This window comes from Panicum virgatum, chromosome 8K (assembly GCF_016808335.1).
Source record: "Panicum virgatum strain AP13 chromosome 8K, P.virgatum_v5, whole genome shotgun sequence".
Taxonomy (NCBI): domain Eukaryota; kingdom Viridiplantae; phylum Streptophyta; class Magnoliopsida; order Poales; family Poaceae; genus Panicum; species Panicum virgatum.
Window position 1 is genome coordinate 462,087 of NC_053143.1, and position 71,514 is coordinate 533,600.

General features: G+C 42.6%; 6 protein-coding genes and 1 long non-coding RNA gene across 7 annotated transcripts in view; 6 read left to right on the forward strand and 1 right to left on the reverse strand.

Annotated features, from left to right (window-relative positions):
- Positions 1-3,108: 3,108 nt before the first annotated feature.
- Positions 3,109-8,975, reverse strand: LOC120643367. Its single transcript, XR_005662991.1, has 5 exons — positions 8,678-8,975; positions 8,521-8,601; positions 4,746-4,829; positions 4,397-4,474; positions 3,109-3,528 (listed from the first exon to the last, which is right to left on the reverse strand). It is a non-coding gene; the product is annotated as an uncharacterized LOC120643367 (long non-coding RNA).
- LOC120643366 (zinc finger MYM-type protein 1-like) lies at positions 5,587-8,433 on the forward strand. The gene is made up of 2 exons (XM_039919719.1): positions 5,587-7,297; positions 7,381-8,433. Exons 1-2 carry the CDS (start codon positions 5,654-5,656, stop codon positions 8,308-8,310), a joined length of 2,574 nt encoding a protein of 857 aa, XP_039775653.1. The 5' UTR covers positions 5,587-5,653; the 3' UTR covers positions 8,311-8,433.
- A 2,892-nt stretch (positions 8,976-11,867) lies between the features above and the next one.
- LOC120646439 (transcription factor WRKY19-like) lies at positions 11,868-13,372 on the forward strand. The gene is made up of 3 exons (XM_039923005.1): positions 11,868-12,266; positions 12,712-12,824; positions 12,994-13,372. The coding sequence occupies exons 1-3, from the start codon at positions 11,868-11,870 to the stop codon at positions 13,370-13,372; spliced, it is 891 nt and encodes a 296-aa protein (XP_039778939.1).
- A 10,332-nt stretch (positions 13,373-23,704) lies between these two features.
- LOC120646440 lies at positions 23,705-25,086 on the forward strand. Its single transcript, XM_039923006.1, has 4 exons — positions 23,705-23,859; positions 23,972-24,162; positions 24,574-24,626; positions 24,734-25,086. Exons 1-4 carry the CDS (start codon positions 23,705-23,707, stop codon positions 24,800-24,802), a joined length of 468 nt encoding a protein of 155 aa, XP_039778940.1. The 3' UTR covers positions 24,803-25,086.
- Positions 25,087-35,551: 10,465 nt separating this feature from the next.
- On the forward strand, positions 35,552-38,219 carry LOC120643368. Its single transcript, XM_039919720.1, has 5 exons — positions 35,552-37,182; positions 37,258-37,440; positions 37,537-37,647; positions 37,731-37,911; positions 38,005-38,219. The coding sequence occupies exons 1-5, from the start codon at positions 36,665-36,667 to the stop codon at positions 38,026-38,028; spliced, it is 1,017 nt and encodes a 338-aa protein (XP_039775654.1). The 5' UTR covers positions 35,552-36,664; the 3' UTR covers positions 38,029-38,219.
- Positions 38,220-49,370: 11,151 nt separating this feature from the next.
- On the forward strand, positions 49,371-58,050 carry LOC120646441 (putative serine/threonine-protein kinase A). Its single transcript, XM_039923007.1, has 13 exons — positions 49,371-49,535; positions 49,622-49,889; positions 50,089-50,311; positions 50,428-50,588; positions 51,729-51,868; positions 55,506-55,804; positions 56,131-56,137; positions 56,192-56,256; positions 56,477-56,531; positions 57,070-57,106; positions 57,195-57,535; positions 57,638-57,772; positions 57,892-58,050. The coding sequence occupies exons 1-13, from the start codon at positions 49,371-49,373 to the stop codon at positions 58,048-58,050; spliced, it is 2,055 nt and encodes a 684-aa protein (XP_039778941.1).
- A 12,892-nt stretch (positions 58,051-70,942) lies between these two features.
- The window catches only part of LOC120646442, a 7,310-nt gene continuing 6,738 nt past the window's right edge, over positions 70,943-71,514 (forward strand). The window contains exon 1 of the mRNA XM_039923008.1: positions 70,943-71,146. Within this exon, the coding sequence (XP_039778942.1) occupies positions 70,943-71,146 (204 nt within the window). The remainder of the gene's footprint in view (positions 71,147-71,514) is intronic.

Consider the following 71,514-nt stretch of genomic DNA (forward strand, 5'->3'; position numbering starts at 1 on the left):
GTATTGCTACTCGGCCACCAAGTCTCTTCCGTGAACACAATCACGGTCACCTTGGCCCCGGGTTCCACTAAGGAGCTTCTCCACAAAGGATGGGGGTCTCCACGTCCCCCGCACAAAGATGTCATCGCCGCTCCACACCAAGTCGGAGGGTCGATGATGTTACCGGCGAGCTTCACGCTCCAAGGTGCCGGCGCACCAAGCTCTTGTTTTGGTTCACTAATGAACCACAGCACAAAGGCTCTAAGCCTTGCAATCTCACTCACTAAGAGCTAATCCTTTACACAACACTCTCAAAGTGTGCTAAGGGCTAAGGATATGATCTTGATGCTTTTGTATGGCTTGGAGATGTTCTTGGGTGTGTGGGATGTCCAGCAACTCTAGCAATCTTCAAATGGCCAGGGTGAGGCGTATATATAGGCCACCAAGTCTTATAGCCGTTGCTCCAACGGTCAGCTGAAAATCTGCGTACCACCGGAAGAACCGATGCCTTTTGGCGGGGTAGCGTCGGTTCATCCGGTCACTCATAACACGAAGTAGCCGTTGGACTCCTGATGGCTGACGCAGAGACCACCGGTTGAACCGATGCTTTGTTCCGATGCATCACCGGTTCTTCCGGTGCTTAAGAATCTTCTCCTGGTCGCTGACGTCATTGCACCGATGGTATGCACCGATGCACCGTCGGTTGAACCGGTGCTGAAGAAACTTCTTCTGGGCACTTGACATCGTCTCTGGTACAAAGAACGGCCAATGCACCGATGTCCTTTCTTGGACCGTCGGTTCAACCGGTGCCTATAAGCTGACTTGGCTTCGATTCCATCCTACACCAAACATCATGGCGTCGGTTCTTCCGACAAGCATCGGATGCACCGATGCCCCTGGCGTTGGTTCTTCCGGTGCTACTGAACCGAAGAGCTTTGGGCCTTGCTACGCCTATCTTCTCTTTCTCTTTGTCATCACTTGAACCTAAAAGCCTGAGAATGATCATCTTAATAATCATATTAGTCCAAGTGTTGTGTTGTCATTCGATCACCAAAATCACTCGAAATGGCATAAATGGTGCCATATTCATTACAGTGGCCACTACAACCACATTCGAAGGCTGTCCCTCCGCATCCTCTATATGGATATCCCCATATGTACTATGAAGGATATCTCCCATATGGATCTCCTCACATGTACTATCAGCAATATCCCCCAGGACAAGATCACATCGATGAGGAATGACTACTCATGTATGTGAAATAGAAATGTAAACCCTTAATAAGCCTTTTATTTTATCCAATGTTTATGCTAAAGGGTTCATGCTACTTAGATTTAATTAGTTGTGTTCATGTTGTGTTTATTTAGCAAAAGATGTCCTATATATGATCAGTTTGTGCATGCCAATATTGTTGCTATCAATATTTGAATATTAATTTTAGAGTATAGTTTGTGTTAACGATTTGAGACTTGTATTATTTACATTGAACCTATATTTTATTGCATTTGGATTGTGTTTTGTATTGACATACATATGTTTTATGTCAATTCTATTAATATTTGGTGTGTAAAATATTCATTATGCATTGTGAACTATTATATATAGAGAATTAGACAAAATGTTCTCAAAATATTCAACTATCCTTAACATAATTTGTATTTTCCAAACGTTATCATTATTTCCCGGTTGCTTTTCATCATTTTCCGGTCGGAAAGCACCGGTTTCCGGTCGGAAAACACCGAAATCCGGTAGGAAAACGTCGAAAAATCGAAATTTGAATTTGAAATCATTTTCCGGTCAGAAAATCCGGAAAAAACCGGAAAACCGGAAATTTTCCGTTTCCGGAAAGGTCCGGAAAACCAGTTTCCGTCGGAAATGTAAACCCTGGGTGGAGGTGCCGTCCGGCGGCTCCGAGCCGCCCGGTGGCGGGGCCTGCTGCGCCGTCTGCAAGGAGGACCTCACGGCGGCCGAAGCGCGGCGGCTCCCGTGCGCCCACCTCTACCACTCCCACTGCATCGTGCCGTGGCTCAAGGTGCACAACTCGTGCCCCGTCTGCCGCTTCCGCCTCCCGGCCATCGTCCCACCCGCTGCTGGCGCCTCCTCCAACCCCTGCGATCACCCACGCGCGGGGGAGGTGGTGGTGGTGCCGGCGCCGGCGTCGTCCGATCAGCTGCAGGATCCGCCGTCGTCCGCGGTTGGTGGCGCTGAGGATGGTGATCAGCGGCTCCCCGCCGTGCAGGCTGTTACTGGGGAAGGAGAAGAGACCGCGCCCGTCTGATCACTCTCATTAATTCTGCTGTTAGCTCTCAGCTCCAAATTATGAACTACTTTAATTTGGAGGCAGGCCTAGTAATAACTCGGATGCATTATGAACTACTTGCATGCATTTCGGAAATCCTTTTTTTTTCACTATACGGGTCTCCACCCGCAGAATTTTTGTTATGTCATTGGTCTAAAATGACTCCTATAATTACAACAAACAAAACGGAAATTACATAGGAGGAGACGACGACAACGTGACGCAAGGGGTAAAACATCTAATACTAATAGGGTAACAGCGGTCAATTGTCGACTAGCAATCTAGCACATACACAAGAGCATCATACTCGGCGGTACACCTAGGCCATTGCATCCCCAAACCTTCCCTCATGGCTACGCCACTCCATTGCTTTGTGGCCATCTGCCACGCAGACGTGAGTTGGAAATATGAAATGGAGTCTAAATTTTCTTCAGGCAAAAACCAAGATTACACTACAGGAAAAATGTATTTTTTTCGTGGGCCATAAACCCACGAAATTACCCAAAAACCCACGAAATTGAGTCGTTTTCGTCAGCCTGCCGACGAAATTTCTACCCGAAACAAAAACGGACGGGTCCCCACGAATTTACATTAAATTCGTGGGCTTGCCGACGAATTTAAATTGGCCGACGAAATTACAGCCACGGGGACAAGTAATTTCGTCGGCCACATGGGCCCACAAATTTACATTTCCACTATAATTTCGTCGGCCTTTTTGGCCCACGAAAATACAACAATTTTCGTTTAAAAAAATAAATAACATACATAGAAAATTTCAAAAAAAACACAGAAAAAATATACTGCATAGTCCATATACATATCCACCAAATTAAACAGAATTCATATCCATATACATATCCACATGCGTAAACCAAAGTCCTCATGATACAACATACAAGTCCATACATACACTGGTTAACTCAATTAATTTCTCATGCCAAATCCCCTACTATTTTGGCATACCACCATAACCATCCACTATTTTGTGTACATCTTATCTAGTTTGTGGAGATATCGATGATGGCTGTACAATTGGGGAATCAAGATAGCTGAAATACCGTAAAAAGAAGATTCAGGCCATATATAACAGTGTTGATGTTGAGAACAGGCTTCGAGTCTTCAAGCAGAATGTGGTCATACATTACCTTCCAAATCAATATTTGGATGGTACACCTGAAGGCATGTTACGGAATGCTACACCCATCTCACTCCAAGTAGAATAGGGTATATAAGCATGCAATAAACCTGCCTGCAAACCGTAAGTGATTTTAATAAGATTCAGTAATTATGCCACAATATATTCCAAATACAAAGAAAGAATTCATGCTTAATTAGTTAACCATTATTCTAAATTCAAAGAAGGCTTTGGCATAAGCAGCGTGGCCATATACATGTGGTAATTTAATGATCGCATACATAATGTAGTGTGATGCTATAAGTACTTCCATCATGGGAGTAGAAGCTGAAATGTAGAACCAGGAATTCTTAAACATATGTTGTTTTGTAATTATCCTTGTAATTATCCATAATATCTAAAGGGCAAACTACTAATATACCAAAAGAAAAAATGTCAATTTGGTTAATTTTATGTATAGCAGTTAGCAAAATATGAAAATATTGATAGTGGTTAGATGAGCAGCGAAATTATGGACTTCTGTACATAGAGAGTATTATTGGGATCAATCAATGACTCATTTGGTATATTTGTTCTCCAGCATACAGCAAGCAATCAGCATACAAAACTATCATCCATTAACCCATATTTTGCAACGTAACTGAAAAAGCATGGCTTCATTTACCCTAGCATAAAAGGCTTGGAATATGTTAACGCATCCAAAATTCAAGTAACAACAAAATTAGTATCCATCAAGACAAAACACTGTAGGAGAACATTACATTGAGTCACTTCGCAAAGACAACTGGATAAATTACCTCTCCATCTTAATTGAGTGTGTTTTAACTTATCAATATAGGAGGAATAAATATATTAACACACACATATATGTTGTAGTGGACCTGAAGGCATGTTATAACAACAAAGTGATTTAATCACTTGAAAGCAGAGTTCAGTGGATAAAGACAAAGGAATCATAAAAGTATAGGATACCGTCTAATACCTTGGTCTTGCATTTGACCTTCGGGGGATCATGAGGATAAGATGGAGACACTTGAAAGGTGAAAACAAAAGTGCCTCCCTAGAAAAGGCAGTGAAGATACAATTAAATTGGGAAAGGCTCAGAAAACTGACAAAGCTGGCAGCTAAGATACTACCTGATGAACATAATCATAAAATGAAACAAAAATGAGCTCATTAACTTAGGTTGAAGTCAGCACAGCTATTTTTGGGTATACTAAATTGATAATCTCTCCACTAGCAGGGCTATAACATAAATAATGTTACAATTCAAAAAGTGTACCTTAACTTGATTATGCAGCATATCAACTACCATGAAGAGTGGCACTTACATGTAATATCAAAATTTATCAGATCATCCTTGTCATTGGGAAAAGAAATCAATGTGGTCTTTGGTAGGTTGAGCTCACTAATATCTGCAAGGTTCAGAAAGAACAAATAACATAAATAATTCATCACTTAAATGATATACAAGTTCGTCCAAGGCCTAAACAAAGTACGAATCTAAGTAGAACCTAAAACCCAAGCATCCGGTCAATTTTACAAGCCCAGCAGAGTAGACGTGATGGGTCAACAATTATTTGGCACTGGTGGGTGGATAAGGTAAGCACCTCATGTGGGATCAATCAACCGATGCCATTCAGGAATGCGCAGTGCGCCATAGCAAGCACGTCTAGAATCTAATCTATCAATCACATTCATCGGAGGAAGCACCTCTGCAGCAGGCCCGTTTTTGGGCCCGTGCGGCCCGTGCGACCGCACAGGGCCCCCAAATTTCAGGGGCCCCTAAAATTTAATAAGTATACTAGGTATAGTTATATAACGGGATTTATTTTAGTTGTATTTTGGCCCACTACGAAGCAAACCGTGGCCCAAATACATCACAGAAGTTGAAATGTCATCCAATCCGCACGCCGCGTGGTCCTTTCCGCTTCCCCCGCTCGGCGATCGCGCAGGCCGTCACCACATCGAGCACGGAGCAGCGCCCTGCGGCTGCGCCCAGGCCGCTCGGCGATTGCGCAGGCTGTCACCACATCAAGCACGGAGTAGCGCCCTGCCGCCCTGCGCCCAGGCCGCTCGGGGATCGCGTGGCGGTGGCCACTGGCCTAGTGCCCTGCGCCCTTCCTCTTCCTAGCCCTGCGCCCAGACATCTCAGGTCTGCACCGCCACCAGGTAAGGTTTGGTTTCGCCCAGCATCTCTGACACAATGTTGTTTTTTTAATTACTAGTTCCAATCCAAATGCATCTATTAATTTTGTTGTTTCTATTGTTAGTCATGTCTTCTAGAAAATATGCATCTGGTTATCAAAAGCGTCAAAAGAAACAGAAGATAGATGAACTAATTCAATCTCAGAAAGGGGCAATGGAAAGATTTATTAGAAAGGAATCACAAGTTTCTCCTCTTAATCAGTCACTTGATCAGGGCATTGCACCAAATACTAGTGATGGCAATGAACCTAATAATAATGAGACAGACACAGATATGGAAACCATTGTTCCTAATGATGGCCTAGATACAGAAAACATTGAACAAGTTCCTAATAGTGATGATAACATGGATAGTTCTTCTCATGATGCAAATGTTGATACTTCCTTTCAGCCTGATATATTTGATCCAAGGTATTGGGATTCTCTTGATCGTAGGCAGATTGACATTTTAGCACGGAAGGGTCCTAAAAGAGACTTATCAATTCTGAAAGGTCCTAAGGATAGATATAATAGAAGGTTTTCTGCACTATCCTATACAAGATTTCTATCCAATGGTGAGGAGTACAATAGAGATTGGCTTGTGTATTCCAAAGATCAAGATAGAGTGTTTTGCTTTAGTTGTAAATTATTTACAAAAGGGCAGCGAAAAGGTCAGTTGGCAAATGATGGGTTTAATGATTGGACACATCTTGGTGAAAGACTTAGAGAGCATGAAACAAGTGTATATCATGTTTTGAATATGACTACTTGGTATGAATTGCGTAATAGATTGGAAAAAGATGAAACTATTGATAAAGCTGCTCAGCGACAACTTGAGAAAGAAAAGGAGCACTGGAGAAATGTTTTGTTCAGAATTGTGGCCATCATAAAATTTCTTGCCAGGCATAATCTTGCATTTCGTGGCACTAACAGCAAACTATATGAAGATAGCAATGGAAATTTTTTGGGTTTGGTAGAGATGTTGGCTCAATTTGACCCATTTATTGCAGAACATGTTCGGCGCATTACAAATGAAGAAACTCATGTTCATTATCTTGCACCTAGTATTCAGAATGAAATGATACACTTGCTTGCTTCTGCTATTAGGTCTGAAACTATTAAGAAAATAAAAAGTGCAAAGTATTTCTCTGTCATTCTTGATTGTACCCCCGATGCAAGCCACCAAGAACAAATGTCTTTGATTATAAGATATGTGGATTTATCTTCAGGTGATGTTAAAATTGAAGAATCATTTATGGGATTTTTAGAAGTAAATGATACAACTGGTCAAGGCCTTTTTGATGTCCTAGTAAGTGAATTAAAGAGTCTTGGTCTTGATATAGATGATGTGAGAGGACAAGGCTATGATAATGGGTCAAATATGAAAGGAAAAAATCAAGGAGTACAAAAGAAACTCCTCGATGTAAATCCTAGAGCCTTCTATATTGCTTGTGGTTGCCATAGCCTTAATTTAACACTTTGTGATATGGCCAAGGCTTGTGCTAAAGACTTCTTTGGAATAATCCAACGCATCTACACAACTTTTGCTAAGTCAACTAAGAAATGGCAGATTCTGAAAGATAACATATCAGGATTGACTCTCAAGTCAGTGTCAGCTACACGTTGGGAGAGTCGTATTGAAAGTGTTAAGGCTATTAGATTTCAGTGCGCAGACATTCGAGAGGCTCTACTTCAGGTAATTGATATTTTTTATATTGATAATGATGAATCTCTTTGGCTAACACATATTAATACATATTTCCTTTAATCAAATTTCAGGTATCCGATATTGATAATGATCCTGGATCGAGCAGTGAGGCTAAAGGTTTGGCAAACAATGAACTTGGAGAGTTTGAATTTATAGTGGCAATAGTCATTTGGTATGAAGTATTATATGCTGTTAATTTAGTGAGCAAACACTTGCAAGCAAAGGATATGCTTATTGATGATGCTATTGAGAAAGTACAAGGGTTGATTTCTTTCTTCAAAGGGTACAGGGAAACTGGTTTCCTAGATGCACTAGAGACAGCAAAAGGAATTGCACTTGGAATGGATATTGGTACATCGTTTCGTAAGAAACGAATAATTAAAAGAAAGAGGCAATTCGATGAGAACCCAGATGACACAACTATGGCCACACAGTCTGCGGAGGAATCATTTAGAATCAGCTATTTTATTCCTCTTGTTGATCAAGCTATTGCCTCGCTCACAAGGAGATTTGAACAATATCAAGATTATCAGAAAAATTTCGGTTTCTTATTTAATTCTAACATGTTGAAGTCGTTGGATACCGAGACCTTGAAATCTTCTTGTGATAATCTTGAGGACATCCTTAAAAGAGATGGAAAATCTGATATTGATGCTACTGAGCTGTATGGAGAGTTGAGGATTCTTCGAGATTTCTTTCCAAGAGAAGATATGGGTGCAATTGAAATTCTAAAGTTTTTGAAGCGGCATGATTGCTTTCCCAATGCAACAATTGCATATAGAGTTATGTTGACTATTCCAGTGACGGTTGCATCAGCAGAACGAAGCTTTTCTAAATTGAAGCTATTGAAATCCTACTTACGTTCTACAATGACACAAGAAAGACTTAATGATTTGGCCATGATAGCACTTGAGGGTGATCTGTTGGAGAAGATTGATTACGAGTGCATAATTGAAGAATTCATTTCAAAGAACACTCAAAGAATGACGTGCTTCAAGTGAAGATCATGCAAATTGCAAAGAAGAGTTGAATAATGAATAGGTATGATAATTCTTGAAAAATTTTGTTTACATGCACTATGTTATAACATATATGTCATTTTATAGTAGTTATTACTAGGCCACTAGGGCCCCAGTTCATAATTTCGCACAGGGCCTCCGGATTTGCCGGTACGGCCCTGCTCTGCAGCCAGAGGAGGGCAGAGCCTTTACCTCAGCGATTCGTGAGGGGAGCTCGGCGGAGAGGACGAAGGGCCGGAGGGTCCTCCTTGCCGGCACTAGCGCATCACAGACCTGCAGAGAGAGGAACCGAACGAGTGAGGACGAGGGGGAGGACACGTGCGGTGCGGCCAGCGGGGTGGGGGCTAACCCTAGCCTCCATGTGTAGAGAGAAAAGCCAGCAGAGGAGGAGGAGGAGGAGGTGCGCGCCGCCCAGAAGAAGAGAGGGGGAGGGGAGGCGCCGGTGCCGCGGAGCGCGCAGATCCGCCCGGGGAGGCGGTCGCGCCGCGTCGGGGCCGGGGAGGTGCCGCACCGAGTTGGTGCCGGGGAGGCACCGCCGCGCATCGGGGCCGGGGAGGGAGGCGCCGGGTAGGGTCAAGGCCCCGGAGGCGGCCGGCGGCGACGCGGACAGAGCTGGGGAAGGGCGAGGCGGCGGCAGGGTGCGCGAATGTGTGCGGAGCGTGTGTGTGTGTGGGCTGGAGAGGGAGAGGGGTCACGGGCCGTAGGGTTATGGGCCTTCTATTTTCGTCGGCCGATCATTGGACCGACGAAAATATCCTCTATCTTCGTGGGCCAAACAGAAAACCCACGAAATTACATTTATTTTCGTCGGTTTGCTCACCCTCGAATTTATTTCGACTTTTTCAAAATTCCACGCTCGCAGTTAATTTCGTCGGTTAACAGGTCGACCCACGAAGTTACATATATTTTCGTGGGTTTACATGTTTGGCCTACGAATTTACATGTATTTTCGTAGGTTTTAGGAGCCGACGAAATTAGGTCGTGTAATTTCGTGGGCCGGCCCACGAAATTAACTTGGCCCACGAAAAAATACATTTTTCCTGTAGTGTTAATAGTCATTTCCGTTAGCTTTCTGCTAATTTTGTTTTGTTCTCGTCCATCCGTCGGCTTGTTGCTATTTTTTATTGGTTCTCGTCCATCATCAATAAGGTGACGTACGGAAAATCTTTAATTTCCATCTGCCCGGCCTACCTTAATAGTTGAACTATACACAATTTTCATCATTTTTTCTGCTTATTTTCATTGCTTCTCGTCCATCATCAATAAGGTGATATACGGAAATCTTAGCTTCTTCCACGTTCTTTTCTCTCCATATATACCGTTCCTAATCCTAGGCCGGTTATAGTACGTAGATCTGTTATGACTACATGATCACGGTGATTGCATAAACGAGGCTTGTGCGTTGCTTAAGAATATAGACGATCGAGGTTTCTTTTTTGCTTAATTGACAAATAATTTTGTGACTCCTCTTCCTCAAGCCGACAGATTGCCGGTTAGTGATGAGAGAGAGAGAGAGAGAGAGAGAGAGAGAGAGAGAGAGAGAGAGAGAGAGATGAGGTCATGGCCCTGCACATATGCAGGCTGACAGGCTGTTACCAAGTTTCATTCAACTCGCTTGGCGAAAGAACAGTACTATGACATTAGCATCCAAATTAAGAGTACGCGCCATCGTCCCTTTTCTTCTTCTTAATTTCGTAGCAATTCCCAGTGGCGCAACTACATGAATCGCTCGCCACTGATGTTGGTATTTGATCTGCTCCGTGGAAAATCATGTCAAAAAGGCTAGCTAGCCTCTGATGCAGTCGGCACAAAGGAACAAATGTGCTAGCAGCACTACGACCCAGAAAACTATATCCAAGTTGCTAATAACCAGTAATTATTCTGAATCTCATTCTTCACTCCGGTTAAGAATCAAAATGCCAGGCGTGCAGGCCTTGGAAAAACAATGCAGTACACTGTGGTGTAGACAGTTATTGAATTGTTAAATTAATACGTGGCCAACAAAAGGTGTGGGCCACCGCGAGAAATTTTTCCACAAACAGCACCCGTGAAATTTTAATTGGACTTTTGAGCTCACACGAAATGCCTGCTATGCTTAGGAGAGGAGGGTGACGAATCTGTGCTGACATGAGCGAGGCTCTGTCAGCATGATGGAACATGAGTTTTCTGTCTCCAGGTAATTATTAAGCTAGCTTATTCCAGCCCTATAACATTACTCTCTTTGTCCCAAATTAAATTATAGTTTCTTTTAAGTTTCAAACATATTCGTTTATTTATTTTCCCATTATTATTGTGTTTTAATTTGTATGTATATGTCTACATCAACATCCATCCGAACATAATCGGATAGAAATGTATTTTGCTGTGTCCAGGTAATTAAGCTAGCTCATTCCACCTCCTATATACTCCCTTCAGTCATAAATATATACATACCATTTTATTCTATTTTTTTAAACTAACTACGTCATATGTTACATAGAGGAGGTAATATTATAATACGATTCTCTTCAAAAAAAAAAGTATTATAATACGAATATTAGTGTTTACGCAGATCAGAGAGTGCTGATTGGATGCGAGTATTGCGGGAAGAAGAAACAAGTCTTGTTTTGTGAGCACCTGAGGATCGGATCAGACCGAATCCATTCATGCCAGGACAAACTAATTCTGAATTTCCAATCACTGCCCTGATGCTTGTTCAGACAGCCTACTAGGAAGGGGAAACTGCTCAAATGGGCCAGACAGCTCTTCTTTTTAGATTGTTGGAAAGAACACGTGACAGTTAAGGCAGAAGAGCAATAGGTAAGGGTGTAAACGGTACGGATATTATCCATCCGTATTCGAGTCCGGATCCGTTTAGAAGGGTTGAGATCCGACCGTATCCGAGTCCGGACATTCAATATCCGATCTGTATTCGATTTATATCCGTATCCGAATAATGAAAGTTGGATATATATGATGTCGATGTCCATCTAAGTCTTATCCGACACCAACTCTTAATATCCGTATCCGATCCAAATTCGAAGGAAAAATATGAAAACAAATACGGTATTGGCAGTATCCGTCCGTATCCAATCCGATCACATCCCTAGCAATAGGTGAAAAAGGCCAGGTGAGAACTACTGCGACTGCTCAATTGACCAGATTTGTTTGTTTTGGGAGCAGGGAGTACCTGGTGAGCACTGAGCACTGAATGAGCACAACCCAACAACTGACTAACGAGGAAGTTAACCAATCCTAATGGCAGGTTAAATTTCATTGACAGCGACTGCAGGATCTAGCCATGATCTTCCAAATCACTACCTGCGTACGTACTCATCTCGTGCTAGCAGCAAGAGACGACCCAGATTAACCTATTATCGCGCGCGCGGTAGCTAGCAAGTCAGGGTCCTTCCTGTCTATTTCCATGTGCTCTGCTCACCTGAATATGTTACTGCCCAATTGGATCGTTGATTAGGTTATCGTGACATTGCCCTTCTCCATATATAAGTACAGCCGATTAGGAGCAGCCTTACTGCCATAGCCAGAAACAGGCAAAGACGATGAAGCACCATGGTAGCAGCATGGGTCTTCCTCAACCTTCAGTTTCTTCTGATCGCCCTTCGCTCGTCTGCGACCACCACCGGCCGGCGATGAAGGAGGTCGCGAGGGGCCAGTCTCTGGTGACACAGCTGCGAGCCATCGTCCTTCCGGCGCTCCAGGCGGATGAGCGCTCAGAGATTGTCGCCCAGATGTTCCAGAGCATACTGGACTGCTCCAGCAAGGCCATGGCCGAGCTGCAGCAGCTTCATCGGTCTCGGAATGCTCGACCTGATGATGACGATGTGCTGGTGGATGACAAGAAAAGAGTGAGGAGGATCTCCTCTGATTGCTGCAGCAAGGAGGAGGGTGTTAATACTGGCACTGCTAACCAATGTTTTAAAAAGCCGGCTAAGGCATTTAGCGATCTATGTCTAAAAATAGGCTATAGCCGGCTATAACGGGATTGCTGCAGCAAGGAGGAGGGTGTCAATACTGGCACTGCTAACCAATGTTTTAAAAAGCCGGCTAAGGCATTTAGCGATCTATGTCTAAAAATAGGCTATAGCCGGCTATAACGGGCTATAGCGGCAGCTAAGAGCTAAGTTGTACATGAAAAATCTTAGCTAAATCTCTCTCAAACAGCTATAGCGGGAGATAGCGGAAGCTATAGCCGGAGATTTAAAACCTTGCTGCTAACCCTCATCATCATCGCAAGAGAAGGTACAATATCATGGGGCCTGATTTCTTCATTTGAGAGCATAACTAAGCAGATTCCTTTTAATTTGGAGTAATTCTTGAGGTTCCATATATACATATAATTAAGCGTCATTAATTTTTTTTCTTCTCTCCATAAATGAAAATCTAAACAGGAGGTTATGTGATGATTCGGTGTCGCTTGAAACACCTGTTCCCCACTATGATGGACGCCAATGGAGAAAGTATGGGCAAAAGCACATCAACAATGCAAAACACCCAAGGTAAACTAAACTACCAAAAGTTAATGGGATGATAGAAAATTAAGGATACTGCGATTATTAGGGCTGTCCTTGGTTGATGTATTAGACTATTAGTATGTGCAACAAATTAGATAACGATACAATTTTGCAATAAACAGTAGTATCAATATTGATTTAGTTGTATATGCAGGAGCTACTACAGATGCACATACAGGCAGGAACAAGGCTGCAAAGCAACAAAGACGGTGCAGCAGCAAGATGACAGCAGCGGCGCTGATCATCCCTTGATGTACACGGTCGTCTACCATGGACAGCATACTTGCAAGGACAATGATGGTGTTAATTCAGGCGCTGATGAGTCTGAAATAAACGCCCGAAGCAGCAGCGACACCCAATCAAGCATTTCTAGCACCTGTACAGACACCTATGACCAGCAGACATCCCTCCATGACAATAAGCTGATCGACAAATCTGAAGACGTGTATGAGCCATTTGACATGGCTGCATTCGCACCCTTGGATTTGGACAGTTGGGAGTTGGATGCTCTCCTGAGATTTGGATCAGCCTGATAATTCAGACATTGATGAAAAGCTAGCGATCATCGATAATTTGGTATGATATATATGAGCAGAGACAATAAGATATATCTCATCAGAAGCTTGTACTTAGTTGTCTAGGGGTGAGAATATCACTAGGCAAATGTATAATATATATATGTCGATTTTGTGTCCTTCTGTATCAAGAAAAGTGAGCAAAAGAGAGAAAATTACACTTAATTTTACAACCTTCAAGGCTTCAACAATAGTATATGGGTGGTGCACCTATCGATTTGCAGTATCATTGATCGATCCATTCCGCCATGACGATTTTGGCATCATGACATTGTCACTCATCCTGTGGATCATACTTTAATCTGCATCAGAAAAACTAAAATGGCCTTTTTTTTTGTTATCACCCCACTAGCTAGGACCAGATTTACAACTCTTCATCCACAATGTTCCCTAATACCCATCAGCAGGAAGACAATTCCGTTGATTTGTGCACTCCTCTATTTTCATTATTACATTTTTCATGTTTCTAATTTGCCGACTTCGTTAATTACAGCAACATGCCTTTCTCAACCTTAAATGTAAACTGAAGAATTGATAATAGGCGGCCTTGACATGTCTCACTCTGCTAGGGATCAGCTGGCAACCGGAGTGCGCGTGGGATCCTTGCCGTCATATTCATTGATAATTGTGTTCAGGATTTCATATATACAAGTGCTATCTTATTCTGAGAAATTAAAAATGCCATGCATATGCAACAGCTAGTTGGCAAGAAAATATAGTTAGATGAATAAAAAAGAGTAGTAGCTAGGGGGTCTGACCCGCAGCCGCCACAAGATTGTCGTATGTGCCGCTCTTTAAATTTTCCATTGCCACTAGCCACTATGTGTAATATTAGTTTAGTGAGAAAGTTGAAGGATTGATGTTGAGACCAAACATTAGCAGCATACCCGTACAGTGTAGTTTATCAGACCAGTTGGTCTATGCCAAATATGTATCTAGGGGAGCAAATATCTATTTGTTGAACGTCATCTGTAAATATAATGAAGGATCTGATCTAATGCAGCGCATGGTTACCACTGGACAATGTATAAGTTTATTTTACATACTTCCAGTTCATCAGCTAATACCTGACTGGATCCAAGCAAGACGATGCATGCATGCCTGTTGCGCTGCTTATGGCAACTTTTTTTTTATGGCACTAATTACATCAGTTCTTAGTCCTTTCATTTACAAGGACCTGTAGCTTGCAGTAGGGTACTTTGGATTCCTGAATTTCGGGTTATGTTATAGATAGATTGATGAGCTGGAAGTAACCTGATGTATGTATCACGGGGCAGTAAAACGCTAAACCTCTTATATTCTGAATTCCATATAGAATGCATCATAGAGGGGACCACATCCCTGTAACTCATATTATGATTTGGAGCATCTGGTGATTCATATGTCAATGGATGTAGTCATGAGATATTGATCAATCTGCATGATATATGAAATAAACATTAGAAACACGGTACCAGTGTAGGATAGCACAGACATATATATGATGAGATGAATGAATTAGGAAATGATAAATCATGCCGCCGAGAAAAGTCAGAGTGATAAATATACCAGTGGGCCTGTAGCGCGACAAGTATTTGTGAACAAAGGGAGCAGCACAGATCGAAACAGCTGGAGTTTGGCGCGTCTGTCGGAATCTAATACCACTTTGAAGGCACTGGATTCTCGTAATGCAATATCCTATGATTGCTACAGTACGCGTTCTAAATTTGGAATCGGTAGTACAACCTTAATATGCAAATCATATGTTCAGAGTCGTGCTGCAATAGCAAGCAACTACACATAATTAATCATGATGTCATGATAATTAGCTGCTGAGCGATCATTAGGTATTAATTAAAAACAGTGTCAATACTGTGATAATTGGCTCCCACTTCGGCAACATGCATCGTCCTTGCTCTTAGGGTATGAACAATCGAGTGATAGTGAAGAATAGCAACATTTAGTAGTGGGCCCCAAATTTCTATATGAATTTTTAATGTTTATGCCCGTAAACAATACTAGCTCATGCTTCAGCACGGGTAGATGCACTAGTATTTCACTAGTCTATCAACCCATGCTTTCGCACATGTTGAGTCTTAAATGTATTATGTGTTATAGTACAACATATATAGATATATGTTTATACTTAGTTTCTTATAATAGCATATCTTGCTAATGTACATGTATGCTTAATTGATTTAGATAATCTTTGATACGATTGCAAAAGTAGGTAATTTTAATATAAATTTGAGGAGTTACTTTCATTATACTATCAGTCATAATAACAAAGGTAAACAATTTAGATATAAATTAGAGGGGCTATTTGGTATTATCCATCATAATAGCAAATGTGAGTAATTATGTATAAATTTAGGGTGTTATTTCATATTTTCTTTCATAATGGTAGAGTGGGAAATTAATATGTAATTTTAGGGGTTATTTAATATTGTTTTGATAATGGAAAATGTGGGTGATTACTTAGAAAACAGATTTATATTAAGATTCCAACCTATCAATTGCTGATCAGATGTTTCTGATTATTGTGAGAATTTCTATGATTTTATTTTTTTCTAGTGCATCTTATGAGAATTGATGTGGAAACTTCAAAAGAAGTCTATAATCAGTAATAGTAAGATTAGGCACAAGATGTCTGTTTCATGGAAAGGTTTCTAGCATCTTTAATGAGAAAAACAGACAAAAACTGAAGGCAAATTTGAAAATGGGAAAAATCTGCAAAAAAAAAAGATATTTGTTTTCATTGAGAGTTGAACCCATGACCTTTCATAATGGTAGAGGTGGATAATTACTTAGAAAACAGGTCTAATGACTATCAATATTCCAATCAACCAATTGATGGTCGGATGTTTCTGATTATTGTGAGAATTTCTTAGATTTATCTTTTTTTCTAGCGCGCTTTGAAAGTAGTGTTTCTTTTAGAACCTTCAATTAGTAATAGTAAGACAAGATACTCCCTCGGTTTAAAAATGTATGACGCGGTTGATTTTTTTTCTAAAACTTTGATTGTTCTTCTTATTCAAACAATTTATTCAAATATGTAAAAATGTAACTCATACTCAAACTATGTTTAGTAATAAAAAAATCATAACAAAATAAATGATAAATTGTGATTTTTTTTAATAAGACGAGTGATCGAAGTTTTGAAAAAAAAGTCAACTGCATCAAACATTTTGTGAACAGAGGGAGTGATTGCTAAACCATAGAGCTATATACTTATCATTTAGTTGACAACATTAATCTAGATTCATCATACATCTGCCTAACTGAGCTATATTACCTTTTTTTTTCAACTTACTGTATGTAAAAGTATTCTCCATTTGACACAGACAAGTTTCTACCTGGATGGTGTAAAATCGTAGCCCAAGCTTATTCCATGGCCAGCATACTATCGGTCGTTCCCCCCACGTACAAAAAAAACCCAGCATACCTTTTCCTTTTTGGTTTATTTAGTATTTTTCTGAAAACTTTCAAACAGTTGTTTCATGGCCGGAATTCCATTCTCGAATCTATTTTAATGAAAAAAAGCAGGTATTCAAAGTAATGGCTAAAGGGAAGAAAGCTTTCTTTCGAAAGTTGGATCTATATCACAGGATGAGGGAAGTTGTTCCTTGTAGCAAACAAAAAGGAATTATATATACGCATCGAATATAAAAGGAATAGCCTTTGTGTAATTAAGAAGGCCAGCAGGTTACATAGGAAATTAGCTTAGCATATAACATGCATGATGAACTAGTATGCGATGACCTTCGTACACAAAAATACAAGCTAGCAGCGTATATATGGAGTCAGTGATATAATGCTATAGTTGTTGGTCTAGATCATGCATCAGCATACACGCTGTATCTATCTGCAGTAGTAGACGGCGGCAAGCCTGCAGCAAGAGGTAGCCACATGTCGATCAGCCCCTAGAGCAGAGAGGGCAGGTGTTGTTGCCAGCCTGGAACCATCCGGCGATGCATCCCTTGTGGAACTGGTGGCGGCACTCCGGCATGACGCTGCACAGCTCGCCGTCTTTAAAGGGGCCCAGGCAGATGGTGGTCAAACATGATTGGCCTAGTCCACACAGCAACATCAAATAAGCGAACTCAAGCTGTCATATACACGATTTGGACACATATTTCATTAAGAGGAGAAAGCGACGACAAAGTGGGCTTGAATCCCAAGTCTCAAGAGCGGGTATTACATTACAACAATGTCACAACTAACTACCGGCAACACAATTCTTAAACTACTGAAGAAAACTAATAGGTGACTTTGGTACTTGTGGAAAGAACAATGACAATGAGTCTTTGACATCAAGGCCCAAACACAAGTGAAAATTGCTAATACAATTCAACAAGGAAGCTTCCTATATGAATGGGAGCATCACCAACTTGCCATGAACCGCTAGTGTCTGTTCGGGATGGCTAGCGGTTGTCATGTTCAATCTCTGCCGGTTGCTTTACACACACTCTTTTATTTTACAGTTTCTATAAATATAATAGTGTAATGTTGTAGCCTCCTCTTACTATAATGCAATGGCAGTGCACCTGCCCTTTCACACTCCAAAAAAAAGTAGAAGAGATGTGGGCATAATAATCTCCCCCAGATTGCAAAGTACATGTTCCACTTGGTGTTGATGAAACAAGAGAAATCGCCACCCTTCCTCATACTTACTGAATCAGTAGTTCATGACTCGTGGCATGACTATCTAGCAGTCCCCAAAATGCAGATTTTTATCTTATTGTGCTCAGCCATAGAGTTGCATTCTCTTTGCATTATTGTGCCATGATTTTAGGTATCTGAAATGTTTATGTAACAGAACTGATTAGAGAGTCATTCGAACATCATCAGAAGATCTCACTTAAGCATCTCGCCTTAACCCAGCATGATCCGTATTTAATGTGTTTGCGAAAAACTGATTGATTCCACTGTCAGCAAAACAAGTTGGCGCTTGAAGAATCTTGCCAAGTTTGTGAGAACCAACATCAAATTCTTTGCGTATCCGGTAAAAGTTTTCTGCACATGGAGCAGTACAATTAATTGAGAATTCCTTTTTAAGAAGAAAACAATTCTGAATGAAGCAACTGATTAAGGACAAAATAAGCAATAATTCATAAAATTAATTCACAACACAGTTGTATACCAGAAGAAAGTTATTTCATACAAATCAAATGAAAATCATAAATACTCTCAAACTGAAGACATAATGATATATGTGCCCACATGTTCTGACCAGAAAAGTGGCAGCAGCACGTGACATTATTAATGTAGTACATAATGGAGAGAAACGTGCCGCAGATTTGTGATTAGACACAGTGCAATATGATGGGGACGGGGTGACAAGATCTTCTATTAGGTGGGGATTGTTGAGTTGGCCTTGGTCATATGCTTATTGTACATGTTCACATCACAATGGATGGTAGGCCAGTGAGCCTAGACATGCTACTCCTTCAAATGTTGTTGGTTCCTTTTACGCAGAATTGAAATCAAAACTCTTCAGTGTGCATCAACAATGTAGCAGCTAGGTAGCCCATATAACATTAGTTAGCGAAAATGGTAGATTTGGACAAGGTAGATATAGAGGCTGCATATTTGAATAACCCCTTGTCAAACAATACAATACTTGATGAGGGCAGCCCAGTTCAATCACACATCAGGTTCAATGAGACATATCATAAACATAAATCATCAAATGAAGGGCTTGTTTAGTAACATTTCTTCTCAATGTCGTAGTTTTGAAATACCATACTTTTGCAATTGTCACCTTTCACCGGATTCTCCGGGCCTACGGTGCGTCGGTGCCTACCTCGCTTCTTCCCTCCACCGCGTGGACCGCCGGCCGGTTCCCAGTCTCCCTCCGCATCAGCCTCTGCCATTATCTTACTCAAATCAGCGGGGCCATACCAACCACCGCGTTAATCACCCTAAATCATCTGATTAATCTCCAACTGGACTAGGGATTACGAAGTTGCTGCGTGCTGAAAGAGAACCCAGAAGCCGCATCTGCCGGTGATGCCATACTAGATATTGATAGACGAGCGAGGAAAACCACAACTCCCTGGGTTTTATGGTTCACTCAAGCAGAAGTAGCCCTTACAGTCTGATACACGTGTTTGACGTTTCTGCAGGAATTCAGGGATAATCTCAGATGAGCACCGGTGAATTATGCATAGCCCACCCCCACACACACAAGTACACAACTCAAATATCGGATAGCATATACACACCTTAATTATAAAAACCAACCATACACTACCGGAAACCCGATGTTTGCCGAGTGCCGAAGGCTTTGCCGAGTGCAAGATATCGAACACTCGGCAAAGTTACAATTTGCCGAGTGCTTACCAAAAACCACTCGGCAAAAATTAAACACTCGGCAAAGATTGGCTTTGCCGAGTGCCTGATTACAGACACTCAGCAAACCCATCTTTGCCGAGTGCCACGCGGGCAGCACTGGGCACACAGCCTCACGTGTGCGCCGCAAACTCCCGCCGCGCCCGTTACCCGTCACGGCCGTTATTGTTTGCCGAGTGCCCGCAAGGGGACACTCGGCAAACACCTCTTTGCCGAGTGCCGCAACCTCTTGGCCCCCACATTGCGCACCTCTCACTTACATGTGACCATATCAGGTGTCGTCTTCAACACTCTCGCTCCATTCTCTACGCTGCAACCTCTGCAGCTGCCTCTACTTTACTGTCGCCACTGCTGCTATGGATGTACGTTGATGTGTGCTTAGCCCTCGCCCCTTCTCTACTTCATCCCTTCCCTCTCACTCGCATCGATTTCTCCCATGCCGAATCATTGCTGCACTCCCCCCAGAGCCTTGACTAGGAGCATCTGCTGCAGTTCTCCCATGCCGAGACAGCCATATTTCTCGGCATCCACGTCGCCCTCGACCACTCCTTCCTCACCACCAAGTGGCATAAGGCGCTCTGGGATGACATCGTTGTGTGCCTCCAGGAGCGACGAAGGCTAGGGGTTTTGGCAGTGTGAGGCAGAACATGAGGTGGAGCTATGCCATTGCTAGGTCATGGTGATTCTACGCTAGGTCAAGAGATGAAGGACAACGAGCATGAGAGACCAAGAGTTGTGCATGAGAACAAGCAACGCAGCACCATGGTTGTGTTGGGGCCTTGGGGGGGGAGGGGCGAGATCTTGGCGCAATAGTACTCATCATGGTTCCTCTGCCATCCATGGTCATGCGCCTCAAGATTTTTTGATAAAGACCCCCAGAAGTCCTATAACTTTATTGTATGATTTTTTGTGTGTCTTGACCATGTCTCGAATACTCCCTCGAAACAATTAAAATCTTTTAATTTAGTCCAAACCTCGCTAATATGTGGAGCCTATTGCCACGTCACCAAAACCACTTACAAAACCATTTTGAACCAGCCAAGGGGTTAATACGTCTTGTTTTTAGAATTTAAAGTTAAGGTGTCTATTTTGTACTACATTTGAGTTTGAGAAGGGGGTGTTCCAAACTCTAGACAAGTTCAGGGCGTAAAATGGACTTCATTCAATGTGTAAGATAGAAATATACTATAAGGGCCTAATTAGAAACATGGCATGGATTTTTCAAGCCCAAACAATTTTGTTTATCAAATTACCACCAACATTGGTTTATAGTTTCCACCATGTAGCGAAAATGGGCTTTTATGCTATATTTTGTATATTTTAGTGACTGGATGATGAAAACATGCTACTTGGACTAATGATCTTATCTACAAGTATATCCTCATATTTTTTAGGTCCAAGGGATGAAGGTCCGAAGGGCTGCTCTGACATCAAGGAAAACCAAGTGTTGATGTGTATTTGGAATTCCCCAACAAGAATCAAAGAAGATTACATAAGTCGGTAGTTAAACCAAGGTTGGAACATATATGTTGTTGGTGCGTTGAGTTGGACTGAACAGAAACCAAAGAAATGAAGGCATTAGTTAAACCGATGATGAGAAGAAGTGAATGTCGGTAAATTTGTCTAGAAAGGTGGTAGTTCAAGAGTTTAGGGCAAAATTCACTCAAAAGTTAAACTGACGAGGACATTTGTGTATATTTTGGTATATTAAAATAGATATTGGAGTATAACATCTAATTGGGTAATTGTGTCTTATCAGTTAAATGATGATGGTAGTCTCATAGGCATAGGGTTTAACCGATGTTGACAGCGATTTTGCAACAGCTTTTCCTATGGATCTTTTGGGGTGTAAGGGTTATTTATACCCTCCAAGGGCCTTGGTTGAGAGTGTTGAAGACGACAAAGAGTGTCGAGGTGATATCCAAGTGTTTGATCTACTCCAACCATCATATGCGATGTTAGTGCATCATCAAACTTGCTAGAGCTTTGTAAGCAAGTGTGAGAAGCTTATGATAGGGTTAGTTGTTGAGAGATCAATGCAATTTCAAGATAAGTCTTGCTACAACAAGCAATTGTACTAATTGTCGATCCTCCAACTTGGTGTGGAGAATTGGCGACACTTTTTGCACGGATGAGGAGCAACCCCTACTCGGTGTTAAACTCCATAGTGAAAAAGGTGCCATAAATACCAAGAGAGATGGCAGTGGCCTTGTCTTAGGTACGGTGGCAAGTTGGCCTAACCAAAACATGGGATAAAGATGTCTTCTCAAGTGTTTGCTTCCTCTTTCCTTGATCCTTACCACATTTATGTTTCTATATTTACATCTTGAGTGTCTTTACCTAGTCAATTGATTATGTTTGGCTATAGGCTACAAGTATTTTCAGTAGATTAAATGATGTGATAGATAAACCTTAGTGATGAAAGTATCAAGATGTCCAAGAGGGGTGTGAATTGGACTCAAATTTCAAGAACTCAAAATTAAAACCTATTGCAATAGTCCCAGTTCACCACAGGTGCCTAATGTGTGACTAAGTTCTCTACACGATAAGAAGATAGAACCTAGGTCCAAATTAAAGCATTCAACTTTAGGAATTTAAATGCGTAATGTAAAATGCATGGAAGTAAAGAGGCAGGGGGAAAGAGGATTTGTTTCCTGAGGTATCAAAGAGTTGTGAATCCCTTAGTCCTCGTTGGAGCACCCTCGCAAGTGTCTTGGTCCTCCTTGATCCATGCTATGAACATATCGCCAAGGACAAACTTCATATTGGTATAGAAAAATGATGGTCATTGGGCTAGCTTGATGTCAAACGATCAAGCCCTTACCTGACACGCCAATTGTCGATCTTTAGTACTGGAAATCCACCACCAGGTGTACTATGAGATGGATTACACGCGTCATGATCGTGATGTAATGCAATGGTGCACACGAGAATATACAAGTTACAAGGAATAACACGATGTAGATATGTTTGGGCCGTCGAAAAGAGTAATACCCTATGTCCTGTATGCATGGTTATTATTTTTTATAAGTATATGGGTTTCAAATCGTTTGTAGGGGTCCCTGCCTCCCTTTATATACTATAGGGGACATTATTACATATTCAGTTATGATCTCTTGCTAAGTCGAGTAGAAAATCTAGAGTTTGACTCAGTTACAAAATAAACACTACCTTCGTATCCTAAGCGACTCTGACGCCTTCCTTGGCCTCTACATCAACATGCATTCTGGTCAAAGAACTACTCATATGTCACACCTGCCAGCTATACATCATGCCCTATTTATGAGGTATCCCGAGGTAGTTCAAGTCGCAAGTCACATGTCACGTGATTTTCATGTTTTTAAGGATTAGAACCCTAGACCTCCAGCCTTGCACTTTCCCTCGTCACCACTGAACTATATAGTCACATCAAACTATATCACTGTGCCAAAAATTGTAATAGGAGACACTAACATTACAGACGCGGATTTGAGCAGCGTCTGTGACAACAATTCACAGACGCGCGAACGACCCCCGCAGCTCCCATCTAGGAAAAGAGAAAACCCGTTTGTGATGTGAATAAATCATAGACGCGGTTTAAAAAATCCGCGTCTGTGATGACCACACATGTATGAGACGTGTTTGAACAACACGTGTACGTGATACGAAAGGCCACGGACCTGAAAAAACCATTCGATTTGGTTAATTCCAAGAATCCACCCGGCCTTCGCGTCCACCCCTGACCTTCGCATCCATCCAGCCTGAGTCTCCTCCTCGTCTTCATCCTCCTCAGCAGGCCGCCTCCTCGCCCGCCCATCGCCGCCACTCCACCCCCGCCAACGTCGGATCCGGCTGCCGCCTCTTCATCCCCCGCCTCGTCGACGTCGGATCCGGCCACCGCCTCCTCCGTGATGCACCTCACGCTGAGCGACGGCACCAGCGAGGAGGAGGCTGCTGCCATCCAGATCCAGCGAGGAGATGGCTGCTGCTGGCCAGATCTGGCGAGGGAGATCGTTGCCAGCAAGATCCGGGGAGGTGAAGGGCGGTGGTGCCGCGGCCATGCTGACCCTGCGTGTCCTGAAGCTCTCACTGCTCCGCCGCCTGCACACGGCCGCCGAGCTTTCTCCGTTGTGGTGACCCTGGTACGCATCTTCTCTTCTCTCTTGGTTCTCGTGCGTTGCGCGCGTGGTGGTGTGCTTGTGCAATTGTGCCTATGCACGCCAGGTGTTTGTGCTAACGCCACAGCATGGTCCACTCCAGCTGCAGCATCGTCCTGCCCACCGGGAGCTACCTCGCCTCCTTCAATGACCGCCTCACAGGGCACCTCGACGACCGCCGCATCTCCGGCCTCAGCGGCATCAGTGTGAGGGCCTTCTTCCGTTGGTGGTCCATCACGCGGATCAGCCAAGGCCGCTTCCTAAGTCAAAGTAAACAAGGTACTCCACTATTGGTGCTACATACTCTTACTAGCACCGTCTGCTTGCGTTGGCACCGTTCATGGAACCTGAGAACACAGCTTCTATGATGTTGCTTTTCTATATCTGTAGATTATCAAAGCATCGATGTGTGTTTGCGTGCGGTATTGTTGTTTGCTTAGTTTACTAGGTTCTAATTATAGCGGTGCACAGCATGGGTTGTGCCTTGTGATGTTATCTGTATATTCTAGGATTCTATCTGAGTTTTTTGAGCTTCTGTCTTGTTACGTTGCTATTTGGAGCATTGGATATGCATGTACCTAGGTGGCGATGTCCCTATGAGATAAGATTGTACTCTATTCCCTTTTATTGCTGTTGATTTGTTGTTTCTCTTCATCAACTGAATGATCCTAGATGATTGTGAGATTGCAGATTTTAATATTCAGTTTGCAATACATTGGATGGGAGCACTACCACACAGTAGGGTGAGTCTGACTCCTAGTTCAATTTATCTCCTTGTTTCTTGCTTTTTCTGCAGATTTTTAATTGTCAGAAAGCTATCACAGTCATCTTACACTACTTTAATTGTCAGAGAGCCGTCGACCATCGCCGCTTGTGTCACCGTGGAGGAGGGACGCAAGCTCGACCTTGGCTGTTGTAGCACTCCGCCAGACCGCTGACACAACACCGCAGCACCGGCACGGCGTCACCAGCCCTGCCTCCAGCACCTTGGCTCCTCCCACTCATCATATATCCTCTATAAAGGTTTCCTCCTTCAGTCCTTCCCCACTTTTCTGTACTGCAGGAACTGAAATCCTCAACTCCAATACCTGAGAAGGAACCAGATTGCATGATGGCAGCATGCTGCCACCTTCTCTAGTGTTCAATTTCTTATTTCTATGTATGCAAGGTCCATGAACTATTATGCCTAGCCTATTGCCTTTTGTAAACCGCGACTTATGGGTTGTTTTATTCGTGAACCACTAAGACAAGACATGTAATGTATTGTGCCTTGTGTTGTTACGTTCTATCTGTAATTTGTGAGTTTTTTTGGCATGTGTTGTTGATGTGTTTTTACTTTTATATCAGGTTATTAATTCTTATATGTTTCATTGTTACTTTGCTAGCTATTGTAAAGGCAAAAACCAAGGAGGCAAGAACAGGAAGCCAAGAACAAGTATGCAATAGGTATGAACCACATTCATATTACTTTGCTCATTCTTAACAGTTGAAACTGCTTTTCTTTTCTTGTTAGGCTCTATTTATGCCATGTTAGCCATATTACTTGATTTCAGTAACAACAGCTAGGTATGAATTGTTTTTTTTCTCCTTTGGTGAAGGTAATGCAATCGTTATTTCCCTTTGCGTATTCAACCTGTTGTCTCCCCTTTAGTTTTGTAAGACTAAAGACGTCTCTGTAATTGATTATCATAAGAAGCAAGTAACTCATTTGTAGCATTACATTTGTCTCTGACTGCACTAGTGGTTGATCTGTTCTCATGCTGTCTGATGTAGCTGCACATTTCCATATTTTAACCTATGGTCTGCTCAGTCAATGAGATGCTATTTCTGTAACTCATGCCTAAATTAACTGATCATATCTTTCTTTTCCTTGTTTTAGATGTAATAACGAATTTGTGTACTGTAGAAGACTAATCTTTGCTGTACACTTATGATGTATATATGAGGTTGATCTTTTTGGTTATCATGTGGTTTGATACGTAAATAGGAGAGGTATTTTCACTACTACAGAACAGCCAATCTGTCCCCTGGATCCATCCCGGCGCCAATTGGAACCGGGACTGATATAAGAATCGGTCCCGGTTCCAAAGCCCAGGACCCTTGGGGGCGCTATGCGGGGCGCCCGGAGACGCATTAGTCCCGGTTGGGAATGCCAGGGGCCCTCGGGGGAGGTTCAATACCGGTTGGTGTCACCAACCGGGACTAAATATCTTTTTAGAATAAACAATGGCGGGGAGGAATTTAGTACCGGTGGATGCCACCAACCAGGACTAATAGCATCCCTTCCCGCCATCTATAACTCCCGCCGGCCCGTTGCCGCCATCTCCTCTCCTTTTCATCTTCCTCCTTTCCTCTCCTCTTCCGCCGTCGCCTCAATGGAAGCAACACCAGTGGAAGTTGCCCTAGTTGCGCGCCTCAACGCGGGACCCTAGAAGAGCGTCTCGCAGTGGCTAAGCGCATGGATCGCGGCCACCTCAGGCACTGGCGCCGGTGGAGGCTCTGTCGCGCCGGCGTACATTGGGCGTTCTCTTGCGCCTGCAAGCTTCTCTCGAACCGTCGTTGCTGCGTCGCCGCTGCCGGCCCATCTACTTGCCATGAGGTGGGCTCCTTGTCCTCGACCACACGTGACATCATCTCAGCGCCCGTCACCGCCGAGGCCGCCATTTTGGAGTACATCGCCGGCCATGTGGTGTGGGCGCCGGCGCCACAAGTCATCACCACTGTCAACGATGAAGATGATGAGATTGATTGGGCGGCACTAATAGCCGAGGATGAGTAGAAATGTAGAAATTATTATTAGTTATATGTAAGAACTTAGTATGGAATTATATATATGTGTTCTAATCTTTGTGTTCAATTCTGTGAATCTATGGTTCAAATGTGATTGTAACACCATCTTGAGAACCCTATCATCGGTCCACTGCCGGAGGCTAAAGCTAAATCGCTGAAGATATCCCATTCAAGGAATTGATGAGTATGTGTTTGGGTCATTGGTTGGTGCTACGGAAATATGGGTCTTTCCCTCCATCCGACCTCGTGATCCATAACCCATAACGTAAAATGGCCAACAGCCTTCATTATTCCTTATCATTGTTAGAGATACCCTACATCAGAGACGCATTTTGACAAAACCGTGTCTGTGATGACTGCACATTACAGACGTAAATTCTCGGACGCGGTTTTTTCGTGTCTGTGATAACTGTTTCTGGCATAGTGTATAAAGGATACTATTATTCTTTTATATATTTTTTTGAATAATTAGATGTTTAAGCATTTCGATGACCTTAGATTAAAAAAATATAGTCAACTACAAAATTTTAGATCTTGTTTAGACTACATTTGTCTTCGTCTAAGGTTGTTCAAACATTTAAATTTTAAATTTTAAACAAGACTAAATAGTTGAGAATATAAACAAACTCAATTGAAAAGTTATCAACTATGAAGTTATATAGATCTCGTTCTAGCACTAAATTTTTTATATAAAGTTTACCTTTATCCAAGTTCATATGAAAACCTATAAATCTATTTGCACGACAACTATTTTTCATATAGACATCGATACATCACTTTCGGTTCAAACCACGAACCGATGGTGATATGCCTCCACATCACTGATAGTTTATAACACAAGCTAGTAGTGATATGTCTATATATGCCGGTTCATGCTACAAACCGACAGTGATGTGGAGTATCACATTCGGTTTTTGCCGAATCTATGACCGACAGTTTTCGTATAACCAGGCAACGACAGTATGCCAAGGAAGACGAAATCCGTAGTAAGGCTGGGCTCACCAGGGCGTTCATCCAACCCTGTCCATCCACTATTCCAACGACCTTCTTCTCTGTCTACAGTGCCGCACAGTGTATGGGCGCCCTCTTTTGGACCCTCTGGTGAGCCCAGCCTAATGGCTAGACGCTCAGAACATGTGATCAGTCGACATCACTTTAGGATGGAGAGCATTTCAAAGTTTTTAAAAAAACTTCAAATTTTCATGTGTGCAAAGTTATCTCCTTATCCCTTTTTTTATAAATGGGAAAGAAAACTATCATCGGTTACTGATTTTGATTTAAAAAAAGGTTGAATACTCTCTACGAAACAACCACTTCCTCATGAACAACCTATCGTGCCAGCTCGCTAGGGTCAGGGGGACAACGCGTGCGCGTCCTAGCTGGCGCTTGCCGCTGCACGAGCGAATTTTTTACGGTTCCCATTTCTCTAATCACAACATGTATTGCGACTTGAGACCGCGCCTAGCTAATAAGCATGCATGCATGCATATCTGCAGCTTTCCATGATTGTAAGCGGAGGAGAAAACTAAAATCTAGATGCGGCTTTGCTTTGGATATGGATGGTGCTTTCACCTGAGGAATGAGAGTACTCTATCCTGCCTGTGATGAGTGAATTGTCAACCGTGCGGTGTGATCGTGCGCTTGGTCTTTGGATTGCAGGTACACGGGCGTCGAGTGTCGACGGAGAGCTGTCGTGGAGGAGCTCAGGCCGGGCGGCAGCTGTGGCGTCCACTCCTGGATCGAGGGTGCAAGCGGCGACAGAAGGCAAGTTTCTTGGTTTGCGCCACAAAAGTAAGGAGGCGGACGGCGGTTGAAGACGCCAAGTCGTGGAGGCATGCGTGTCGGTCTCGGGACTGACGGAGGCGTCGGGCGTCGGGCGGCGTCTAGGGCCGTCAGAAGGCCGAGGCGAGAACGGCATCTAGGGCCACGGCGTTGGAGGCGGGAATCTTCCCGCGCGTGGAGTTTTGGCGGTTTTCTCAAAACCGGGCGCCTACCCGGGTTGCGCGGACCCCCCAAAACCGCGAACCGGATCTTCATCCACACGGCGGCATCGCGGAGAAGACTTCGACTCGAAGAAAGAACCTCGACCGTCGGATGAGTCTTTGTATCTTTTTCCGGTTTTGCCCCTACGGGCTTTCTAGTGTCTAATAGAGTGTAGGGTTAGTTTAGTCTTTTGGGTTGAGAGTTGTGGGGTATTAAAAACCCCTCACCCCCTCTCCCTCTCTCTCTCCTTTTGGCTGGATAGAGCACGTCGCCAGGGTCAGGGGGACAACACGTGCGCGTCCTAGCTGGCGCTTGCCGCTTGGCGCTGCACGAGCGAATTTTTTACGGTTCCCATTTCTCTAATCACAACATGTATTGCGACTTGAGACCGCGCCTAGCTAATAAGCATGCATGCATGCATATCTGCAGCTTTCCATTATTGTAAGCGGAGGAGAAAACTAAAATCTAGATGCGGCTTTGCTTTGGATACGGATGGTGCTTTCACCGAGGCGACCCGCGTGTTAATTTCTTGCAAAACGAGCCTGCACTGCACAGCCGTACGTGCATGAAACCAGTTGCTGTGCCGTGCCCGTGATGATACATACCATGGGCGTGAAACCAGCTATGGTTCTTGTTCTTGGAGCAGACTACTGTAATAATGGCGTACTACCCGTAAGAGCAAGGTCAATAAGAAAACCAATTGCGAGCTGTCACACCATTGTCAGGTTATTAATCTACTAATAACGTACTATCTCTAAATTAAATGTTGTTGTACGTAAGCTTTGAGTAAAATTTCTAAACTTTTAATTATAAATAACTTTTAAAGCATCTAGTTTAGATACTTAACTATCAGATATAGATTTATCTTAGAAAATAGTTTCACAAAAATATAAATTATTTATAATGTTTATTTATATTCTAATAGAAAATTTGAGTCAGTACTATGTTATCATAATCTTGATGTTAAGTTGGGATTGTGGTTGTGGAACTTGATGGGATTGGGATAAGGATAGGTGTGAGTGTTTTTAAAACAAAATGGGGAAGAACCCCAGCAAACGACCCACGGGTCTGGATCAGCCACCTAAGGGCAGGGTATGAATGGGTAACTTGCAGATCGCGGTTACCCCAGGTCCCGGTCTTCGTGGAGAAGGCCGGGTAGGTGGATGCTCGCGGTGTCGAGCAGTGGAAAGTGGGAAAGGTTCTACCTGCGCTCTGTAAGGACCGCGTTGATTTTCGTCTCGCCTAACTCTTTAGTACAACCACTCGCTCTGTATGAGGCACTGGCCAGGCCCGAGCCGGAATGGATAATCTAGTGGCAGCTGTGTTGGCGCACAAGGGGCTAAGGAAGGGGTTGAGTGTCATGGTAGTACCGCGGGGTACTGGAGTGACTCGGTTGCCCGAACCTCTAAAGCACTGCTAGACCATGAAGTGATGGCGAAAGGCTTAGTTTGGAATTCGGACGCTTATTTAGCGGTAAGTGTCGCTGAGTCCAACTTGTGGGAATTAGTACAACCTCTGATCAGAGTAAAAACCTATTCGAATAGTCCGTGTCCACTGGTATGGATGGGTTACAGCTTGGTTCTTCAACTAGATTTCATAAACTAAAATGAATGGTTTGATTTTGGGTGAGAACTGGTTTTTGGGTGGATGCAGTGTGATGGCTGGAAAGTCATTATTGGCCATGTGGACCGGCAAGTCCAATGGCACCCTTTTGAGAAAAACCCTATTTTCTGAATGATTAAAACTTGACAACTATCTCGAACCCTGCATACAAATGTTTTTATGCAAAAACCTCCCTGAGCTCCAGATATACCTTGCATGTAGCTATAGCTATACCCCTACTCCTTATGGAGGAAGGTGGGCTGCTGAGTACGTAAGTACTCACCCTTACTTTGTTGATGTTTTCCCAGTGGAGACGATGAAGTCACCATATATGATAGCGATTGAGTGCTACGACCTACTTCCCAACCGTACGTGGGGAAGCTTTGGGCCTACGTTTTATATTTCGCTGCTTAGTTTTTCAGGGCTGCGCCCCTATAATGTCCGACCCCGTAGGGCGGATCTATATCACTCTGATGTAAGAATGTGATTACCAAACCCTGGGATGGTAATAAAGCACATTTTAGTCCCATTATGGAAACTGGGGCGCTTCAGGTGCCCACAGTGCGAAGCTCCACGGTACAAGCATGTCCAAAATGGTAGTAGGACCAAAGGCGGCCCGGTAAAAGTCGCATAGTATTTTCCAATATTGCCTCGCTTGGAGAGGTTGTTCGCAAACGCAGAGGTAGCCATGCTACTGTGCTGGCATGAAGAAGGGCATAAGAAAGATAAAATGCTCAGGCATCCTGCTGATGGTTCTGATTGGAGGACCACCAATTCTATATTCAAGAAGAATTTTGGCTATGATCCAAGAAATATTAGGTTCGGGTTGAGTACAGATGGGATGAATCCTTTTGACATGGTTAGAAGTAATCATAGCACCTAGCCCGTGACGCTTTGCATATACAACCTGCCACCTTGGCTGTGTATGAAGCGGGCGTACCTCCAACTGGCAGTTTTGATCCAAGGGCGAAAACAACCTGGAAATGACATTGATGTGTATTTGGAACCATTGATCAACGATCTACAGAAATTGTGGAATGATGGCCTGATGGTGTGGGATGAGTACAAGAAAGAACACTGCTTGGTGAAGGAAATGCTACTCACTACAATCACTAACCTGCTAGGGCGTGGTTGCTTATCTGGTGAAGCCACAAAAGGATATCATGGATGTGTAGAGTGCTTGGACGAGACCGACGCCAAATGGCTACCGAACAGCTCCAAGATGGTTTATATGGGTAACCGTAGAGGCCTACCCAGGTATCACCCTTACCGCAGAAATAAGAAATCATTTGACGGCACTACAGACCATCGTAAACTTCCACAGTATCGAGATGGGAAGCAGATATTTAAAGAGGTTAGCAAACTCAAAGTCGTCCTTGGGAAGGGAAAATGACAAGTATCTGCACCTGACGGATCTTTGTGGAAAATGTCAATCTTCTGGAAACTTCCTTATTGGAGACACTTGAGTGTACGTCACTCAGTTGACCCCATGCACCTAACTAAAAACGTGTGCGCTAGCATACTTGGGACCTTGTTGGCCACGAAGGGAGAATCGAAGGATTCACTAAAAGCATGCATGGACCTAGCAGAAATGGGTGTTAGGGCTGAGCTACATCCCATAATTCTCGAGGATGGATCTAAGAAGCTTCCGGTTGCATCATGGATCTTGAGTAAGAGGGAAAAGGAGAAGTTTCTATCTTTCTTCAATGAACTCAAAGTACCTACTGGGTACTGTGCAAACCTAAAGAGGCTAGTGAACATGAAAGAGCTCAAACTCAACATCAGCAGTATGAAGGCCCATGACTGCCATGTCATGATGACTCAGTTGCTTCCGGTTGCCCTTAGGGGGATTCTTCCAAACAAAGTGCGTGACCCAATTATAAAGCTGTGCTCGTTCTTCAATGCAATCTCACAAAAGGTCATTGATGTGAACACGTTAGACAAGATGCAGGCAAACATAGTCCATACTCTATGCAGGCTTGAGATGCATTTCCCACCTACATTCTTCGATATGTCAGTCCATCTGCTTGTTCACCTTGTAGACCAGATTAAAGCCCTTGGCCCTATGTTCTTGCATCAGATGTGGCCATTTGAGAGGTTAATGAGCGTTTTTAGGAAGTATGTTAGGAACAGATTCAGGCCAAAAGGGTGCATGGTCCAGGGATGGCTAACAGAGGAGGCCATTGAGTTTTGCACACACTATCTAGATATCTCGCGGGTTGGTGTTCCTGTATCTCGTCATGAGGGAAGGCTATAAGGCAGAGGAAAGATTGGTGAGAAATCTGTACTCGTCGACGACCTTGTTGCTTTCAAGCAAGCACACTTCACTGTTCTCCAACAAGCAACCGTAGTGTCACCACACTTTGACGAGCATAGGCGGGAATTACAAATACAGAATCCAGGAAGAACAGAGGCTTGGCTCGCGAAACAACATAGAGATCAGTTTGGTGAGTGGCTACGACAACGTATGATGGGAAAAGTGTCGGGTTCTCCTCAGTTGGATGTCTTAATTAGCCATGGGACCATCCACAACATTGCTGAATTACAAAGGATATGACATAAATGGATTTACATTTTACACAAGACAGCAAGATCAGAGAAGCAGCAACCAAAATAGTGGTGTTTGTTTTGATGCGTACGACGACAATGGTGAGATCCAAGTGACATACTATGGTGTCATAGACGAGATCTGGGAGCTAGACTACGGTGCATTGAAGGTGGCTCTTTTACGTTGCCAGTGGGTTCGACTCCCTAGGGGAGTCTTCACTGACAAAAAGGATGGTATGACTATCGTGGATCTGAACAACATTGCTTACAAAGACGATCCATTTGTTCTTGCAAAAGATGTACTGCAAGTCTTCTATGCAAAGGACAACTCTAATAAGGGCAAACATGTGGTGCTTCAAGGGAAAAGGCATATCGTGGGTGTTGAAGGTGTGACAGACGACGAAGCCTACAAGGGCTACGAGGAAATGCCTCCTTTCGGAGTGGACGTCGACCTAACTATCTTTGAGGAAAGCAAGGAAGCTGCATACGTGCGACTTGACCACGATGAGGCCCCGGAGTTCGAATAAAGCAATTGTAATTGTGCACACATTATTATGGAATGAAATATTTCAACAATTGTAATTGTGCTCATTATGTAATATAATACTTTATGTTTTGATCTAGTTAAAATCAATTCATATGTTTCTAAATAATTTAGGTTTTGATCCAGTTAAAATCAATCCTTATGTTTCTAAACAATTTATGTTTTGTTCCAGTTAAATCACTGCCGGGTCTGGTGCTAACCGGCAGTGATGACTCATATCACTGCCGGTTGGTGTTTAGACCTGGCAGTGATAACTCGTATCACTACCGGTTGGTGTTTAGAACCGGCAGTGATGGTTCCATTATCACTGCCGATTAAATCAGAACCGGCAGTGATAATGTAGCATCACTGCCGGTTGGCCCCCAGACCCGGCAGTGATGAGGACTATCACTGCCGGTTTGTTTGTAGACCCGGCAGTGATACGCCTTCTATATATATCCGCGCCTTCATCCATTTCATTTCCATCGCGCCAACCCCAAATATTTTCCGTTCCCGCCGCCACCGGAGCTCGCCGCCGTCACCGGAGCGCGTCGCCGCCACCGGATCTCGCCCCCGCCCCGCGCCTCTGCGGAATGCCACCACCGCCACCGGAGCTCGCCCCCGGCCCGCGCCTCCGCGGAACGTCGCCGCCGCCACCGGATCTAGCCCCCGGCCCGCGCCTCCGCGGAACGTCGCCGCCGCCACCAGAGCTCGCTGCCATCCACCGCGTGCGCCGCCTCGCATCATCTCCAGAGGTGAGGAACCCATGTTCTCCCTCACCCTCATCCTCCGCCGCTTATCCTCGTCGAGGATTTGGGGCTGGCCCGAGCTCAATCGAGCTCGGCGCCCAATCCATGGTGCCAGCGCCGCCTCAGTCCCACGGGAACGAGCCCTCCCAGGCTCCCTGTCACACGCACAAGGCGCGGGATGGCCGTGCGCACCTCGAATGGCCATCCTCGCGCACTGCCTCGGCCTAGCCTCGCCCCCATGCCCGCTCGCTGCTGTGCGCGGCACTGTGCGCCGGTGCACGACACGTGCACCACAGAGAAAGAGGAAAGAAAGGGAGGAGAGGGAGAGAAGGGGAGCACACGAGCAATCACCATCGAAGAAAGATGCAGAGGGTGAGGGCTTGAGGTTTAGAGCTTTTGGGTCCTCGTCGCCCCCGTCCCACGCCTCCGCAGAACGTCGCCGCCGCCACCGGAGCTCGCCGCCGTCATCGGAGCTCGCCCCCACGCAGCTCCCCCGCTCGGGCCGAAAACGCGTTTGATTTTTCTACCATTATATTTAAAAGAGAAAGTATTAGCAACATCATTGTGGCAAACATTATTGTCAGATATCCATGGTTTTTTCTGGCAACAAAGAACATGTTTCCATAGGCACCACATCAAAATATGCGCTATCATGGTATGTGCCAATGCGAAATTGTATCTTGACAATATTATTTACCTTAAACTTGTATGGTTTATGTTATGAAGATAGCCATGGTTCACAATTCCACCCTCCGCTCGCCGTCGAACCAAGCTGCACCGGACCAAGAGTTGCAGGATGAACAAAGCCCTAGCTCTTATCTGAACCTTGACCACCTAGATGAGCATGAAGTGGAGGCACCAGAGCCGGAGGTTAGTTGCTCGGGTAGCAAAGTTTCCAAGAAACGAGGCCGAAGCAAGCTTCTGGCAGGCCGATATGTGATCGTCGAGGTCGATCCATCCGGCGAGCCCACAAGGCCTACCACTGTATTGGGCCCGTACAAGACGGTGCTTGGTGTCCTCATAAGGGACTTCATCCCAATAAAGTATAGAAGTTGGACCAAGACGACCCAAAATGACAATGAAGATTGGGTGGTCCCGAACGCGCTCAAGGACCAGCTATGGCAGAAGGTTGAAGAAAAGTTCACATTTCCGCAAGGATGTGGCCTAGAAGCCGTCAAAAAGCATGCACTGCAGACAAGCAATGGCCACTTCATTTAAGAATTTCAAAGTTGATCTCAATAAGCATGTGAAGAATGGGAACGAGCCAGATTGGACGGAGTACCCGAGCCAGCAACCTCATTGGGATGAATTCAGAGAGGACAAGCTCTCAGAGGCGGCACAGAAAATCAGCCGAGTAAATACATCGAACTCTAAGAAGAACATTCATCCTCATAAGCTTGGCTCCCGTGGTTACAAGAAAAAAATTGATGTATGGGACAGGCAACAGGCGGAGCTACTCAACTGCAGCGTCACGCCTCAGACTGTCGATTGTGAGCCGAGATCCATACGGTTCCTATTAGCTAGGTGGGCATCGTACAACCCCGACGGCTCCCTAAGTATCGGCAGTAACACAAGCTTGGAGAATCTCACCAAGAAGGTTGCCGAGGCGCATGTGGAGGCTTTCCAAGGGACTCTACAATGCAGCAGGGAGATGGACGTGCTCGCCCATGCACTCGGCACCAAGGAACATCCCGGTCGCACAAGAGGGACTGGCGTTGTTCCTTGGAAGCTTGCTTTCGAGGATGACGAAGCTAGTCGCCAGGCGCGTAAAGCAGCCGAGGAAGAGCTAAAGCTCAAAGAGATCGAGGAGCGTGTGGAGCAAAGAGTCACAGCGCAATTTCAATCGCATATCGATCAGTTGATTGCGGCTGCAAGTGCCGCCCGCACCTCCACAGAGACAGCTCCCATAGGCATGAGCCCCGTGTTCAAGGGCAGTAGCTGTGGGTCCACCCCGATGGATGAAAGCGAAGCAAATGCAACGCATCCGGTGGACAGCATCACAGCGCCCACTTCCTGCACATTGTACGTGCATCAACAGTGGTTTCCTCTCAAAGTGGCGCTCGGCCTGGTGTGGCCTGTCGAAGAAGGTACGTGTAGCGCATCGAGGAATTCTTTTGTTGTACCTTTACCATCTCTTGATGTACACATGAACTAATTGCTATTTGCACACAGGTATGCAAGTGCACGGTCGCCAACTACCAGCAGGCTATGCCAAGGTCACCATTGATAGGATTTTAAAGAAAAAATACAACAAGATAATGCTTGACTACCCCCCGAGGAAGATTCTCCAACTCTTCAGGAGAACAGGGGTGGATTTGTGCCGTGGCGCAAATGCTACATTAAGTTGAGCACTGAGGGGTCTTCTTCGGATGACGACGAAGACGAAGGAAAGAACAGAACAGATCCTCATCCCCTTCCTTCGCCACCGAGGAGAGAGGCTCCTCCTCCTCCTCCCCTCCTTCCTTCGCCGCCGAGGAGAGAGACTCCTCCTCCTCCTGCCCCCCTTCCTTCACCGCCGAGGAGAGTCTCCTCCTGCCCCCCTCCTAGGACAAAAAGAAAGAAAGTCAGCGGCAGTGTCACAAGCTTAATGAAAGACCCAGCTGGTTACCAGGACAAAATCAGCGATGAATCAAAGCGCGCCATACTCAAAAATTTGAAACAGTCGAGGTATATCCCGACCGTCTCGGACTACGAACGGCAGATCTCTAAACCAGAAAATAAAAAGAAAAGCTGTGAAACGATAAAGAAACAAAAGGCGGCAAGGCAACAACAAGCCGAAGACATGGGATTAACAGAGGAGCAGCTCACAGCCTTCGAGCAAGGCACCTTGGAATTAGAGAGCGCTCCCATCGCATACAAGTATGCCCATGGCAAAGATCTACTGGAGGACACGAAAGAGCTCCAAAAGTTGCCGACAAGGATGCGTGAGCTGCACAATTGGTACAAAGAACAGACCAAGAATGGATCCATAACATTCGGGGTTAGGGTCCCAACAAAAATCTACCATCAAAGGAATGAACACACAATGTGGATTGAATTCGAAAGCCTGTTCTACCTATTCCAGAAGCGCGACCTAGACATTCAACTACTAAGCCTATGGACTATGTAAGTACCCTACTCACCTGATATGTCTTCTATCAATGGATAAATTTAACATTTGATCTATTCTTGCTTATGCAGTATGGAGGCACAACAATGCATAGTGAGGAACATTAATCATGTTGCCTTCTTGGACCTTGAGCGACTAAATAATCATACATGCAATGGTCGTGGGGCTGAACTATGGGATCTAGCGAATGATTTGGCAAGGATATTCTTAGAATTCCAACGTAAAGAAAGCATACTCTTAGCCTACGAGTGCGAGTACGTGTTCCTCTAACTTGGTGCTTCATTTTGCCTTGGCCAATATGTTATTAAATGATCATGATTTAATTAGTTTTTGACGTTTCATCATTGTAGCTACCATTATGTCCTCATAGAAATCATGCTAGAACAGAGCGTGGTCAATGTCTACGACTCGAAGAGGAGGCCACTAAGTCACATCATAGCACTCGAACATATACTAAACATGTAAGTGGATTGAGTAACTTTTGTATTTTCATGATGCAACAAATCTGTATTTATATACAACATTCACACTTTATGACACACAGGGCCTTTGAGCAATATCGTAAGAAAAGTAAAAGACATAGACCATTTTGGAAAGATTTCACTGTAAAGAGAATGGATATGTTCACACTCACTCAACCATTGGGCAACAACCAGTGTGGCTTCTATGTCATGTGGGCAATGCACCAGTTCACCGGCGATGGTACATCAGCTGGGCAATTACTTGTGCGTATACTTTTCATTTATGTACACTAATTAATTCAACCTTCAATCACTAATATTTTTAGACAATCACTAATGTTTTTACTTTAATGACAGGGTAACGAACTTAACACCCGTTAGCTGCTAGAGAGTGAGATCATAGGAATACAGGAGCAGCTAGCGGGTTTCATCATGGACGAAGTGGTGAAAGAAGATGGAAAGTTCAACATTTTGTATACTTAAGATTAATGGACATTTAAGTGATTTGTAATATGTGAACATCGAATGTCTATGTCTATGTAATTGTACAATTTTGATATTACAGTATAATATAAGCGCTAGTTAGATATATGTGTCGTATTGAACTCTAAACCCTAATCTTCATAAGAAGAACAACTACCCAAAACACTGCAGATTAGCACAAAACCGTAATCCTCATATCACTGCCGGATAGGGAAAAAGAACCGGCAGTGATACGAAGATTATCACTGCCGGTTGTAACGTAAAACCGGTAGTGATGTCAGAATTATCACTTCCTCTTCCTCGTGAACAACCTATCGTGCCAGCTGGCCAGGGTCAGGGGGACAACGCGTGCGCGTCCTAGCTGGCGCTTGCCGCTTGGCGCTGCACGAGCGAATTTTTTACGGTTGCCATTTCTCTAATCACAGCATGTGTTGCGACTTGAGACCGCGCCTAGCTAATAAGCATGCATGCATGCATATCTGCAGCTTTCCATTATTGTAAGCGGAGGAGAAAACTAAAATCTAGATGTGGCTTTGCTTTGGATACGGATGGTGCTTTCACCGAGGCGACCCGCGTGTTAATTTCTTGCAAAACGAGCCTGCACTGCACAGTCGTACGTGCATGAAACCAGATGCTGTGCCGTGCCCGTGATGATACATACCATGGGCGTGAAACCAGCTATGGTTCTTGTTCTTGGAGCAGACTACTGTAATAATGGCGTACTACCCGTAAGAGCAAGGTCAATAAGAAAACCAATTGCGAGCTGTCACACCATTGTCAGGTTATTAATCTACTAATAACGTACTATCTCTGGATTAAATGTTGTTGTACGTAAGCTTTGAGTAAAATTTCTAAACTTTTAATTATAAATAACTTTTAAAGCATCTAGTTTAGATACTTAACGCTCAGATATAGATTTATCTTAGAAAATAGTTTCACAAAAATATAAATTATTTATAATGTTTATTTATATTCTAATAGAAAATTTTCATGTGCGCAAAGTTATCTCCTTATCCCTTTTTTATAAATGGAAAAGAAAACTTACTTATTTTGATTTAAAAAAAGGTTGAATATTCTCTACGAAACAACCTCTTCCTCGTGAACAACCTATCGTGCCAGCTCGCTAGGGTCAGGGGGACAACGCGTGCGCGTCCTAGCTGGCGCTTGCCGCTTGGCGCTGCACGAGCGAATTTTTTACGGTTCCCATTTCTCTAATCACAACATGTATTGCGACTTGAGACCGCGCCTAGCTAATAAGCATGCATGCGCATGCATATCTGCAGCTTTCCATTATTGTAAGCGGAGGAGAAAACTAAAATCTAGATGCGGCTTTGCTTTGGATTCGGATGGTGCTTTCACCTGAGGAACGAGAGTACTCTATCCTGCCTGTGATGAGTGAATTGTCAACCGTGCGGTGTGATCGTGCGCTTGGTCTTTGGATTGCAGGTACACGGGCGTCGAGTGTCGACGGAGAGTTGCCGTGCAGGAGCTCAGGCCGGGCGGCAGCTGTGGCGTCCACTCCTGGATCGAGGGCGCAAACGGCGACAGAAGGCAGGTTTCTTGGTTTGCGCCACAAAAGTAAGGAGGCGTACGGCGGTTGAAGACGCCAAGTCGTGGAGGCACGGGCGTCGGTCTCGGGACTGACGGAGGTGACAGGCGTCGGGCGGCGTCTAGGGCCGTCAGAAGGCCGATGCGAGAACGGCGTCTAGGGCCACGGCGTTGGAGGCGGGAATCTTCCCGCGCGTGGAGTTTTGGCGATTTTCTCAAAACCGGGCGCCTACCCGGGTTGCGCGGACCCCCCAAACCTCGAACCGGATCTTCATCCACACGGCGGCATCGCGGAGAAGACTTCGACTCGAAGAAAGAACCTCGACCGTCGGATGAATCTTTGTATCTTTTTCCAGTTTTGCCCCTACGGGCTTTCTAGTGTCTAATAGAGTGTAGGATTAGTTTAGTCTTTTGGGTTGAGAGTTGTTGGGTATTAAAAACCCCCCTCACCCCTCTCCCTCTCTCTCTCCTTTTGGCTGGATAGAGCACGTCGCCTCCCCGTTTTTCCTTTCCCTTAGCCTCATTTTTAGAATTCCAGAAAATACTCTTGTGAGAGACACAAAAATTCGGGAAGTGCACCCCCGATCGGTGCTGTGCCCTCTGGGCGTTTTGATTCACTTGTGTTCGTGATGATCTTGCTTGTGCTGTGATTTGTGTTCTTCGCGTTCTTCTCCTACCCCCAACTCTAGAGTCCGCGATTTCTTCGTTTGTGAATCGTTTGATCTCGTTTTTCTTGCCTTGATTTGTTCTATGACGTGAGTTGAGCATTTCCACCGAAGGAAATCACTTGAATCCTCACGAGAACGTAGATCGGGCGAGTTTTGTGTTCGAGATCGGTTTTTGGCTCGTGTCCGCGTGATCCGAAATTTCTCTCAATCCACTCGGTTAATCTTGAAATTTCTTTGGGAAAATGGTCACCTACATGCCTAGATCATCTGGCTTTAATTTTGTGACCTGAGATCGAGTTTGGATCGAGTTGTGGTTGGATTTTTGGAAGAGACGATTTCGGTTTGGTGATTTTCGTCTCTGTCCAGCGTGCCGCGGACTGTCCGGGTCACAAACTCCGGACTGTCCGGTGCTCAGGATTCGAGGCCAAGGCAGCCAGCAGCAGCAGCTGCTGCTTCCAGCAGTGTCTACGGCAGAAAGATTTGGGAGGCAGATACACCCTAGGCCACCATCAAGAGACAAGCACCACATACAAGGCCGACAGCAGCGCGTGCGTGCGTGGAGTATCAGCATACCTGAAGGGAGCAGGCAAAGGTGAGCACGGCAGCAGGTTTGTTTAGTCACTTGCAAACATCGTTTTCATGCTACAGTCACTAATCATTGCCTAATCATTGCTATTGCCTATCTGGATCTTTGTGACGGTGGTAATTCAAATAATTTATTTGCTGCCTGCTTAGCTTGAGTTAATTAGTTTTTGATCTTGCTAATTGGTTCTAGATCTTTACATGCCTTTTTTTAGAAAGCCTTTTTAGCGCTTTGATATTCGGTGCTTCCCCTTTCTCTTGCACCTAGCTCGAGTAAATAGGTTTTCGCGTGCTTCCGCTTTGCGTCGAGGTTTTCCTAACCGTTCCTATGGTAAACTCGTCACGAGTTGGCTTATGTCACTTTGACGGTTAGAAGAGAGGTGCGTCGGGTTGAATTCGGGACATAGGCCTTGTTCTCTTTGAAAATTTTTTAAAGGCTCACATTCATCCCCTCTAGTCGCCTATCCGGTCCTTCATCACCGAGGCGACCCGCGTGTTAATTTCTTGCAAAACGAGCCTGCACTGCACAGCCGTACATCTGCATGAAACCAGATGCTGTGCGCCCGTGATGATACATACCATGGGCGTGAAACCAGCTATGGTTCTTGTTCTTGGAGCAGACTACTGTAATAATGGCGTACTACCCGTAAGAGCAAGGTCAATAAGAAAACCAATTGCGAGCTGTCACACCATTGTCAGGTTATTAATCTACTAATAACGTACTATCTCTGAATTAAATGTTGTTGTACGTAAGCTTTGAGTAAAATTTCTAAACTTTTAATTATAAATAACTTTTAAAGCATCTAGTTTAGATACTTAACGCTCAGATATAGATTTATCTTAGAAAATAGTTTCACAAAAATATAAATTATTTATAATGTTTATTTATATTCTAATAGAAAATTTGAGTCAGTACTATGTTTTGCTTTAGCCAACATAAATGCTTATTTATATTCTAGTAATGGTCTCACCCTTTGGTGGTATTTGAATAAGACACAGGGATAGGAAATAATTGGGGTGAACAAATGATTAGGGTTTAGGGTAGAGATACGGAGCATTATTTTCATACTCATTTCCCAATTCCACTCCATCTAAACAAGGGGAAAGGTTTATTACCCCCAAACTCTTATCCTTGTCCCTATCCCACACTTGTAGCTTTATTTCTGTTCCAATCCAAATGGTAACCTTTGTGCATGTATAGAGATGACCCGCCCTCCGAGGCTGCTCCTGTGAAATCGCTAACCGCGCGGACCTGGAGACGGCGCCTTAAAAACTCGATTCCTCACACTGCCGCCTGATTGGTTGAAAATAAGCTCCATTGTCATCCAGACAAGCAACCTGGCTCCCTGGTTGCTCCACTCTATCCAACACCCAACCAAGATGGGGGCCTCTTGGGAGTGCCACCAACTACAGTAGCAAGGATTCATCATCGAACACCATCTTGAGAACCCTATCATCGGTCCACTGCTGGAGGCTAAAGCTAAATCGCTGAAGATATCCCATTCAAGGAATTGATGAGTATGTGTTTGGGTCATTGGTTGGTGCTACGGAAATATGGGTCTGTCCCTCCATCCGACCTCGTGATCCATAACGTACATACCTTCATTATTCCTTATCATTGTTGGAGATAGCCTTTCCGATGAGTGTCTGTGGATATCTGCAACCCTATACCTAGCTAGCATTCTACATAATTAGTTTGGTTTATTGATTACTCCCTCCAGTTTAAGAAAAGTGGACATTTTGGACATCGGCACGGTCACCAAGATATCACTTTGACCATAAATTAATAGTAGTACACATATTCAAAAGTACTAAGTTCATAATGTTTTGAATCTACTTTTGAAGACGAATCTAGTTATACCGTCTTCAAAGTATGAATCAAATATTTAAAGAGATATTGATAGTCAAAAGGGTAATGTGTTGACTGCACGCAAATCAAAATGTTTAGTTTTCTGATATTGGAGGGAGTATTATTTTAAGTTGACTTCATTGTTCTTTTTTCCTTCTTTTGGATTAGTTTGTCACTTTGATGCGATTGCTTCGGTTTCCAGCAACCCAAGATTCCTACCACACTCAGCTCTTGGGGTTTCACTCAAAGTTTACCCTTTATCCATAATCCTAGAAATGATAGGTGCAATCATGTCAAATATTTTCAAGAGTTGGATTTTGTGTTAATAGGTAGATTAAGCTATGCCTTAGAGCATAGTAGGTCTTATTGTTATTTCTTATTTTATTTTCTATTAGGCTGAACTAGCCCATCAACCTGCGCGTTGCATGGTTTTATAGGATATACATATTTACACAACAATGTGAAATAATGTAATATAAATACTATAATATAGAGCTTGTTTATAGTTTGTACCACCGTCAATTTTATATGAATTCAGAGATGTGCACATATGTAAAACTGGTAGTGGCGAGCTTGCCATTGATCATATTGACCATGACTATTCTTTAAATATTACTATTTTTAAATATTACTACCTCTATTTTGATAATTTATTGCCGGTTAGTTTATTTTTAAAATAAAAAAACGTCAAATAAAAAGAACGGAGGGAGTAGATAGAACAAACAGTTGATTTCTATCTTTTCATTATTCCAGTTTGCATCCTGGTCTGAGAGATGTCTTATGGTATGGGTATGTGGACGTATTCTTTGTTATTTGTTGGATTTAAAATGTGTAGTTAACAACAATAACATCGACAATTTTTAGTTCACCTACAAGTTATTTTTATAACATGAATGGATATTGGATATTAGGGTGAGCACCAGCAACTGCTTTTCTGGAGAGTTAATTCCACTTCTTTGTGAATTGGCTCAACTTAATTCTGGAGCTTCATACCAACGATATAAGGTGTGTCTCTGATTTAGGTCAGTCGGTTTATTTAATGGGTTTACATGTATGGGACATGAGCACATCTGGTCTTTTTATACATTTACATGTGTGGTCATAACCTTTTTGATAGTTCCTTGATTTGTTTATATTGTGCCTTCCAAATAAAAGTAGTAACTTTTTATCTGTCTAGCCTGTCCAACTTTTCTGCCGATCATGTCATGGTTATAACTCAGTGCATGTTTTCTTCTTGTATTTGATGCAACTTTGCCTATAATTATCAATTTATTTGTCAATTATATTACAAATAAATCATCATTGCTGTCATAATAGACTCACTTGTAGCGCTAATAATTTAGCTCATTGCAAACATGAATTGTGTGCCACCACATAAACTAAATATGAATATATGCATTTCTAAGTAATTTCCACATGCGTGCTTAAAAGAGATCTGACACCAATAACCTACGGTTGAATGTGCATTAGATCTATTGGAGAAGCATGTAGATATCCTAAAGTTTGGACATTAATTACATATCAGGTGAATCATTGCTAGTACCTAAATATTAATTAGATTGATTAACTCGATCTTTAGATGCTTTGTGCGGCCATTGTTTCTCTCGTGTTTGGGAAAAAAAAACTACTCGATCAGTAATAATGTATTTAAAATTTATGTAGTGATCATAAGAAAGGAGGACAATTTGTAGATACCTTGCTGTACTCGAGGGTGTCAGCAACGTAGATACAGAAGATATTGCAACTGTTGAATCTTCTATCCTAGTAATCTCGTTTGGAGGCTGGACCAATGTTGTGATTGATGCTTCCATACTTTCCTATGCATTACGCATTCACTCGATCAAACGCACCTGTGCAAGACACGGCAGATCGAGACATCAAGTCATGGGACATGGATCACACAAAGGCATACGTACATTCGCAAGCATGCAAGATGATTGAAAGAACCAACCACCTTCATTCATCGTCGTGCAAACAGCCGTGTACTGAGTCGCGGTGCTGTGGCCGAAGGGCGAAGGGGTTGGGAATCTCGAACCGAGGGTTGCCCTTCATGGCGTCCGAGAGGTACCTGCACCTTGATAGCGGCCATGGCCGTGGATGCTATCTTTGACGCAGTGGCTCCCGATCTTGTCGTAGCACTCAATCCCTAGGATTAGCACCTTCTCCTGGCCGGATCGTGTCAACTTCCACATCATCCCTGCCATCGTCGCTGACACCAGCTGCTGCATGCTGCACCTGCACGGGGACGGGCGGACGGCTAGGGCGCGCCGCTAGCTGCTGCGGCCAGCACCCCGAGTCCACGATACAGATATGGTTGTTGTATCTACGTGCCTCTCTACACGTCGCGATCGGTGGCATAGGTGGGTAATTTTAAACAAATTATTAAGAGTTATGTTAGGCTACATATCCAATGGCTATTATCAGCGATGGTAATTACATGCCGTCAAATGAATGGCCAGTTGTTTTTTTATTTTTGTGAGAATTTCTAGGATTTTTTTTCTAGCGCATCTAGTGAGGATGAACGTGGAGCCTCCTAAAAGAGCCTCTAACATCTGGTGAGGATTAACGTGGAGCCTAAAAAAAACCTCTAATTAGTAATAGTAAGATGCAACAAAATAATATTTTATCTTGAAATAAAGCTTCCTTAGTCTAAAAAAAGATAAATGCCATGTAATCCAAAACTTAACAAATGGGCTACTATTTTCATCAAATTTTGTACAATCCAATCAGATGTTTAGGAACAAACTCTCGTATCTCTGCACCAACCTTATTTCTAGAGCACTATGCCATAAAGAAATGCCGTTTTTGCTTTTTTGGGGTCCCTGCGGGCACTCAAAACCGTGCATTATAACAACCCTTTTTATGCTTATAATCTGAACTAGCGACTTGTGCTCTGGCCAAAGACGGCAATCCACCGGACTTGGCAGCTAGCACCGGCGAAGGATGCTGGGTTGGCCGATGGGAGATTGTCTTTTCCCATCAACTGGGCCATGTTTCGAGGTGTGCTCAAATTGTAGCTCCATTTGTGTGGAAAATAAATAACTTACTCCAAGCTCCTACTATGCTGCCTACCGCCGTTTCCACGACATTCAAGGCTTCATATATTTTGCCTGTTACTTTATTCCTAGTGACTGCAGAACCTTCAGTATGTCAGTGGCTGATAGCATCTCCCAATCACGTGCACAGCTAGCGACTAATATACTATATACTCCCAGGACTATGGTTCCTCTCAGAGGTTGTTTGGTTCCTTGTCCCAAGTCGCCACGTCTAAACTGAGACATGCCACAATAACTTAACATGTGTGGCTAGTTGTGCTGCGAACTAAACACCTTATTAAGATAACATTCTCATATAAGAACAATGCATGCATGTTGTCGGTACCCCAGGACTGGGGTACCCCTCTTGCTGTGTCTAGGCAAGAGTCTCGTAGTTATCCTTAACTACACATTGACGGCCGAACATCCGGACCCCTGTGGTCCGAAGCCCTACTCTCCCGACCAACGGCCCCGGACCCGCTCCCAGCTTTGGGACGGGTCCGGTGACGCCACGTATCCCAGAGAATTAAGCACTCAGCCAAAAACAGCCAAGGGCCCCGGACCTCCCATGGGGTCCCGGACCCCATATACTATCCGGACCCCTCAGCGTGAAGGGAGTAAACGTTCCGCCTGGGGGGTCCGGAGCCGCCACGTGCCCACAGGCACGCGCGCGCGGCCGCGAATCTTCCTCGTGAAGACTCGCCCACCTACCACAATCAATGCAGGGCCGTAAGCACGCTCTGCCACAGCAGAGCGTGAGGCAACTTTAGCCCAGCTGTACTGTTGATCGCGTGTTAACAAGACATACAGTGCAGCCGCTGGCACCACCCACGCAACGAGCATCAGTCTGATACGCCAGTTAGACATGACAACTCGGCTACTGAGTCTCATGACGCCTACGCGGTACACCCAACAGTCTACGCCGCAACCTACACTGCCTCAACGGGCGCCTTACCGATGGGACAGGAGAAGACCCCCCTCGGTCAGAGTCTACAGGACGATGAAGCGTATCCAGTGAGAGATTCTCCATCGCTGTAGCTCCATTAGAGTCTATTTAATATAGAATTCATACATGTTGGGCCCACCTGTCGGGGTCCAACGCCTGTGTACGCACCCCCTTGCTCTATAAAAGGGGGACGCCCGCTAGAGAACCCCTCAAGTCCAAGGAGAGACTTGGAGGCAGAGGATAGACTCATTCATTCCTAGGGCAATACACCACTCAGTGGATGTAGAGTATTACGCTCCGGGCGGCCCGAACCACTCACAAATTCTTGAGTGTTCCTATGTTCCTGCTAGAGGGGTAGATCTATCGAATAGCTTGCACTTCCCCGGGTATCCACCCTCAGGGATTAGGCGGGTGCACTACGCCACCCGGCTGTGGCCCCCCTCTTAGAGCCACGACACATGTATTAAAGTTAAATATAAGAGGAAAAATTTTATAATACCTGGAATCTATAGTATCCGTTTATGGTTAAGAATTGAAAGATACCTATTGCAAAGAATCTCTCTCTCTCTCATGTTTGGTTACTATCGCTTTGGCCAGGCATAGAATAGAGAATCTCTCTCTGTCTCGCATGTTTGGTTACTATCGCTTTGTCGCTGACCTTGCCAGCTCATGCAAATGAGGCCCTCTGGCCTCGCTCTGTTGAAACGCGGACTCCCAGCGTCTCTTCACATGGGGACACGCTGCCATTAAGCTAGGCACGCAAATTGATACCAACTTTTGTTTAATTTCTTTGCTATATTTTCTGATTAAGATATATGATCGCCAAATCGACCTTGGTTCGGACACTTATAAACAAAATTAGACCACACTATATATATTTTTCTTGAAGAATTTTTTTTATCCCATCTAACATAAATAGCACATTGGTGCATCCATCCAAAAACACCGGCGTATTGGCCTAGGACAAGGCTGTCCTCCTTGATCGGCCACGCAACCAGGCTAGCTCTACGAAGGCTATACCAATAAAACGGAAACTAATACCCGTTTGCGTCCAGCTTGATTTTCAAAATCCAAACAGTACCTAGTTTAATGCATGCCTTGGATTTTGTGTAGTAGAGGGAAATCTCATAATCCAAATTGATTTTTTTAGAGATTCGTATAATCTAGTGGTATCCAAAGGGTACCTAAGGCCGAGTCCAGCAGACCATCCATCACCTCTCTTAAATAATCTCTTGTTAAGGTTATTGGTCCATGACCAATGTTATTTTAGAGAGGATTTCTCCCTACCATAGTAAAATATCTCCAATAAGAGGCCTATAACTTGCTTATATGACACTTTTGTCTATGTGAAGGAAAGAAGCGTATAAAAAATACAAGTTTTACGATGGTTGGAAAAAAACAAGAACCCTTTATTGAGAAAGATTTGACTGTTTAAAAATAGATGGCTTTAAGGAAAAAAATTCCAAACGGTAAAGAATATGGGTCTGGTACCGGAAATGGTGAGATCGGTACTAAAATATAATTATTTTTTTTTAATTCAGTAAAAACTACATATTTAATTGTGTGATTTTTCATCTCTAAATTAGTAGCACCATCTGGTACCTTCCTAAGTCCTAACCACGGTAAAATACACCTCTAAAAATTGGAGTGTGCTCTTGTATGCCAGATCCTGCCTATTCATGTGCTACATGACATATTGACATGTCATACATAATATGAATGCAGAGAAAGAGAAAGGGTAAAGATAAGCAATACAATAGCCAACTTTGTAGCTCATCTATTATACGAGTGATTAGTAGTGGTGGCTCAAGATGAAACATGACGACAACATCGAGCCAACGTTGGTTCCAATATTAGCCTTGCGTTTTAGAGAAGTCCTTTGCTTTTTTCAGGCCCAAAACCCAGGTTGCTCTTGTCGATAACTAACAGCCTTTTACAGTCTTGATTACGTCGGTTTACGGCAATATATAGATTACATGAATACTTCAGAACTCTTGGGTGGGCTAAAGATGGAGCAATATATGTGCCATGGTGGTGTTCTCTTTTGCAATATGGCAAACTGATATACTGTCACGTGATTGATGTTTCTCATGCAGGATACTTCAATTCCGGCCGATGCATGGCTTCAGAAACAACCTGCTTCCCTGGTGTTGACATGTGAAATTCCCCATCGAATCGCTACGCAGCAGAGTTTCTCCAGGTATGGCTACCATCTTGTTTCAGAACCCCACAACGGGTTACATCGCCTGGAATTTCACCCCGAAAGCAATAATGAAACTACAAAGCCTCGACCTGTTCGCCAGAAAATAAACGCTAGCAGAACGCAAGAGGTCTCCGGCCTGTGATGCTTCCGAACAAAACGCTCCCCAACTACTAGAAAAAATTATCAGCAGAACAAATCCAGGTAGCTACCATATATTCTCGCTTATTACATGTATAGAGCTAGAACTATGTCTTCGCATCCGCCAAATTACAAAAGTTAGCTAGTACAGGTTGTATCATTATATACATATATGTACCTTTTTCCATGGTTACTACTTATTTGCGTTCCCTTGCTGTGTGTGTGTGTGTGTGTGTGTGTGTGTGTGTGTGTTGCAGGTAGTAACTGCAAAATGTTGGATCACCAATCTAGCGCTACGATAGATGACCTGGAGTCCATGCTAATTAATGAAGACACAAAGCCAAAGGCTCTGCCTCTCTCACTTCTCAAAGAAATTACAAGTGATTTCTCCGAGGAGAAGATCATTGGACGCGGTGGATATGCAGTGGTTTATAAGGTCAAAGAACATTCACAAGTGTGTATATAATTACAGTTGATGTTGAAAGAGCAAGGTGATGCTGACAAAGCATGCTATGACTACAGGGATCCGTCAGGAATCGCACGATCGCTGTGAAGAAGCTCTCCCCACAGTCTCAACCAGGATTGGGTGAGAAGACATTCAACGGAGAGATTGAATGCCTGATGAAGGTGAAGCACAAAAATGTAGTTCGGTTTCTAGGTTATTGTTACGAGACGCAAGGGCAGATTATAAGAGCAGATAACATACCGAAACCTGTCATGGCACAACAAGAACAACGATTGCTTTGTTTTCAGTATCTACCTAACGAATCTCTTGATAAACATATCACAGGTAGCGGGTCATGTACCGTATGCATGTAACGCAATGTTTCTCCATTTCTATTTTCTTCATTTAAGCCTAGCTATTTGGTTCAAGCATTACACATGCAGTATTGGCGGTATGGCACTTTGCCACATGTCTTGAACTCTCTAGCTAGGACTCGAATGACGTTATGTTCCTAGCTAACTCCTTTCTCATTTCCACTTAACAGATCCATCTTGTGGACTTGAATGGAAACAACGCTATCAAATAATCAGTGGAGTCTGCGAGGGCTTACATCAACTTCATGAGCAAACTATTCTTCACATGGATCTGAAACCACAAAATATACTTCTGGATGACGACATGGTCCCAAAAATTATTGATTTTGGCTTCTCGAGGTGCTTGGAAGACAATCAAAGCAAGGTTGAAACTGAAAATAGATATGGAACATTGTAAGCTAGCTAATCCTCTTTGGAGCCCATCAACCTTTCTCTGTCATCCGCATGATTCGTGATGAGCTCCCTATGCATGTTATTCGATGTAGCCATAAACATTTATTAATTTTCAGGGGATATATGGCACGAGAGTTCTTCAAAAATGGCATATTCACAAAAAGGTGTGATTTGTTTAGTCTTGGTGTCATAATTATGGAGCTATTGACAGGAGAGCGCAAGGAGTACTGTGCCATTGCCGATGTAAGAGCAGTTTGTCACCTTTTCATTTTAGACAGCTATATGCAACGCTTCAACTTTTTCTATACGCTTCAACTTTTTCTATACGCTTCAACAGAGTTTAGATTTCTGTAAACACGTCTAGTAGAGCAAAAGCATGAATTAGCTGCAAAATTAAAGAAGCAGACATCCGAATTTTTTTATACGTATCAAGGAATATATAAGATTAAGTTTCATTATAATGGAGAAAAGGAGCAAATATTCCTTAAAGGAAGTGAAAATATAATTGAAGAGTACCCAAATATTTGATGGTAAAGAAAATATTGCTGCCTTTCATATTGTAAAGGTGAACGTAGAAATTAACTAAAAAGTGGAACAAATAACTAGTCATAGGATTATTGATAATTTCCCGCGTGTTATATACTCGATACCTTTAAATTATTCTACTTTTGGTCTAAAGTACAAGTGCAATAAACTGCATGATTCTATATCAGTTAGAAACAAGAAACTACTACTTATGCTGGGCACCTTAGTCTTGAGCCATTTTGCTGTTAGTTTCATGATAGGATATAATAGCAGCAGTAATTGTAACAATATAACAGCAACAACAAGAGTTCTTTTTATACTCATATCATATGTAGTTAAACCCACCTTTTATACTCACATATGTAGCTAGACCCACCTTTAATAAACTAACATGGGTATGTCTGCGTACTCATTTATTGGTCTGAATATGTTTACATACTCATTTTGAAATACTTCAAAGACAATCATGTGAAAAAATGCAAAAAAAACTCTATTTTAGTATATTATGATCATACCTCCATATCTGTATGTATAAATAAGTAGTCCATATACTCTATGTACATTCGCATACTCAATGTATGTATGTATGTATGTATGTATGTATTTATATATATATATATATATATATATATATATATATATATATATATATATATATCACCATAGATGGTCTAGCATAACAACATACTCTATTTATGTTTTCATTCAGCCATATGCGCTAGTAATCTTGAGATACATAGGTGGGTGTAGCTACTGTGTATGTAGAATAGAATTTTACTATTCCAAATACTTCGATTTTCTAACAAAAAAATTATTGATGTCTTGTTTTTTATAAGTCATAACTTGGTTGCATTTTGATAGGTTTGTGACAGTTGGATGAAGAGGCTGGGAGAATCACAGACACACAGACAATTGGAGCAGATAAAAGTATGCGCCCAGATAGGGATTCAGTGCAGCGATCCTAACCCAAACAATAGACCACCAGATACAAAGGATATAATTGATAGGCTTCAAAAAGTGGATCGCATACAGGTATGGTCAAAATTTAGTACATTTAGGGCCTGTTTATGAGTGGAGTATATTTGTAGTTTCTAGACGATACCATAGTATTCAAGAATATCATGGTATTCTAGCCAAAAACTGTTTGGGAGATTCTGAAATACTATGTATCTAAAACTATGGTTTAAGCAATCTACAGTATTTTTGGAGTATTTAAAACTTTGGTCTAGACCAAAGTTTTTGGCTGATGACAAAGTAGAGCAACACCAAACAAATGTTAGTATACCCTGGTTTCTCTAAAATCATAGTATTGTCATAACATTGTGCCTCGAAATAGGGCCTTAATTATCTTATATGCGTGCGCACATATGTGCGGACATACTCCATTGCCCCACCTCTATTTATAGCTTTCTATATTTCTTGGGGACTAAGCACTTTAGAGATTTTATTTTTTTTAAATAATCATCTGCTTTAACTATAAAACTATATTTTGATAATCAAATCGATTTCCACAGATGTAGAGATACCACCTATGGAACCATATACAGTCCACTTAATTAGGTTTTGTTCAGTTTAAAGAGAATTATAGGAGAAAGGAAGAGGATTAAGTAAGGAGGATTAAATCCCTTACAAGTTAAAATTCCTCTCAATCCCTTCCAGTAAATTTTTGGTTTCCAAGTTTGTAGCGGCTTGATGCTATTTAGCATAGAGGGTGAATCAGACTTTTGTATCTCATCCTATGCTGGGTGGGTTGTGAGTAGTGGGCTTGTTTTGGACTGAAAACCCTAGCTTGTGTACTGTTTAGTAAAATGGGCTGCATAAGAACATATAATTTAATGATATTTTGCGAAAGATAATTTTGATGACAACATTGGGAAAAAAACAGTTCGCCACGATTGCCTATTTTGATTCTAAAATTCTATTTTCTTCATGTCGTTTTGAATTGTATAGGTTTTGACACCTGTTTTTCACTTTATGTCCTTTCATCATATGGTTTTTTTCGTTGCTTCTGAATTTCAACAATCTTAGTTTTAGGACCATCTAAAATAAAACGATAAGGAAAAGAAGATAATAGAAAGGGAGTGGATACTCTATGAGGATAGTGGATCGATTATCGTTGGTGTTGTACAAAGAGTACCACTTGTATAACTTCATATTCTCTTAAACAGTTCCTTAGGTCCACCTAATGAATTTCCACTTGTGCACCTAAAATACATGCATATGCTATTATATATTAAAAGTAAACTTAATAACCCTTCAAATTGATACCAATTATTAAAAAAAGCATAAACTAACCCCTTTAGTGATCTGCACCTAGTTTACACATATGCCATTAATAAAGCTAATTTAAACTAGCCCTCTAAATTACTAACATCTACCAATGAAATTTAAATTACTAACATCTACCAATGAAAGATAATCTAAAGTAATGGACAGAAAAATATCCTAACAGCAAACAATGGATAGAAAAAGGGATGGCAAAAAACAACCTGACATGTATATGACTCTGCAACATCTCCCTGGGAAAACAGGACAAATCATCTTTATTGTAATGATTTCGCTAATTAACAGTGAGAACAGGTGGATCATCTTGTGATTTATTACTTGTGGGATTTGTTGATTGAAAGTAACCAAAGGGACTTCTATAGAGTGGCCAAAAACCGAGAACAGGTGGCGTTCTAGATCAAGGAGGCAATGATGGTCCAAATGCCTCCAGTGAGGTCACTAGCGGTTTTTCCTCTATTGTTATTGTGCTTCTCAGTTGGTTGTTTTTCTTTATTCTGGTTCTTTGTGCCCTGTGGTGGGTGGGGGTGGGGGGAGGGGGGCAGTTCCCTCCTAAACAACTGTGTTTTCCCTCTTTTCCTTCTAATATATTTGCAGAAATTCTCTTGCCACGCCATACTTTCTGAAAAGAGTGTATTTCTACTAGTAGTTTAGGGTGCGTTTGGATCTCTTGCGGGGCATTGTGCAGCCTTGCCCAGGGACACTCACGTACGTTTGGTTGGTATGCAAACATTCCTGTGCTAGCAAAGATCAGGTTGCTTGCCCAGGCAAGCAAAATCTGCTCTCCTGTGCCGACAAGGCAAGCTTGCCTAGGTGAGACAGGCGAGGCAAGCAATCCTCGAAACCAAACGTGCCCTTAAACTGACCTCAGACTACCTTCCATATTTCATATTCTACTCTGCCTTGCCTACCATGTTATGCATGCTCTGGTGAGATCAGCCTTAATGGTAGAAAGGAAGCCGCCTTTCATGAATAACTCTAAGATGCGTCAACTCAGACCTTACTATTACTAATTAGAGGCTCTTTTTGGAGCCTCCATGTTAATCCTCACGAAACGCATAAAAAAAAGATAAATTCTAGAAATTCTCACAAATATCAGAAACATCCAACCATCAATTGGCATATTAGAACATTAATAGCCACTAGATCTGTTTCTTAAGTAATTACCCACCTCTTCCATTACGAAAGGTTTTGAGTTCAACTCTCAACGAAAACAAATTTCTTCTTTTTTGGCAGATTTTCCCATTTTCAATTTATTTTCTAAGTAATTACCCATCTCTGCCATTATGAAAGGTTTTGAGTTCAACTCTCAACAAAAGCAAATTTCTTCTTTTTTTTGGCAGATTTTCTCCATTTTTAAATTTACTCTCAGTTTTTTTGTCACATTTTTTCCATTTTACAAATTTACACTACTAAATGATCTTGTCTTTTTTTTCATAAAGATGCTAGATACCTTTCTATAAATCAAATATTTTGTGCCTAATCTTGCTATTACCGATTGGATACTTCTTTTGGAGTATCCTTATTAATCCTCATAAGATGCGTTAAATAAAAAATAAAATCATAGAAATTCTCACAATAATCAGAAACATCTGCCTAATCTTGCTGTTACTAGTTGGAGACTCCTTTTAGAGCCTCCTTATTAATCCTCATAAGATGCGCTACATAAAAAATAAAATCATAGAAATTCTCACAATAATCAGAAACATCTTATCATCGATTGCAGATTGAAATTTTAATAGCCACTGGATCATTTTTCTATGTAATTAACATCCCATCATCCATCATGTAGCTCTAATAACACATCTGTTTTCTAAGAAAAAAGATAAATCCTAAAAATTCTCACAAAAATAACAAACATCCCATCATCCATTATGTAGCTCTAATAATAGTAGTCATTAGATCTATTATAGTTTCTAAACATGACATTATAAAAGATTACCCACCATGACATTATAAAAGATGAAATAAAATAATCTCCTAAATTTGTATAAAAATTCATCATACCATTATGAAATATTAATTAAATAACCCTTTAAATTTGCATAAAATTACCCACCATGCCATTATGGAATATGAATTAAAATAACCCCTTAAATTTACATATAAATTACTCAACATGTAAACCCTAAATCTGCATATAAATTACCTAATATGCCATCATAAAATATAAATTAAACTAATTTCTAAATTTGCATATACATTACCCACAATGACATTACAAAATATAAATTGAAACATTCAGCTCTAATATTATTACAGATTAAATCTATATCTCCTAAAACTCTAACCCATGCGAGAGCATAGGTTGATGGACTAGTTTGTACAAATGGCTTTTTTTTAGGGTTGTTTGTATAAATGGCTAATCATGCAAGTTCTTCTTCAGGAAACCCAAGAGTCCGGCAAGCCACTTCAAGTCCAACCGACCGTACTCGTGTTTGACTTGCAACCAGGGAAGTTGAGCCCATGCTCACTGCAGCTAACAAACGACACGGATGGACACGTGGCATTTAAGCTTAGTACAACAGAGAGTGTGGACTGGTCGGAGCACTTCACGTCCAGGCTGCCGCTATACGGCATTGTGCCGGCGCGATCCACGTACACTCTCATTCTGACAGTGTTGGAGCGGGATAGTATACCACACAACAGATTTTGTGATATGATCCTGCAGATCTGTCCATCAAAGTATGACATCTGGCGTGAGGGCATACCTGCGTGTAAGAACTTACTTGGGGAGTCGAAGAATGTGGTGAAACTGACTGCCTTTTTGTCCCAGAAGAAACAGTCAATTTCTATGGTGAAGAAAACAATATTCCTGCTCTCATCATATGTGTTTACCATTCAAATTTTATTATAATGCTCGGCTGACCTGTTACCGTTATGTGTTTTCAATTTGCATGGTGTGGTCATCGATCATTAATTTTGCAGACAACCGGGCCCGGCATCAGGGTATATATCCATTTCTATTTTAATTTATTCATTTACCTTGCTGATCGATATATTTGTTTCAGCTGGCAAGTAAGTTGTGCGTATGTCTGTTAATGTAGCCTTTTAATAATTTTGTTGAATCAGATCTTATCCATGGAGGAACCGCGAACACCTCTGTTTTCCATAGATGCTCACCCGACCAAACCATGGTGCGTGCTCCTTAAAGAGAGGCTCTTCTCTTTCTTTTTCATGTTAATCTTCGTTCCTCTGTTGGATAGTATGATTTAAGAATCAACCTCCGTATCTGGTTCGCAAATTTTCTAAACCTGTTTGTCTATTTCTTTTAGAGTATATACAAATAAAAGCATGCACAACACATGCAGTCTACTGACAAATTAAAATTTCATTACCCTTGTGTATAAATTACAGGATCATAACTGGTTATGCTTGCGGACGCGTTAGCATTTGGAACCACAACACACAGGCAAGTGACTTCATTCCTTCAATGGGATAGCAAGTAACTGTAATGTTCCAAGTTTTAGCTACAAACGATTGCTCCCTTTGTTGGAAACAAACTCTGCCAGGCATAATTTTATGCAGACCACCTATTTCTGAATCATTAACAAAATACATAAAATTAAAAGCCGAGTTTTTATTTACAATCTAACAAAAAGCCATGAATTCATAATATCTGCTTTTGTGACGGTTTCTAGTATCTAGCTAGTGCTTTCCACTGTTTGTACGTATGTGACATGCAAAAAAAAATTAATAGAATTTTTTAACGCAAATGGAAAATCTCCATCTTTTGATTTTAAAAAAAAGAGAGTAATAGTTACAAAGCCCACGGCCCACAGGCCAGGGACACTTCAAAAGAGAGCTACAATAGTCTTGAGGGAAAAAAAAGAATCTAACTGAAACTAGTAAATGCTAGACTATGTTTTTTTCCATATGCATTGCGTTGACTAATAAAGCTTCTCTTCTATGGGAAGAGACTGACATAGTCCTTCTCAATTTACTTGCAGAAGCTACTGTATTCGTTTAAAGTCTCGTTCGGACCAGGCATGTGTGACTTCTCTGCTGGTTATGTTTCTTCCACTCCACTAACATGCATGCTAATAATATATGATCACACACTCGCCCATTGCAGTTTATTCTGTTAAATTTATTGCACGGAAGCAATGGTTCATTTCCAGCTCAGCAGAAGGTCTCGTACATGTGTACAGTTATGAAACAAATATGCAAAAGAAGAGGACTTTCAAAGCTCATTCTGGCCCCGTATCGCTAGCTGTTCATCCAACCCATCCGTATGTGGTGTCATCGCCTTTTTCAGGCCGAGACCGACAGCAGAAGCTATGGGACTGGGATCAGGACTGGAAATGCACACAAACATTTGAGAAGGAACACTTTCCATGCGACTTTTTCTACAAAGTCACTTTTGACCCAAAGGAGACCAAACGTTTTGCTAGCGCCACGTATGACACGGTGAAGGTACCGGATTGCTTGTCTGCAAAAATTTTACACGACCAAGGCAAGTTTCTATATATACTAACCATTGAGTGTAAATTATTAATTTGTATGCTTTACGTTCAGGTTTGGAGCCTTGATTCCCCCAAATATAAACGTATTCTGCCTAGGTATTTTAAAGAAGTGACCTTCCTGGAATTCTTCACACGTGGTGATCAGCAATATTTGATTATTACCACCTCTCATGATATGACAGCACACGTATGCTATTTTCATCCAAAACTGCACCAATCGTACTAAGCATGCGAAACAGTACTAATAATAATAATAATAATAATAATAATAATAATGCATGCTTTAATTTGTCTGTCCAAAAACAGATATGGGACATGGTGAAGAACGCATTTGTTAATATTGAGCTGCAAAGTCCAGTGTCTCCGGTAGCTTCACTTTTCTCATCACATCACAATCTACCGACATTACTTACATGTTCAATTCAAGGCACCTCTCGTGTGTATAGCACCAAGGATTTCAGGTAATAATCAACAAATTTGATAGCCCTGTGTGTATACCTTACATGTCACCAATCTATTATTGTGTGTTATGCTACATTTGCCATGTGAAGATTTTTTTTCATTAGCGTCAAAAGTGTGCCATTTCTATTATGGAGAGCACATGAAGAATGTGACATGAGAGAAATTATCAAAATATTGGCAATAAAAGCAATGTTTTGTTTTCATGAATTGGTTTGTCACTATATAAATTTATAAGTCTTACAATGGTTGAAAAAAATGAGAACAGTCTATCAGGAATCTTGTCAGGGCACCAAAAGTTGCCAACCTTTTGGGTCCCAGCCTCTCATTGTTGAGCTAAGGCTATCTCTATCTGAGCATGCATATGGACATGCATTTGTATTGTTTGGCACTGTAGATGCACTATAGACAGAGTGCAGTTTGAAAATGAGGATGAGGATGAGAACTTGTAGAGTAGTCAGCCTAAGAGTTAGCCACAGATCTAATCAACGGACCAATTCATCTAATCAATGGACCAATTCATCAGTTGGATACTATCATGGTGATCTCTACTCTTGAGAATCAAAATAATACAAGCACAAGCAGATAATATACAAATCCACGTTGCTCTCAATGCATGATTTTGTGTCCAATATAATGTGGAAAGTTTGGTTTGCAAAATTCTCAGAAGATAAATTATGGTAAATAATTTTCTGCCAAACATGCATATCACTACTACAAAAAATAATGTTTAGAGGCGTCAAAATTAATTTCTCTAGGCAAATATGACAGCTGCCTGTATGGAAGTTATTATGAAAATAGATATAGTTTCACTGATGGACCAGCACTCGATTTTAAAAAATACTAGAGTTAAATGTATGGGAGGTCTATAAATTTGTCAAGGTTTGCCGGTTAGGTTCACAAACTCTTAAAATGCATTTCTGGCACACTAAACTTATCAAATGGTGCACGGCATGTCCATGTTGTCCATGGCTCCATGCTAGCACCTCGCTGCATACATGTCATCCACACCATAGCTTTTCAACAACCCACATCTCCCCTCCCTCTTTCATCTCTCATGCCATCACATGAAAAAGAAGGAATCGAATTTCAAAGTTTAAGTAATGTATATGCCTAATATCTACTCTATTCGCCAAAGGATAGAAAAAATTGAGAGGGCACCATGCCCCTGTTGGCCATTATAGGCTTCAACCCTGCCCCACAGGTAGTGTCCATGTTGGCCACGTCACGTAGGCAGTCAAGTGCTGACATAGATAATGTGGATTTGTGGTACACCTCTGTTAAGTTTAGTATGCTTGAAATGTGTTTCAAGAGTTTGTAGACCTAACTGGCACATCTTGATTTGGACCTCCCAAACATTTAACTAAAAAAAGACTATTTTCAAAAGCAGGTGATAAAAATCGATTATAGGAAAAAACCAAAAACGAACATGAGCCAAAGGACCACACATGCATGCTGCCGTGAAGCTCGCACATGGCCGCTTCGCTCATTGGTCCCATTGTGCCAACCACAGATGCTCTGCTCACTCGCCGCACTTGGTAGGTCACAGCCCGCCAATGACATGCCTCGTTGTGCCTACCCTGGCCATGTCACCTGCCACATGGGGAGAAAGGGAGGAGAAGAGAGAGGAGATAAGGGAGAGAGAAAGCGTGCGCATCACATGGGACAAAGGAGTGGGTGGAATATGGATAAGATAGAGAGAGGACAGGTCCCACTATTTTGGTTTTTCCCCGGTGAGAAGCGCCTTTCATTTTCAAGTGGAGGCATGAGTTCAATTTTCTATTTTTTGAGATGTTTTCACATACAATTACCGACGAAGTCTGTCTATCATTTTTTTAGAGACAAGTGCTCAAGGCAACTGCCTCAGATATTTTTAGGGACAATATGCCTGAATTTTTTTGAGGCGAGATACCTTTCTATTTAGGCAAGGGCCATGAGTTTGACTTTTTTTCAGGATTTTCTCACATATAGTTTCCTAAATTTAGAGATACCCGTCTCTAAATTTTTGTTTTTAGAGACAGTTTCCTAGCACCAGCGAAACCTTCTTTTAGTAGTGTATTTTAGGATAGCTTAATAATCAGGCAAGCCATCATGCAAACATCATTCATGAATACGACATGTTCGGAATTAACACCGTAGCCTAGGCCAATCAGACTTAGCAAGTCTCATGCACAGACATGCTTGCAACTGATCTATGATTGAAAGTTAACCTCATCTTCTCTTTTCTTCAATTTCTCTTCTTCTCTCTATTTTCTCCCATTCTTCTTATTTGTGCATGTCAAAAAAAAATATTAGAGGGCCTCAGGGGAACCATTGTCCACGCGCGGTAGGGGTGCTGGAGGCCCCCCTCGCCCCTCCCCGCTAGCCCCCATGCTGGATTCACCCTTGCTTGCAATGAGGCACCACAAAGGAAGGAGAACCACTAAGAACTAAGCATATGCTTGGTTTGGGGAAAGCGAGATGGGATGGAGCCATCTCTACTTGTAGAGAGAAAGAATAGGAGTTCAAATGATTTTTAGAATTAAACGTTGTGAAATTAGTTTTGATTTCGCATGATTTTTTGAATTGAGTCGGGATGTTAGACTCCCAGATCCCCCTCCCTCCCCAGCAGCTTCCAGTGCTGAAGGATATTTTTAGGTATCCGATGAGCAAATGTTTCTGGAGACTACACTAAAATGTTTCCAGCTACCTCAAAAAGTTAGCTTCATAATTCTGTAATGATAGTGGTATTATTTGGTCCATTCCCACGCAGTCTCTGATCCATCACCAAATTGCCAATAGCATAGGGCATTGGAATAAAAGACTATCCACAGTTTTTTCTTTTCTACATATTTATTACAATGTTTAGACGAGTACCCATGTTTAGACCCATCCTATTTCCTCATTAATCAGTAATTGGGAATTGTAGGGATCTATTACGAATTTATCAAAATTATTGCTCGAAATTGACCAACAATGATTTTTGGCATGATCTTCACTCGTCTCTACCACAGGATGCTGATGCTTGCATTGCATCATGTGTCACGTACAACAGTGTCTTATTTCATTTGGAAGGCTGCATCAGTTCCATATCGTGGTAGGATATATAGGCCCGACTCTAAACGTGAAACCTTAGACTTTGTGTATAATACCAACAGGGTCAACCTATAAAAATTAACCCGAGAGTCCAAGACATCTTAATGATCCACGTAAGTCCATCTTCCTTTATTTTAAACAGACATCCAAATCATCATTTTTATGATGACTATGTGCTTTCTTCCATTCTCAGCAAAAATGGATAAAAATATTATTAACATAGTCTGAGCATATATACTATGTGGCTCAATTTTTTTCCTAATCAAATTGGCAATTTCTTAACTAAGTATGAATAGTTTGTTTGCATAAATTGTTCTTGCTCTTATCAGTTTGTAATCAAGTGTTTCCTTTCAACAGGCTTGAGGGTGTCCTTGACTATAGTTATGGAGGAGATGTACGAGGTATCGCATGTTTGATGGGGTCAAAAATAAGGTAACCAATTTTCTCTCTGCATTTGTTCTTTTACTGAGATATTGCTAGCTGCAGTGTAAGCGGAAAATAATAAGATAGTGTTAGAATATATTGTGCAATGTTATCAACTTTGATATATCTTTGTTTAGTAGTTGTGGAAATTACCAGGGCTTGTGGATGTTTGTACCACATATTGTTAGCAGGTTCCTTTCGAAACAATGGCAGAAGGAATCACATAATTTAACAATGTGGGGACAAGGCTCCCCTCATCTGCATTCTTGACCAGTGCAAGCGAAGTTTATTATGAACGACGCTAAAATTAAGCATCACTGCCATGCTTTTTACATTATTTTCTCCTCCAATTATGCCAAATGTAAACCAAAGGTGTCTTTTTCTGATAGGTTTGTGATTGGGCAAGGAGCTGCACTAACAATCTTGGATATTGATAATGGACAATATCAGGAGGACTCAAGGTCAAGGGAATCTGATACTGATCATGATAGTACGAGATCAGAAGACACAGCTTCTGAGGTGAGATCACAAAATTGGAACTTATTATTATTTATTGTAAACTGGACCAACTGTGTTATTTAGCCTTTGAATGATGCATTAAATGCTTGACCTTTCAAATGGCCAAAATGAGTTAAAACGGCTTAATGGTCTAAAAGAAATGTTATTAAACGAGCTAAATGGCCATTCAACCCATTGTTAGGTGAACACTGCCAAATTCCCTTCAGTTTTTTCATGTATAAATACATAAATCTTATATTATAAATGTATAAATATGCATACTTGATTTGTTGCATGTATAAATATGTATCTTTATTTTTTACATGCATAAATGTGTATAATTTCTACAATCATAAATATGTATATTTGATGCTACTATGCGAAACTGTTTAAACGATTTAACTTTGTAAAAACCGTTTAAACAATCTAAGTGCTAAACAAAGGGTGATTGACTATATACCATTTAGTGTTTAGGATAACATTGATTATAAAGCAACCGAAGCAAGAGGTAAATTTGTGTGCTCGTGTGTGTGGGGACCGGGGGGGGGGGGGGGGGGGGGGGGGGGGGGGGGAGGGTGGGGGCAACTGGTAATAGCAGTGGCGGAGGACCCGCTATGGCCATGTATGGCTCCTGCCATACCTTGATCAAGACATACTAATGAATAAAATGTTAATTCTCTTCTATAGAAATACAAGGTCAGACTGGGCAACTTGGTCTTTTTTCATTTTACTATTGTGAGCTCTTCACTTTTTTTTCTTTTTTCTCTAACTTCAATTATATCTCGCTATACCTATTTTTTTGGCCATCCTTCACACTAGGTAATAGTGAGTAATAGTGACTGGTCCTTGGCGATGCAAGGTGCACACGAGCAAAGTCATGTGATGCAATAGGGCCAGGTCTGAAGAAATGGATCTGGTCCCAAACCCCTTGTGATGTTCTAGTGTACTTGGAAATGGAATCGATCTTCAGAGGGAGGAAGAGAGGGGATCGGGTGTGTACCTTCGGTCCCGGCGTCGGGTGTAGGAAGAGCTTGTGCGCGGTGGCGTTCGGCCTCGAGCCGGCGGCGCTGCTCCTCCTGGGCAGCGGCTGCTGCGGCGGCGGCGTCATCGGCCATCGGGTTGGTGTAGATCGAGTCGAGGAAGACAGAGTGACGGCGGCGGCAGGGAGCCTTCTAGTCAGTCCACGCAAACCCTAGATCGGTGAGCGTGAAGGTGTGGGCAGAGCTGTGAGGCACAGCGAACCTTGGTTCGCATGCCCCGGCCTCTTCCCCTATTTATTGTTGCGCGTGTGACTGGGGGCCCACAACTAGGGATGGGGTTGTGCGCCCCCAATCAGGGCACGTATCCTGCCCGGTCATTTGACCGGGTCGAGATCAACCTCCAACATTCTTCCTCTTTGATCTTAGTGTATCTTTTTCTCTTCTTGTTCTACTTCTTTTCTATTTCTCTTAATTCTCATGAATTTCCACAGGTAAACACACATATAACCAATGAACCATATGGTGGTTATCTACTCCCCCGAGTCCACTGACCATAGTGCATCTCTCTGCTTCAAAACATATTATGGGGAGAGGTTGTGTCTAAATGACCCTTTTGTCTAGAATCAGAGGCTCTCTCTTAAACCCATGCTAGCTACGTGTTTACTAAATACATCGGGTGAGAGGCCTTTTGTAAGCGGATCCACAAGCATCTCTTTCGTGCTCTTGTGTATGTTTTCTATCGTATGATTCTGGACTTTCTCCTTAACAACATAATACTTTAGCTCAATGTGCTTGGCAGCTACACTTGATTTATTGTTGTAGGAATAAAATACTGCTGGCTCATTATCGCAGTATATCTTGAGTGGTCTTTCTATACTGTCTATGACCCTCAAACCGGGAACGAACTTCTTTAGCCACATTGCCTGCCCAGTTGCCTCAAAACATGCTATGAATTCAGCGTACATTGTCGACAATGTAATGACTGATTGCATAGCACTCTTCCATGATATCGCTCCTCCAGCAAGCAAGAACACATATCCTGATCAGCATAAATTACAGAGTTCTCTTAATTGCTTTCCGGTGATCCTTTCCTAGATTTGATTGAAATCTGCCAAGTAACCCGGTTGCTAATGCTAAATCAGGGCGAGTACACACTTGTGCATACATAATGCTTCCAAGAGCAAAAGCGTATGGCACTGACTTCATCTGCTCGAGGTCATAATCATTCTTTGGACATTGGAAACTTCCAAATTTTTCGCCCTCTGTAATTGGAGCAGGCTTATGCTCGCTTCTATGCATTCCATATCTCTTCAGGACATTCTCTATATATGTCTTCTGTGACAGCCCTAGTATGCCTTTACTTCTATCTCTCTGAATCTCTATCTCCAAAACATATGAGGCTTCCCCCATGTCTTTCATATAAAAATTTGAGGACAGGAATTTCTTTGTCTCTAGCAGCAAAGCCATGTCACTGCTAGCTAGGAGGATGTCATCTACATATAGAACCAAGAAAATACACTTTCTTTCTTAGAATTTTGTATAAATGCAATTATCCTCCTTGTTCTCTTTGAATCCAAATCTTCTAATAGTTTCATCAAACTTGAGATACCACTATCTAGAGGCTTGCTTCAAACCATAAATGGACCTCTTTAAGTGGTACCCCATGTTTTCTTTTCCTTTTATGACAAAACCTTTTGGTTGTGCCATGTAAACCTTTTCTGACAGTTCTCCATTTAGGAAAGTTGTCTTAACATCTATCTGATGCAGTGCTAAATCAAAATGTGCTACTAAGGCCATTATAATCCTGAATGAATCTTTTGTGGAAACTAGAGAGAAGGTTTCGTTATAATCAATCCCCTCTCTCTGAGTGAAGCCTTTAGCTACAAGTCTAGCCTTGTATCTTTCTATCTTTCCTTTGGAGTCATGCTTAGTTTTGTAGACCCACTTGCAGCCTGCTGTCTTGGCTCCTTTAGGAACAATTTCTAAGTCCCAAACTTTATTTGTTTTCATTGATTTCATTTCATCCTCCATGGCTACACGCCACTTGGATGAATGGGGACTTTTCATGGCTTCCTCAAAAGTGTTAGGATCTTCTTCTGAGTTCATATCTTGGATTATGTATACCTCATAATCACTAGAGATTGCTGTTTTCGAACTCTTTGTGATCTTCTAATGGGAATATCATTCTCTACTTCTTGTTGGGGCTGCTGTGGTGGTGAGCCACCAGGCACAATCAGTTCTTCTTCTTCTTGAGGCCCAGGCGCCGTTAGGGCCGAAGTCTCAAGAATTTCTTGTTCATTCTGAGTTGTGCCAGATGGTTCATCATTCACAACAGGGGTTGCAACAAGGTTCTCTAAACCGGAGGTGTTACCACACAATGCAGCGAAAAATATGGTTCTTCAACTATTGGAGTTGGGGCATACACCCTTTTCTCCTCTAAATCAATTTCTCGGCGTACCATGCTTCCCTTGATCATGTCATTCTGAAAACGGCATGTCTAGTTTATGCAAACTTTGAATGTTTGTTTGGACAGTAAAATCTAAAACCCTTTGATCTCTCAGGGTAGCCAATGAAATAGCAACTTATTATCATTTCATCTAATTTTCCTTGTGCAGGGTTAAATAACCTCATTTTGGCTCGACAAACCCAAACATGTAAATAGTTTAGAGAGGGTTTTCTTCCTATCCATAGCTCATATGGAGTTTCGGACACTGACTTACTAGGTACTTTGTTAAGTATATGAATGGCGGTTTTTAACGCCTCCATCCATAGGCCTACAGGCAAAGTGGAATAGCTTAACATGCTCGGCACCATGTCCATCAACGTACGATTTTTTCTTTCTGCTACTCCATTCTGCTGAGGTTCACCCGGTGTTGAATACAGGGCTACTATCCGGTGTATGGCGACCGTAGTACTCCCTCCACGATCGGATCTGACTATTTTAAATATAACCATATCGGGAGTAATCATCAGTGAACGTTATAAAAGAATCATATCCGCCCACTGTGGTCACAGGAAAAGGACCACAAATATCTGTATGAATAATTTCTAAAACTCTTGAACTGTGCTTAGCTGCTTTCTTAATTGTCTTAGCAAATTTGCCTTTAATGCAGCCTACACTGTGTTCTAAATCTGTAAAGTCTAAGGGATGGAGAATATTTTCTTTTACTAAGCGTTCTATCCTCCCCCTCGAAATGTGGCCTAAGCGACAGTGCAACAATTTTGACGAAGATTCTCCATCACTAGTAGCGTTTCTTTTTCTTTTCTTGCTTTTGCTTGCATCTATTTCTGAATCATGTGTTTCTATTGCATTCACAACATTACATGAAGAAAGCAAATAAAGCATGTCTCGTCGGATGGTGAGACCCACATCTTTATTCTCAAATCGAATCAAACATCGATGGTTTCCAAAATAACAATGAATGTTATAATCATCTAAACATGAAACAGAAATTAAGTTTCTCCTGAGGGAGGGTACAAATAAAACATCTCTCAAATAAAGTATAAAACCATTATCTAATGATAAACATAAATTTCCAATGGCTTTGACTTGCCGTTGGCCACTCTAACTTTCTTTGGCCCCTTGGAAGGCCCTTCCTTGTACGGAAGCCCTGTAAAGAGTTTGCAACATGCACAGTTCACCAGAGTTAATCCACCAAGTATTGATTGAATAATCTAAATACAGGGATTCATCTACAAAAGTTACTTGATCATTACCTCTCCTGATCAAAGACTTCAAGAAGGCAGGGCAATCTTTCTTGTAATGCCCCTTCTTCTTCCAATGCAAGCAAGTATCCATGGGCACCGGGAAAGATTTAGTGCCATCTTCATTAGTGAACTTGGAGGAGTTGTTGTTACTGGAAGAGCTTTGTCCCCCTTGTCCACTATTTCCTGACTTCTTCAAACTCTACTTGGAGTTGACATTCTTTTTCTTCAAATTAGCAAGGTTGACAGAATCTCCCTTGTGTGACTTGATTCTCTCCTTTTCTTGAACACATTGAGCCATGAGTTGTTCTAAAGTCTACTTATCTTTCACAGTGTTGTTGTAGTTCACATGAAAAGTCTCATATTCCTTTGGGAAGGATTACATAACGGTGTGAACCACAAACTCATCTAGAAGAGTTGCCTCAAAATACTTGTTGAGTTTAGTTGCCATAGATGTCATTTTCTGAATATAAGCCCTCATCCCAGATCCATCATACCTTATGTTGACAAATTGCTTGGTAAGGGTAATGGCATACGCCTTGGAGGAGCCCACAAACTGTGCAGCCAATTTGTCTAAGTATGCTCTGGCAGTCTCACATTTTGCGATAGAACCCTTAACTGCATCCGTTATGTAACGCTTCAGTATCAAGAGGCACTTCTTGTTGGATTTCTCCCACTTTGTTTTCTCTAGGTCATATTTCATGACCTTGTGATCATAATCTGGCTCCCCCACAACTAGAGGGGCAGGTCTAGGACTATTCATTGCATAGTCCAACTCACTTAGACCCAACAATATGTCAATGTCTTCCCTCCAAGAGAAGTAATTTGTCCCATCTAGTCTGTCCATGGCAGCCAACTGAGCCATGACACTAGCAGCATTTGCACCTTCGTTCAAAAATCATTCAACAATTAGATAGGCACAGAAATGCCATAGAGCTTCTTGCATGAATTAAATTTAACATTGGTCAAAATAAAACATGCTCAAATGTTCTAAAATTCATCGTTGGATAAAAATCAGAACATATAATCTCAGATCATAAACATGGCATCTTATGGAATTAACGTTGGTTAAAACATGAAAATACCATATCACAATTCATATATATACATGTATGCATGATATAACAAAATAATCATCAACGTTGGTTTCTAATTATCAAGTAAAACACGCATACAAAATTCTTCGCAGCGGAAACAGCAAAATAAATTTTCTATGTAATCTACTGTTCATCAAAACTTAAAACAAGAATTTCTGAAAATTCTAAAATTCACTTTTTTGTTTATGTGCGAGGAGGGAAATAAACTTTTCTGGAAACTCGGCCGCGGTCGAAACTAGCCCGGCCTGCCTCGGCGGCCCACGCGCGCAGCCGCCCCGCACACCAAGCCGCAACCTTGGCCTGGGCCGAGAAAGCGGCCCGCGACGGCGGCTCCTCCCCTCCCACTTCAATCTGGACTGTCCAGAGATCGGACGGCCGACGACGGTCCAGGGGGGTATAAAAGGCCGCCTTTTTTGGTCACCCCCAAACCCTAATTCATTTGCTCGTTCCCCTAGCCGCCTCTTTCTTCTCCTCTCTCGCTTCTCACTGTTCTTCTCCGGCGAGCGCGCGACGGAGAGAGGGATGGAGCACAGCCGGCCGACGCTGTCGTGGGACCATTCGCCGGTGAGAGCACTCCCATACGGTGAGCGCGCCGCCATTGAACGGCGTCGCCGCGGTGCCAAAAGGGCACGCGCAGCGCTCCCGGGTGACCCGGGGCTACACGGCGGTGGCGGCCGCGGATGTCCCTTGGCGAACGGCTAGGTAGGTCTTCTTCCCCTCTTGGGGTTCTTTGGCGGGTTTTCTTGGATCTAGGGTTAGGGTTCCGAGTGGTTCCCCTTTCCCGTTGTTCTTTTTATTCGATCTAGATCTAGGGTCTGGGGTACCCGACCTGGCTCTGATACCATTGAAGAAATGGATGCAGTCCCAAACACCTTGTGATGTTCTAGTGTACTTCGAAATAGAATCGATCTTGAGAGGGAGGAAGAGGGGGGATCGGGTGTGTACCTTCGGTCCCAGCGTCGGGTGTAGGAGGAACTTGTGCGCGGCGGCGTTCGGCCTCGAGCCGTGCCTCCTCCTACTGGCGGCACTGCTCCTCGGCCTGGCGCTGCTCCTCCTGGGCAGCGGTGGCGTCATCGGCCATCGGGTTGGTGTATATCAAGTCGAGGAAGAGAGAGTGACGGTGGTGGCGGGGAGCCTTCCAGTTACTCCACGCAAACCCTAGATCAGTGAGCGTGTAGGTATGGGCAGAGCTGTGAGGCACGTCGAACGTTGGTTCACGTGCCCCAGCCTCTGCCCCTATTTATTGTTGTGCGTGTGATCGAGGGCCCACAACCAGGGATGGGGTTGTGCGCCCCCGACCAGGGCGCGTATCCCGCCCGGTCCTTTGACTAGGTTGAGATCAACCTCCAACAAGGTCCTCGTAGTTCTCAGTGGAAGATCGAAGGAGTTATGATATGAGATGAATGACCTATGGCTTGCAAAGCTATACTAAACGATCTTTGTATACTAGGCCATTTGGTAATTTTTCGTAGGAAGGATGATGTGCCGACACCTAGCTTTGACTCCATGAGGCTCTGCCACTGCACACCGGTAGCTATAGCTAGGGACATAGTGTGCCTTCGTTGGCACAATGCCTTCACACCATGGGGACCGGTGTTCTTGTACCTGCCGATGATGTGTTTGGGTAGACACATACGTAAGGAGGACCGACTTGGAGGTTCATATGGATCAGAGCTTAGACTAGATTACCTGGAGGGCCATTGAAGCTTTGATGGATAGGGAATGATTTGACTGGAGGGGGAAATCACTAACAATAGTAGCTCAGAGTAGGATGGCGTAGCTAGTAGAGAGCCACTAACATTAGGAGTGTGGTGGTTAGCAAAACGTAGAAGCAAGCTATGAACAAACGCACACAAAACACTGCATAAACCAACATTGGAAGCTCTTTTTAGATACCCTAAACCCTACACTGCACAACCCAACATAGGAAGCTAGCATGAGATTTTATGGTCAAGCACTAGATGCTATAGTGGAGGATATTATGCTTGCACCGGATATTGAGCAAACCTCTTCAGATGGCATAGAAACCACTCACTTGATGTTACGGTGACTTAGGTGTAGAAGTGGATGGCACTAGAATTATGTTAACTAACCTGTATTGGGTCACACCCCCGTCATTGAACCAGAAGCTATGGTTGCCTCCAAGGTAGGAAAGGATGCTTTGCCGGACAATGGTGAAAAATGCAACAACTAGACCTCAGCACCTGGTCTTTGGATGATCTGGCTAGTGCAAGAAGCACCAGACAAAGCACCTTTATTTGAGCAAACAGTATATAGTCAGCTGAGCTCAATCATCAAAGGCTTCGGTGCACACTTTGGGAGTGCATCATAATATCTAATACCCTTAGAAAACTAGGCTGTGTCTGAAACCATGAGCATAGTCGATGAAAAATCGATTAAATCCTCTCATATTATCACAAAACTTTACCCTTACCTTGTGACGCATCCTCCAACTTGACACCCTCGGTTTTAAGGCCAAAGAGGGAAAATCACCCATGAAGAACCGGAAATGGCAACTAGAGGGGTGACCAGGAACCGTTTAAAAAAAAATTAATCCACGCCTCCCCTTAGGCCACTAAATGATCAATAAATCCAGTGGTATATATGCTCTTTCCATTTTTTTATTTATGTAGTAATTTCTAGCTCTTGGTAGCAAGTGTGGTTACTTCATTTAATTAAACGTTATAACGATGATCATGATAAAAGATGATCCCACTCTGAAATTGACATACTTTCTAGCGTTATTTTTCTAGCATGTGGTCCAATCATTCTTCATCCTACATCTAACTTCTCTTGCAGGAAAAGCATCAGTCTTATTTCTTGATTAGAGTCTATTCTAGTGAATGTGTGGAGTTTAACCATTAGTTGTAATATGTTGATCTCCAGCAGGTGATAACCCAAGGGTCAAGCGAGCTTCTTCACGTGCACCCACTGATGCTCTACTTTCCCTTCCAAGCCGACAAGATGACCTCGTGCTCACTGCACCTAACAAACAACACAGATAAACATGTGGCTTTTATGCTTAGTACAGAGGAGCAAATGGAATGGTGGCAGCCCTTTTCAAAGATGCCCCTAAGCGGAATTGTGCCATCGAGATCCACATACACCCTCGTTGTGACAATGAGAGTACTGCCGTATACACTACAAGAACAAAACTTTAATCTGATACTGAAGAGCAGTACATCAGGGGATAGGTATGTCTATACATTCACACAACAATCAGAATGTGATCAGTTTTTTGAAGATGCCAAAGAAACAGGGAATGCAGTGCCTGAGGTGAAACTGAAAGCTGCTTTGTCTCTGCAAGGACATAAAACGTCTGAGGTGAGTTTGTTTAATTAATTAAGTTCGTGCGTTCGTGCATATGTGTGTGTAACATGTCAAAATTTGCAGGACGGATCGACTGGACAAGACGTAACCCAACCTTTAATTAACATATGGGGTTTGTTCCAGCCTGCCAAGGATATTTATAATGTGTTGTGTTCCCTAGATGCTGATCCGATGAAGTCATGGTGGGTGCATATATATATATATATATATATATATATATATATATATATATATATATATATATATATATATATAGCATACTATGGGAAGAATTCTAATATTTATTATAAAACTTGGTTGAAGTTACTTATTATTTGGATGCAAAGATCCTAAAGCCAAATGTATCCTCCTCATCGCACAGG

Excerpts from the sequence above, each read along its gene's own strand:
- LOC120643366 (XM_039919719.1), top strand. The coding sequence starts at position 5,654 with ATGCATCTATTAATTTTGTTGTTTCTATTGTTAGTCATGTCTTCTAGA. Across the intron at positions 7,298-7,380 it reads TTCGAGAGGCTCTACTTCAG|GTATCCGATATTGATAATGA; the intron begins GTAATTGATATT and ends ATCAAATTTCAG.
- LOC120646439 (XM_039923005.1), top strand. The coding sequence starts at position 11,868 with ATGAAGCACCATGGTAGCAGCATGGGTCTTCCTCAACCTTCAGTTTCT. Across the intron at positions 12,267-12,711 it reads AAAAGCCGGCTAAGGCATTT|AACAGGAGGTTATGTGATGA; the intron begins AGCGATCTATGT and ends AATGAAAATCTA. Across the intron at positions 12,825-12,993 it reads AACAATGCAAAACACCCAAG|GAGCTACTACAGATGCACAT; the intron begins GTAAACTAAACT and ends TTGTATATGCAG.
- LOC120646440 (XM_039923006.1), top strand. The coding sequence starts at position 23,705 with ATGGCTGCTGCTGGCCAGATCTGGCGAGGGAGATCGTTGCCAGCAAGA. Across the intron at positions 23,860-23,971 it reads GCCGAGCTTTCTCCGTTGTG|CATGGTCCACTCCAGCTGCA; the intron begins GTGACCCTGGTA and ends CTAACGCCACAG. Across the intron at positions 24,163-24,573 it reads CCTAAGTCAAAGTAAACAAG|ATTTTAATATTCAGTTTGCA; the intron begins GTACTCCACTAT and ends GTGAGATTGCAG.
- LOC120643368 (XM_039919720.1), top strand. The coding sequence starts at position 36,665 with ATGAAAGACCCAGCTGGTTACCAGGACAAAATCAGCGATGAATCAAAG. Across the intron at positions 37,441-37,536 it reads CTCTTAGCCTACGAGTGCGA|CTACCATTATGTCCTCATAG; the intron begins GTACGTGTTCCT and ends TCATCATTGTAG. Across the intron at positions 37,648-37,730 it reads CTCGAACATATACTAAACAT|GGCCTTTGAGCAATATCGTA; the intron begins GTAAGTGGATTG and ends TATGACACACAG.
- LOC120646441 (XM_039923007.1), top strand. The coding sequence starts at position 49,371 with ATGTTGGATCACCAATCTAGCGCTACGATAGATGACCTGGAGTCCATG. Across the intron at positions 49,536-49,621 it reads GATATGCAGTGGTTTATAAG|GGATCCGTCAGGAATCGCAC; the intron begins GTCAAAGAACAT and ends CTATGACTACAG. Across the intron at positions 56,532-57,069 it reads TTTGGAACCACAACACACAG|AAGCTACTGTATTCGTTTAA; the intron begins GCAAGTGACTTC and ends ATTTACTTGCAG.